Genomic DNA, 72,089 nt, shown 5'->3' on the forward strand with positions numbered 1-72,089 from the left:
TTTCTAGGCTGCTGTTGTTGCTGTAGGTGTGTGCTGTGATTCTTGAGAATTGCCATGTATGGTATCACTCTGATTGTTGACTCGATGTTCCGTTTTATTTCATGACTTTTATTGGCTGATAATTATTTCGTCAAAGATTTAACTTTTTCATATCACTCGCTATTCTTCTGGTAGAACGAGAAAGATAACTAACGTTGGAATCGACAACTAGACTTGACCTACGGTATAGAGAGACAAAAAGTAAATAAATAATCCTAAAAGAAATAACAACAAACAATGAAAAATCACGAATAATAACGAAGCGTGGTATGAAGAACTAGAACTGACCTATATAACTGTCCTCTTAATTGCTGCCTAATATCACCTTCGGCAATCGTGGCCCATTCGGAAAAAAACAGCCATATATTTGTGAGAAGCAAGATTATATGTACCGGTAATTGCAGACAGTCTCACACGCAGAAATTTCAGCTGACCTCTTAAGCATCTGACCAAACCTGCCTTCGGAAATGGTGCCATATTCGGAAAAAAGTAGTCCTATATATTTACGAGAAATAAAATTATAAATACAATTGCTACTTGATTCACGAGCAGCAACTTAACCGTTGAACTTAGGTTCCCGCCTAACAACAACCTGAGAAATCGCGATATATTTTTGTAATGAACAGCATCGTTTACGTCAGTTACGACACTACCACAGATAAAATTTAATAACAGCCACTTCCATCCTTCCCATCGTAAACTCATGGCGTCCTTCGATCGGGAATCGGACACTAGATTTGACTAAAAATAGAACTTAATGCCTGAAATTCATCTAAAATGCGTTAGAAAGTCTTATAAAACATATTATGTCATACGACAGTGCCAGGGAAAACGTGTGTTTCACGGCAGCACGACGATGTACTACACCTGTCGAATGTTATCTACACGAGTGAATACATTAATCAATTGGCATGTGCATCTTTGCAAGACCGTGTATAATTTGTAGTATTCCGATCTTACTCTAATTATAAAATTTGTGAAGTTAATGGTTCTCCAACACAAGATGCTTTAAACAAACCGTGATAAACAGACTGGATGACCGATTTGCAAAATTAAATTACCTCGAATATAACTGCTGTATTGAAGATCTTCATACCCATTCAACATACGTGATGTGAGGATTAATGTTATGCATCCGCAAAAAGGTGCAATAGGTTTAACGCCCGTGTTATGGCTGCCAGTGATAGGCGGAAATGACATGCTGGTAAATGACTTACCAGAGACCGTCACCGTTGCGAGTGCTCCTATTTCACGATTTCTTCAGGTTCTGCTGAATGTGGACAGGACCACTCCACGTTGCTCGTCATTCGACTCGAATCAAACCGTTGCTAAGAAACGACACGGGACGTCGAAGAGACCCATGTATTGTTGAAAACTGCGTCACGTCGCGATTGCTGTTGTTTACTGCAAGACGGTATGTGGACAATTATCGCCGTATAATTAAGGAACTGTACACCGATCATAATAGGAGCGTAAATAGGCTGTAGTGTCCGGGGCAATTCCGCCGAGAAAAACATCCTCACAGCCTTACTCATCTAATACACTGAAGAGCGAAAGAATCTGGTACACATGCCTAATATCGTGCAGGCCCCCGCGAGAATGCAGAAGTGCCGCAACACGACGTGGCATAGACTCTACTAATGTCTGAAGTAGTGCTAGAGGAAACTGACATCAGGAATCCGGCAGGGCTGTCCATAAATCCGTAAGCGTACGAGGGGGTGGAGATCTCTTCTGAACAGCACGTTGCAAGACATCACAGAAACGTTTAATAATGTTCATGTCTGGAGAGTTTGGTGGCCAGCGGAAGTGTTTGAAGTCTGAAGAGTGTTCCTGGAGACACTCTGTAGCAATTCTGGGCGTGTGGGGTGTCGCATTGTCCTGCTAGAATTGGCGAAGTCCGTCAGAATGGACAATGGACATGAATGGATGCAGGTGATCAGGCAGGATCCTTATGTGTGCGTCACCTGCAGAGTCGTATCTGGACCTATCAGAGGTCCCGTATCACTCCAACTGCACACACCGCTTATCATTATAGAGTCTTCACCCATTCTGGTGATCAAAGGAGTCATCGAAGAATGAGGCATAGGATGGGCGGCCACGCATGGCAGACAAATGTCGCAGGTATCTGTTGAGGAGAAAGTTACGGTGGTAGGACAGTGGTAGTTCAGCAGCTTCAGCACACAGACTCGTAACTGGGCTGGGCAGTGCCTACATACTCGTACAAACGAAAAAAATTGGCTGACATCGAAATAAGTGTCCAAGGAATAGAGAAGCAACTGGAATCACTAAACAGAGGAAAGTCTACTGGACCTGACGGGATACCAATTCGATTCTACTCAGAGTACGCGAAAGAACTTGCCCCCCTTCTAACAGCCGTGTACCGCAAGTCTCTAGAGGAACGGAAGGTTCCAAATGATTGGAAAAGAGCACAGGTAGTCCCAGTCTTCAAGAAGGGTCGTCGAGCAGATGCGCAAAACTATAGACGTATATCTGTGACGTCGATCTGTTGTAGATTTTTAGAACATGTTTTTCGCTCGCGTATCATGTCGTTTCTCGAAACCCAGAATCTACTCTGTAGGAATCAACATGGATTCCGGAAACAGCGATCGTGTGAGACCCAACTCGCTTTGTTTGTTCATGAGACCCAGAAAATATTAGATACAGGCTCCCAGGTAGATGCTATTTTCCTTGACTTCTGGAAGGCGTTCGATACAGCTGCGCACAGTCGCCCCGGCCGAAGTGGCCGAGCGGTTCTAGGCGCTACAGTCTGGAACCGCGCGACCGTTACGGTCGCAGGTTCGAAACCTGCCTGGGGCATGGATGTGTGTGATGTCCTTAGGTTAGTTAGGTTTAAGTAGTTCTAAGTTCTAGGGGACTGATGACCACAGCAGTTAAGTCCCATAGTGCTCAGTGCCATTTGAACCATTTGAACGCACTGTCGCCTGATAAACAAAGTAAGAGCCTACGGAATATCAGACCAGCTGTGTGGCTGGATTGAAGAGTTTTTAGCAAACAGAACACAGCATGTTGTTCTCAATGGAGAGAAGTCTACAGACGTTAAAGTAACCTCTGGCGTGCCACAGGGGAGTGTTATGGGACCATTGCTTTTCACAATGTATATAAATGACCTAGTTGATAGTGTCGGAAGTTCCATGCGGCTTTTCGCGGATGATGCTGTAGTACACAGAGAAGTTGCAGCATTAGAAAATTGCAGCGAAATGCAGGAAGATCTGCAGCGGATAGGCACTTGGTGCAGGGAGTAGCAACTGACCCTTAATATAGACAAATTTGTTGTATTGCGAATACATAGAAAGAAGGATTCTTTATTTTATGATTATATGATAGCGGTACAAACACTGGTAGCAGTTACTTCTGTAAAATATCTCGGAGTATGCGTGCGGAACGATTTGAAGTGGAATGAGCCGTTGTATTTTAAACATCTTGTTTGGAAAAAACACAAATTTTATAGTTAATTACCTCAATTTTTACCATAGTTTTTAATAGATTTGGAAAAGAGTTTCATACACCTTTAAGTATTGTTTGCATGCTGTGCAAAATTCATCGAAGAGTCTCTCTTACTTATGACGAAAAGTGTACCTATAGCAACAAATGCTGCCATTAGTAAGTGAAAAAAAATGATGACATTTCACATGTAAAAAAAATTATTTCGTTATGTTTTCGAACATCCACTGCTAAGAGTGTGAATCCTGAATCCTTCCTGGTCATGCTGACAAAGTTTTATAAATTTATTTGTAGAAGTATAGACAGTGGAAATTGAAATGTCCGTGCTGCTGCAAACGTCGTCGAACTGTTCGGGCAGATGGCTGTTTTCTTGCAAACGTCCCCATCTATTGACTCAGCATCGAGACGTTGCTGCACGATCCGTTGCAGCCGTGCGGATAAGATGCCTGTCATCTCGACTGCTTGTGATACGCGGCCGCTGGGATGCAGCACGGCGTTCCGTATTACCCTCCGCTAACAGTCATTGGATCTCTACCAACGCGAGCAGCAATGTCACGATACCATAAACCGCAGTCGCGATAGGCTACAATTCGACCTTTATCAAAGTCGGAAACGTGATGGTACGCATTTCTCCTCCTTACACGAGGCATCACAACAACGTTTCACCAGGCAACGCCGGTCAACTGCTGTTTGTGTATGAGAAATCGGTTGGAAACTTTCCTCATGTCAGCACGTTGCATGTGTCACCACCGGCGCCAACCTTGTGTGAATGCTCTGTAAAGCTAATCATTTTCATATCACTGCATCTTCTTCCTGTCGGTAAAATTTCGTGTCTGTAACACGTCATCTTCGTGGTGTAGCAATTTTAATGGCCAGTAGTGTATTAGTGGATTAAATTGATAAATACGTCTCACTTCCGTTCTGAAATGCTGCCGTTTAAGGTTAATTAGTCCCTGTCACAAATTTTCCCTTTCTCAGTTGGAAGATGATCGTGTTTAGTGATCCTGACGTTATTCATATTAAATGATCCTGACAGACTGCTCAAAATCTGCGTAGATTCTGGTACTGCCTTACGGGTTGTCTTAGTTGACAGGAAAAACGAGTACATGATGTTCACGTATGAAGACAGGAACTTTGTGATTTGGAATGCATAAACATATATGGTGTAGAGACGTTTCGCCCCATGGTGACTGTTGTAGCACAAAGACACAATAGTGTGGGTATTTCACATTGACCTACACGACACAAATGTTCGAGTTTCAAACGAAGTTCACTCACCGAAGGCGGCGAAGTTCACGCACCGAGGCATCGCACACCCGTCTCCTCAAAAGTGGTTGGGGCCCACTGAGCATCTGGGACAGTTGCCGCAACCCTGTTTCAAACAATTATTCCTTGAAAAGTAAACTAGATTTTACAATTGCAGGAAGTTACATAACGGCGAATGTTCTTCGACTATACTTCGAAGATTGCGTATTCGTACCTGAAAGACCGCTCCTTCTTAGGCCGTCTCATTCTTTTCTGCGATCTCGATTTTCTTGCCGGTTTTTCGCGTGCCCTGCCACGTTTGCTGTAAATACGGGAGCACCTAAGCTTTCTGATAACCTGCAGTTTAGAATTACTAAGATGAAGTTGTTCTAGGTTCACCAGGTCACACGAAAGATCACGATTGTGATCAACAAATATTGCAGAGGGACGGTTTGCATTGTGTTGTAACTGTGAGCTAGAGGCGCGATATGCACTTATTGCCGAGATATCAACTCTGCTGTATATGTATTGAAAGATTCCATTCGGCTTTCAGCAGAAATCGGGAGTATCTGAATGCCTGTTGGGGATGGTTGTATGGTTCTGTGAAAAACTGCTGAGAAAAAGCGGTCACTAAATCAAAATGACTAAACGGAGCAGGCAGAATTTGTAGGCCAATAATTTTCACGATATAATCTACAACCACACATTAACATATAGACTCTTAGAAAGGATCGCCAAACATAAGGCAACTACTATTTATTATATTATGGCGTGAAACTACGTAACTGATGGAAACCTGCGTTATATTTGTGAGTTCAAACTTGCAACAGAGGAATCCGAATTTGTTTTTTTTTTTTAAATTGAAGTCGAAACTAATCTTACATCCTGAAAAGGGGTCGGGGGTGAGGGAGCAAAATTAATATTGAGAAATACAAACACACACACACACACACACACACACACACACACACACACACACACACACACACATGCGAGCGTGTGTACGTGTTCGCACGTGCGAGCTTGCGCGCTCGTATACGCTGTCAAAAATAAACACATGAAACTCTTACGCAACCTGCTAACGAATAATTTGCATTTATTGCACATAGTGCCAGGACTGATTAAACACATTCTAGAGAAAACGCTTCATGGAACTATTGCACCAGATCAGCGGTACTAAACGTACATGGCAGTTAGCACCATTAACAGAACGTTTGCAAGTTACGACCATTAGCTTGTCAGACACTAAATTAGCTACGAAAAACTGACGAGAACATTAAAAACATCCGCAGCTAGTTTGTCATCCATTCCAAGCCACTGAAAACCGAAAGAAACAGCATTTCAGTACCGTAGGTGATGTGGTGATTGTGAAGGATATGAATGTCGCATAAGCTGCAGAAACTGCGAGCATCCTCAAAGAACGCAAACATCACACATTTTCCAAACTACCTATGAGCACATCGCTAGTGATCACGAAAGTTGAGTATCTCTTACCTTTTCGCCGAAAAACATTCTGCTGGTCGCTGGAAACCCAAAATAAAAGCTTCTCTTGTAGAACTCTTGTATAGAATACTTGAAGCTTCAGATTCGCCTCGTATGTAACTGTCGAAGATGGAGCAAACAACCCAAGTGTCGCGAAGGCACAGCTGCTCGTATACATACGCCGTTCAAAGAACATTTATTCGTCGCGGGAAAATGCTCCGAGAGTAAATAATACGTGGCGGGAAAAACAATCTCGTAGCGGACGCGACTGAAAGTTGCGCATCAGTCGTACAGAATTCTCACATAAACTAAAAACAAAATTTATTAACTGAAGTAATGGATTGTTTTGTAAATAGCAACGTCGATTGCCCTAGCTCTCTGTCACCTGTATCTTTACGGAAATAATCCCCGCAAATTTTTCCAGCCAGTGATATGACACTATTTATAAAGGTCAAAGATTCGACATTCGAACTTGCGGCACTCAGCGCTGTAGCCTGAAGTTTTTCGCAGACAGTTTGTCATACAGATAGCCAAACATGCTGGCAAAAGAATAGTGAATATTACCTTTTCTTTCTGCGTTACAGATCTGCGTATAAAAGAAATAAACTTCTGTTGGTTTATTCGCATAAAAATCAATATTTACACGTGATTCGTGTGGATCTGGAACATTCGTGATTTATTCCTATTGGGTATATGGTTTTTAAAAGTAGTCTCACGGCAAGGGTTTTTTATCAGTAATTAGGAAATGTGTCAAAGACAAAAGAGAACACTCAGCAGTCCACATCATTCACAATTGACATTTGTTTACCAAGTGGGATCTCAATAAGTTTAAATGATAACGCAGTGAACGTCTTACTAAGGGCTCACATTAATTTCTTGTTTACAATGTACAGAGTATGTGCTGTGTTGTAGTTAGCCAACATCAACGAGAACGAGAAATATCCCACCTCTACGGAAACTGTGTTTATACAAAGTCCGATCAAAAAGGTTACGTTTGGAGGCGTTACTGCAGAACATATGCAACGTAGCGCAACTCCGATGCAGGTATGTAAGATCCGACATGTAGGCAAGGGACTGGTGTGATCATGGGCGTACCCAGCGATGGGAAGGGGGGGGGGGGGGCAGCTGCTCCCCCCTAGAAGATATTCGAACTCGTTCGCGCAGATCCGCACGTTACTGTCGAGAGGGAAGTTTATGTAAATAATAAATTTAGCGATAAGCAATCCGCTCTGCTATTCGCAGGCATGTTACGTCGCCAAGGAACAGCGTATTCACTAATAGGCAGTAAGGGATTATGACTGTGTGAAGTTTCTAACGAACAACATCGTTTCTCCTACCATATTTAAATGTAAAATGCTTTTCTCCTTCTAAGCTATTAATTTTTTAGTTACAGCTGACGCTAAGTGTAGATTAATAGCACTTGACGTGCAGGTTATGACAAGCAATAGATGGCGAGACATTTAGTGCAAGTGATGGTGTACAAGCCATTTTAATAAGGAAATATTATCGAGCATCATACGTCCATTGCTCAAGCCACAAACTCAACCTTGTGGTGAACGATGCAGACGCAGTGCCGGAAATTAGGAATACTGTTGCCACTGTGAAAGACAATATAAACGTTTTTAGAGAATCGAGTACACGTCGGAAATACGCTCCCAATTTAACAACAATGTGTGAGACGAGATGGTCTGAAAAATATAAATTCATCAGACTATTTTCTCAAAATTTCCCAGAGGTTGTGAGAGCTCTAGAAAAATTGTCTACTGAGGGGAATTATGCAACGAGTAAATCTGCGTATCAGTTGCATTCAGCCGTTACCAAACCAGTGCTCATCTTATCTTTACAAACAATAGCCAGATACTCAGCAGTTTAGGAACTAGTAGCTAATGTCCTGCAGTCTAAGTCTGTAGATATGATCGCGGTGAGGGAACACATCAGAGGAATCCTTGACGTGCTCAGTAATGATCGAAAGGAAGCAGACAGGCTAACTAGCGAATTACTTGCAAAAACACAAGTTGTAGCAGAGGAGCTGGAAATAGAAATTACTGTTCCACATTTTGCTTGCAAGCAAAAATTCAGAAACAATCCACCATCCCAAACTGACAACGAATACTGGCGACGTTCGCTGGTAATACCATACATCGAATCATTCATGTCATCATTAAATATACGATTTTCACCAGAAAATACACCAGATTTTGCTCTAAATAAGCTACATCTATTGAATATGAGCAATTCTAGTGTAACAGACTTCCTTAAAAGTGCAGAATTGTTGCAAACATTTTATGGATTGGTTGATATTGCCGAACAACTGGAACTATGGTACAATTTGTGGAGGAAAAAGAATATAACTGAAGCAAAATTAAAGGATATGGAAGTCGTTGACCTGTTTAACGAGACCAATATTTTTTTCCCTATCATGCAAAAAGCACAAAAAACTTTGAGCACTACTTCATGCACAATAGCGACTGTGGAACGATCCTTCAGCACAATTCGAAGAGTGAAGACGTGGCTTAGAAGCACTGTGGGAGGAGAAAGAAAGGCTCACAGGATTGTGCCTGATCAGTGTACACCACAATTATGTAAAAGAAAACAGCGACATGTTAGAGAAGAAAGTAACTGAGAAATTTGCGGCAAATCCTAGAAGATTATTACTGAATTAAAAAATTGTGTTTTTAAACAAGTGCATTCTTATATTTAAAATGTTTATTAAAAGCAGTTTTTCAGTGGTTTACTGTGATGACTCTAAGAATAAACTACAGTTCTCTACGCTTCGCTGACAAAGGAGTCGGGAACATAAGATTAGAGTAATTACTGCAGACACAGACGCATTTAAACAATCATTCTTCCCGCACTCCATACGTAAACGGAACAGGAGTAAACCCTAATAACTGGTACAATGGGACATAGCCTCCGCCATGAACTTCACCGTGGTTTGCAGAGTATAAATGTAGATGAATGGGGTGACAATTATTGAACTATATCAAAAGAAAACGTAAATTAGTTGCAAACTACAGCTTGCACAAACTTTATTCAACATGTAAAATGATTTACGCTATGACATGTTCGATATGCCTGCCATGATTGGCGATGGTATGGCGCAGACGAATAGCGAAAATTCTACATGACCCGCTGAAGTGTCAGAACATCGATGCTGTCGATGACCTGCTGAGTGGCTGTGGTTTTGGAGTTATTGCTGTACACCTTGTCTTTAATATAACCCCACAAAAAGCAGTAGCATGTTTTGAGATTCGAAGAATATGGAGGTACTGGATACTGGCCAGGAAAAAGTTGAAGAGGAAACAGTTGAAATTTGGACAACATCGTAGTTGATACTTTGCGGTTTCCAACCTAAAACATTCCAAAACAGTTTTAACAGATTTCTGCGCTTTGTTTTCCAGAATTAATCGACATACTGAGTTTTGCTAAGCATGGCAGATAAATTTAGATAAGAGGACTTCCTGACAGAGTGGCGTTGGAAATACTCGTTGAAATTGCTAGGTAAAGCGTGTTGTGTGGCCGATTGCAGGCTGTATTGCTCACAACATTGCCGGTGATGTATCTCTCGTGTGTGGGACGCTTAATCGACTCATCGCTGAGGAAACATCTTGTTGTGTTAGATTAAGAGCGTGAGAGGTCACGTGTAAGTGATGCTCACTGTTATAAATTACGTATAACCGAAATGAAATACATCATTAAGCAATGCCGACTATGGAATGTGACCTATGGCGCACAGTCTGAATGCGAAATGAATCACGTGTCAGCAGCTCGTCTTCAAGCGATCGCTACCAGAAACCAAGGAAATGTGGCAGCACTGTACTGGCATTAAGGATACTAACTGGAGTGGCACAAACGCGGTATTTTTCGATACATAAGCAGAAAAAAACCATTTCGAAAGGCATTTCGTTCCATGAATTAGGAATCTATGTTTTAACAGACAAATTAGAGTTCTGTCGAAAACAAAGGATAAATCCACGTTTCCGTGTCCACCTGTCGGCTTCTACCAATGACGTCATACCTATGTCAAAGTAGGTACTTAACCGGGGAAACTCCCCATCACATCCCCCAGTGGACAGCTCATCAGAAACTGAACACAGATGAAGCATGAAAACAGGAAGAAAATGTACTGTACTGTGAAAAAACAAGAAGCAATAATGAAACAGTGGATGGTGTTCCAGTGTAACGACAAGTTACGGAGGAGCAGAGATGGCCGTGAGAGGACGTCAGCCAATAGCGTGCTGAGGAACACATCTCTGGGACGACACCGAGACAGCAGCGGCCTCTGTACGGAGAGAATGTAAGCGCCGCGCCGCCTAGCCACAGCGGAGTGGAAGACGAGCCGCGATAACAAACGCTACAGCAGTGACTTATGAACTGTATTGTTTTTGCTTGCATTGAAATTGTACAGGGTGTTACAAAAAGGTACGGCCAAACTTTCAGGAAACATTCCTCACACACAAATAAAGAAAAGATGTTACGTGGACATGTGTCCGGAAGCACTTAATTTCCATGTTACAGCTCATTTTAGTTTCGTCAGTATGTACTGTACTTCCTCGATTCACCGCCAGTTGGCCCAATTGAAGGAAGATAATGTTGACTTCGGTGCTTGTGTTGACATGCGACTCACTGCTCTACAGTACTAGCATCAAGCACATCAGTACGTAGCATCAACAGGTTAGTGTTCATCACGAACTTGGTTTTGCAGTCAGTGCAAAATTTACAAATGCGGAGTTGGCAGATGCCCATTTGGTGTATGGATTAGCACGGGGCAATAGCCGTGGCGCAGTACGTTTGTATCGAGACAGATTTCCAGAACGAAGGTGTCCCGACAGGAAGACGTTCGAAGCAATTGATCAGCGTCTTAGGGAGCACGAAACATTCCAGCCTATGACTCGCGACTGGGGAAGACCCAGAACGACGAGGACCCCTGCAATGGACGAGGCAATTCTTCGTGCAGTTGACGATAACCGTAATGTCAGCGTCAGAGAAGTTGCTGCTTACAAGGTAACGTTGACCACGTCACTGTATGGAGAGTGCTACGGGAGAACCAGTTGTTTCCGTACCATGTACACCGTGTGCAGGCACTATCAGCAGCTGATTGGCCTCCACGGGTACACTTCTGCGAATGGTTCATCCGACAATGTGTCAATCCTCATTTCAGGGCAAATGTTCTCTTTAAGATAAGGCTTCATTCCAACGTGATCAAACTGTAAATTTTCACAATCAACATGTGTGGGTTGACGAGAATCAGCACGCAATTGTGCAATCACGTCATCAACACAGATTTTCTGTGAACGTTTGGGCAGGCATTGTTGGTGATATCTTGATTTGGCTCCATATTCTTCCACCTACGCTCAATGGAGCACGTTATCATGATTTCATACGGGATACTCTACCTGTGCTGCTAGAACATGTGCCTTTACAAGTACGACACAACATGTGGTTCATGTACGATGGAGCTCCTGCACATTTCAGTCGAAGTGTTCGTACACTTCTCAAGAACAGATTCGGTGACCGATGGATTGGCAGAGGCGGACCAATTCCGCGTCCTCCACGCTCTCCTGACCTCAACCCTCTTGACTTTCATTTATGGGGGCATTTAAAAGCTCTTGTCTACGCAACCCCTGTACTAAATGTAGAGACTCTTCGTGCTGGTATTGTGGACGGCTGTGATACAATACGCCATTCTCCAGGGCTGCATCAGCGCATCAGGGATTCCATGCGACGGAGGGTGGATGCATGTATCGTCGCTAACGGAGGACATAGTGAACATTTCCTGTAAGAAAGAGTTTGAAGTGATGCTGGCACGTTCTGTTGCTGTGTGTTTCCATTCCATGATTAATGTGATTTGAAGAGAAGTAATAAAATGAGCTCTAACATGGAAAGTAAGCGTTTCCAGACACATGTCCACAAACATATTTTCTTTCTTTGTGTGTGAGGAATGTTTCCTGAAAGTTTGGCCGTACCTTTTTGTAACACCCTGTATATACCAAAGGACACTGATTATTTGCATGACGCCATTTGCTTGCGACACATCTTTGTGAATACGCAAAGTTAAGTACAGCGAGTCCACAATGAGATTCCAACATATTAATATCCTATATCTTTCTCATTTCAGATGGTGGACCTGTGAACCCTGAAGGGGCAGACAGAGCAACTCAGCAAGTTTATGGTGTGCAAATTTGATAGGCCTAGTGGAGCTGCAATCAATTTTTTTAGCAAAATGGAGGATATGAAGGAGCGTGCAGAAGTCGTCTGGTGGTATGCAGAGACAAAATCGGCGACCCAAATGCAAAGAAACTTTCGTCGAGTTTACAACAAAGCGCCCCCGTCGTTCAAGACTATAAAGCAGTGGTGTGATCAGATTTTGGCTACTGGGAGTGTTGCGAAAGGGCAAGGTGGTGGTAAGCACGGGATCAAAATGGTTCAAAAGGCTCTGAGCACTTTGCGACTTAACTTCTGAGGTCATCAGTCGCCTAGAATTTAGAACTAATTAAACCTCTCTAACCTAAGGACATCACACACATCCATGCCCGAGGCAGGATTCGAACCTGCGACCGTAGCGGTCACGTGGTTCCAAACTGAAGCGCCTAGAACCGCACGGCCACTCCGGCCGGCGAAATCGATTATAGACTTGATATTCTTCGCGCTACCCGTGGCGCCCATGTTCAAGTGCACTGAACCGTCCACCTGTGTATGATAACTTCATGAGCTGCTGTATGATTTCCCTGTATTTGTTCGTCAATAAATTGTGTTTCCTGTCAGATTTTGTGAGTTCAAATGTTGCAGTCTTATTGTGGACACCCTTTTCTTATTTGAGCTTACTGTATTAAACTCCATTAATACGATTTGCTTGAATTGTTGTCTAGCGATCCGAGAAAACAGCTACCTGGGCATCCTACATCAGACGAGTGGCCAGACACAACAAATGGTCCAAGCTTAACAAGTGCAACACAAAGGAGCGTGGACGAGCAATCGTGTTGTGGTTAAGTCGGCACGGTAGCTCAGCGTGTTTGGTTAGAGGGTTAGCTGCCCTGGGTAATAAAAATAACTGAGTGAATGGATCGACAATGGGTGTCATGGGACATATGCCCCGAACAATTGCCTCAAATAATAACGAACAAAATGAGATAATAAAGGTGGACATGATTGTGTACAGACCTCCAATTAGTCAGTCTGCATCAGTCTGTACCAGTCAGCATTAGTCTGTATCAGTCTGTACTAGTTCTACATTTGTCTGTACCAGTCTATAGTCAAGTTTTAGTCTGCCCCTAATAAGATTACCATATTCCTGTACATAGCCATGAAGATAAGTGTATAGACACTTTTGTCAAGTATCAGAGATATATCTGAGAATAAGATTAACGTACCAATACCAAAGGAACTTCAGACTGTCAATTGTAAATAGCATCCAGAACCAAGTTAAGTAATTTGTTTTGTGGCGGCGTTCGTAGCGACAAGCAATTCGCTGTAGAAACGGCTTACGAAGTCACCGCCACACTTTTAATAGCGGGCCGACCGGTCCGCTGGAACAGTGAACAGAAAGATGAAAACCCAAACACTCTGATTAAATAAAAGTCAGTACTTACCTTTATTAACGAAGATACAGAAACACAGTAGTGAACTCCGTGTCTACAGCAATCTGTCTAGTTCGAGTCGGAGCGGCTAGGTCAGCGTCGGCTGACGACAAACAACAACTCTGCTGCGATGAACACACAACCGACTAGCAAGTACACAATTCGGTGGCGAGTATACAACTGAGCGGCGAATACTGAACTGTCCTAGCGCTCGCGACTCCAGCGCTTAAGAAACGAGAAGCCGGCGGTGGCGCGCGCAGACTTGCGGCGATTTCCTGTCTCGCTGGCGCTGCTTATGCGGACGGCGTCCGGACTTTGATGCTGCCAACCTTTTGGCAGCGGGCTCGGGTGGCATTACTGGCTAGGATATAACACTCCTCCCCCCCCCCCCCCCCCCAAATCGCCGCACCGTCGTTGAGTAATGACGTGGCGAGCGTCGACGGCGGGGGAGGGGTCTGGCCGCAGGCGTAGCAGAAGAGACCGGGGCGGAGACTGTTGTCGGTGGCAGTCCCCGGTCCACACCCCAGCATTGGCTGCGCGGGGCCTCGGGAAACACCGACTGAAAACCGAGGTCAGGGTGCACGCCTGTGACCACGGGCGCAGCTTCTGGTACTGGACGCGACGGGGCATCGGGACCCACGAAGAGAGGCAGCGGCTCCTGACGCTGCGTCGACGGCTGCTGAGTGGGCGCCGGACAAGGCGCTGCGGTGTCAGACTCCTTGGGGGTGCCCAAGGAAAGCGGCTGCAGGACAGGCTGCACAGCCACCGCTTGGGAAGGCGGCCCGGCTGAGGGGTCGACGTCCATCAGCTCCGAAGGCGGTGGCGACTGAAGAGGGACCGCAGGCGCCGAAGCGACCACCTGGGGCGCTCCCGGATTAAGCTGCGCGGGAGGCATCAACGGGACGGGCTGTCGGCGTGGTAGCGGCGACGGCTGCTGCTGCTGCCCTGGGGGCGGCAGCGAAGTCGGAAGGCGCGGCTGGAACCCGCCGCGGACCAAATCTGTGGACAAAGAACGAGCGGCAGAATCCGGGCGGCCAGCGCGGCGCAACTGGTTCTGATGCCTCCTGTGCACCCCAGTAGCACCTTGAACAGTATAAAAACCGCGACCCTGGACACTTATCACGGTACCACGTTCCCAACGACGGCGACCGTGATAAACTCTGAAAAAAACGGCGTCGTTGCGCTGAAAACGCGTGCGATGCTCAGAAGCGGCGGGTCGATCCGGGGGGTGCAACAACCGTAGTAGGGTGCGATGACGACGGCCGTGGAGAAGCTCCGCAGGCGAAGGGCCGTCGCGTTGCGTGGTCCGGTACGACGACAGGAACGTGATGAGGGCCTGCTGACGAGAGTGCGTAGCACGAAGGCGGTCCATATGATCCTTGAATGTGCGTACAAAACGTTCCGCTGCACCATTCGATTGAGGGTGGAACGGCGGAGTAAGAACATGGCGAATGCCATTGGCAGAACAAAAACTTTCAAATTCAGCAGAGGTAAATTGTGGACCATTGTCAGACACTAAAACTTCTGGAAGACCCTCAATACAAAAAATTGAAGTCAACGCCTGTATAGTTTGTGCAGACGTTGTAGACTGCATGGGCACAACAAACGGAAAATTACTAAATGCATCTATCACGATGAGCCAACGAGAATTCCAATATGGACCAGCGAAATCAATATGTACTCGCTGCCAGGGACCGGCAGGGCGTGCCCACTCAAAATAGCGTTGAGGCGGAGCAGCTTGGTGTTCGGCACACGTCGAACAATCTGTAGACATCTGCGTAATCTGCTTATCAATGCCGATCCATGTACAATGACGGCGGGCAAGCTGCTTGGTGCGAACCACTCCCCAATGACCTTGATGCAACAAGTCGAGGACCTTGGATTGGAGCACTTGGGGAACCACTACACGAAGCTGGTCATTCTCGGTGCGTAACAGCAAAACTCCGTGCGAAACAGACAACAGATGACGTTGCGGATAATAGCGACGAACCACAGGATCCGATATGTCCTTTGCCTTGGACGGCCAACCACGTTGAACAAAACGTAATAGTAAACTCAGATGAGGATCCGTAGCTGTCTCACGTGCCACCTGACGATAATCAATCGGAAAATCCCGGAGGGATTGATACTCATCGGCGTCAATCTGATGGCAAGAGTCGTCAGAGGAATCGAAGACATCATCCGCAGCAATCGGCAATCTAGAAAGCGCGTCAGCGTTTGCATGCTGAGCTGTAGGGCGATATAGTATCTCATACTGGTATTGTGATAACAAAAGAGCCCAACGTTGTAGTCTCTGAGCTGTCCGCTGAGGAACTGGTTTAGACGGATGAAACAGTGACGTCAGGGGCTTGTGATCTGTTACTAAGTAGAATGGTCTACCATAGAGGTAGTGATGGAATTTTGTGACACCGAACACAATAGCCAACGCTTCCTTGTCCAATTGGCTATAATTACACTGAGCTTTGTTTAGCAATTTAGATGCGAACGCAATAGGACGTTCGGTGTTACCGACTCGGTGAGACAACACAGCACCGAGGCCAAAAGAAGAGGCATCACAAGCTAACACCAGAGGCTTGTTAGGGTCGTAATGGACCAGACAATGATCGTTCAATAAAGCCTCTTTAAGCTGCTGAAAGGCTGATTGGCAATCAGCTGACCACACAAACGGAACATTCTTACGGCGGAGACGATGCAACGGTGCAGCAATCTGTGATGCATTAGGTATAAACCTAATATAATATGTCAATTTGCCAAGAACTGCTTGCAATTCCTGCAGATTGCGAGGGGCGGGCAAATCACGAATAGCTGCTAAATGTGACTGGGAGGGATGAATGCCTTGAGCATTAATAACATGTCCCAGATACTCCAACTCCGTAAGGAAAAATGAACATTTATCGATGTTGCAACGTAGGCCTGCCTGAGACAACACTGTAAACAAACACTCCAAATTACGGAAATGTTCAGCAGGCGTCCGACCGGACACAACAATATCGTCTAAATAGTTGCAACACGATGGCACATTAGCCAGAAGTTGTGACAAAAAACGCTGAAAAACAGCTGAAGCTGACGCACAACCAAAAGGCAAACGCAGAAAACGGAACAACCCCAACGACGTGTTTATGACAAAATACTGTTGTGATTGCTCGTCGAGGGGCAATTGCAAATATGCTTCACGGAGATCAATTTTGGAAAAGAAACGAGCTTCTCCTAACTTATCCATCAGCTCGTCCGGTCTAGGCAAAGGAAAAGAATCAATGACAGTCTGAGGATTAACTGTCGACTTAAAATCAGCACACAAACGTAACTTGCCAGACGGTTTCTTTATAATAACTAAGGGAGAAGCCCACTGGCTCGCTGAAACGGGTTGAATAACACCGTTGTTTTGCCAACGACGAAGTTCATCTGCTACAGGTGCCCGGAGGGCGTGAGGCACTGGACGAGCACGACAAAATCGAGGCTGAGCATTATCTTTTAACGTAATATGAGCGGCAAAGTTCGCAGCACAACCTAGTTCGTCCTTAAATATGTCACTGTATCGTTTACACAAATCGGTTATGCTGTCTTGAGGAACAACAACAGAATTAATTTGCAACACATTGTCTTGGATAGACAGGCCAAAAAGTCAAATACGAAAATGTTTACACTGTCTGTAGCGCGGAGCACTGTGAATGAAACTGTTTTTGTATTGCCACGGAATGTGGCTGGCACGCTACATACACCTAACACAGGAATTTGTTCTCCACTATAAGTAGCCAAAGAATGTTTTGCCGCTGAAAGTTTAGGGCGGCCGATAGCCGCATACGTAGCACTATTTATGAGAGTCACAGACGCACCAGTGTCTAATTGAAAATTGAAGGTCTTATCCTGGATGCGTAGCTTCACAAATAGTTTATTACACTGTCTCTGGATCGGTGCAGTGGAGGCGGAAGACACAAAATCAGCGCGTTTACCGCGTGTTCGCCGCTTACGACAACTCGTGGGTTGGGCGGGTGGAACAACAACTCCCGCTTCACTTGCAGTCTGTACATTACGTTTTACAGCGTTTGAATTACGCTTGGGTCGCATAGCAGAGGGCTGGGTGGGTGGCTTATTGCGAACAAGATTATTACCCACACGAACCGTGGAAGAGTCTTTAAACGCGACCTTCTGGGCGGGCTGGCTTTGAAGAACATGAATATCCACGGGCTGGGCAGCACTAGAATTGTTCTTGCGTTTACGCAAACAAACAGTCTGGATGTGTCCTTTCCTTTGACAAAAGTGACAAACCGCGTTTCTTAACGGGCAACGTTCACGAGGATGAGCAAGAACACACTTAGGGCAAGACTTAACTCTATCATTTTGCACACGCGGCTGACGAATGTGTTTAACATGACGCGACCGGCTAGTGTTTACAGTCTGACTCTGCCGGTGGGGCCGCGGGCTTGACATAACTTGCTTAGCACAGGCAATTTGAGAAATACATGGCCGATCTAACTCACACTCAGCATAGTCCAAAGTATCTTGGGCTTCAATGACGTTCATCACAGTCTCTAATGACGGGTCAGGCAACTTTAAGATAGCAGCACGAATACGAGAATCTGCAATGTTTTGAGTAATAGCGTCTCGTAACATGACATCACTGTAGGAAGCTCCACACACACAATTAAATCGGCACTGACGGGTGAGGCCCCGTAAATCTGTTAACCACTGTTTATTAGATTGGTGTGGCAGTTTCTTTAATCTGAAGAACTTGAATCTGGCTGCTGCCACATGAACTCGCGACTCTAAATACTCAGCAAGCTTGTTAACAACAACGTCATAGTCTAAAGCTTCTGGCTTGGATTCCGGGAACAACTTACAAAGTAGTCGATAGACTTCCACGCCTGCAGTGGAAATTAAATAAAGCTGCCGCTCAGTACCTGTGATTTTGTAGACTGTCATGTGCGCCTGCAACTTCGCGAAATATTCTCGCCATTCTTCTCGTGATGCATCAAAAGCACGGAAAGGTGGTGCTGCCTGTGCTTGTTCCTTTTGTGTTGGAGGATTAGCCGCTTGTTTGGCGATTGCTTCCACCAGACTTTGTATTTGCTGACTCTGTAACAAGATCAACTGTTGTAAGTCGGCAGACATAGTGAACACAAATTAAACCAGCCCCCAAAATTTTATCGCTATAATTAGTATAACCAGAAACAAGTTGAACCAGCCCTGCACACGAGTTCGGAAGTCCTCGTCGCCAGTTTTGTGGCGGCGTTCGTAGCGACAAGCAATTCGCTGTAGAAACGGCTTACGAAGTCACCGCCACACTTTAATAGCGGGCCGACCGGTCCGCTGGAACAGTGAACAGAAAGATGAAAACCCAAACACTCTGATTAAATAAAAGTCGGTACTTATCTTTATTAAAGAAGATACAGAAACACAGTAGTGAACTCGGTGTCTACAGACATCTGTCTAGTTCGAGTCGGAGCGGCTAGGTCAGCGTCGGCTGACGACAAACAACAACTCTGCTGCGATGAACACACAACTGACTAGCAAGTACACAATTCGGTGGCGAGTATACAACTGAGCGGCGAATACAGAACTGTCCTAGCGCTCGCGACTCCAGCGCTTAAGAAGCCAGAAGCCAGCGGTGGCGCGCGCAGACTTGCGGCGATTTCCTGTCTCGCTGGCGCTGCTTATGCGGATGGCGTCCGGACTTTGATGCTGCCGACCTTTTGGCAGCGGGCTCGGGTGGCATTACTGGCTAGGATATAACACCTAATGTCAGCGTCAGAGAAGTTGCTGCTGTACAAGGTAACGTTGACCACGTCACTGTATGGAGAGTGCTACGGGAGAACCAGTTGTTTCCGTACCGTGTACAGCGTGTGCAGGCACTATCAGCAGCTGATTGGCCTCCACGGGTATACTTCTGCGAATGGTTCATCCAACAATGTGTCAATCCTCATTTCAGTGCAAATGTTCTCTTTACGGATGAGGCTTCATTCCAACGTGATCAAATTGTAAATTTTCACAATCAACATGTGTGGGCTGACGAGAATTCGCAAGCAATTGTACAATCACGTCATCAACACAGATTTTCAGTGAACGTTTGGGCAGGCATTGTTGGTGATGTCTTGATTGGGCCCCACGTTCTTCCACCTACGCTCAATTGAGCACGTTATCATGATTTCATGCGGGATACTCTACCTGTGCTGCTAGAACATGTGCCTTTACAAGTACGACACAACACGTGGTTCATGCACGATGGAGCTCCTGCACATTTCAGTCGAAGTGTTCGTACGCTTCTCAACAACAGATTCGGTGAACGATGGATTAGTAGAGGCGGACCAATTCCGTGGCCTCCACGCTCTCCTGACCTCAACACTCTTGACTTTCATTTATGGGGGCATTTGAAAGCTCTTGTCTACGCAACCCCGGTACCAAATGTAGAGACTCTTCGTGCTCGTATTGTGGACGGCTGTGATACAATACGCCATTCTTCAGGGCTGCATCAGCGCATCGGGGATTCCATGCGACGGAGGGTGGATTCATGTACCCTCGCTAACGGAGGACATTTTGAACATTTACTGTAACAAAGTGTTTGAGGTCAGGCTGGTACGTTCTGTAGCTGTGTGTTTCCATTCCATGATTAATCTGATTTGAAGAGAAGTAATAAAATGAGCTCTAACATGGAAATTAACCGTTTCCGGACATGTGTCTACATAACGTACTTTCTTTCTTAGTGTGTGAGGAATGTTTCCTTAAAGTTTGGGCGTACCTTTTTGTAACACCCTGTATACCCGCATCCGAGTTGCGGCTACGTTGCATATGCGCTGCAGTAACGCCTTCAAACCTAACCTTTCTGATCGGACCTTGTATAAACACAGTTTTCCGTAGAGGTGGGATATTTCTCGTTCTCGTTGATTTTGGCTGACTACAACACAGCACATACTCTGAACATTGTAGACAAGATACTAATGTGAGTCCTTAGTAAGACGTTCCCCGCGTTATTTAAACTTATTGAGGTCCCACTGGGTAAACAAATGTCGATTATGAATGATGTGGACTGCTGAGTGTTCTCTTTTGTCTTTGACACATTTTCTAATTCCTGATAAAAACCCTTGTGAGACTACTTTTAAAAACCACAAACCCAATAGGAATAAATCATGAATGTTCCAGATCCACACGAACCACGTGTAAATATTGATTTTTATGCGAATAAACAAACAGAAGTTTATTTCCTTAATACGCAGATCTGTAACGAAGACAGAAAAAGTAATATTCACGATTCTTTTGCCAGCATGTTTAGCTATCTGTATGACAAACTGTCTGCGAAAAACATCAGGCTGCAGCGCTGAGTCCCACAAGTTCGAATGTCGAACCTTTGACCTTTATAAATAGTGTCATATCATTGGCTGGAAAAATTTGGATGATTATTTCTGTAAAGATACAGTTTGACAGAGGGCTAAGGCAATCGACGTTGCTATTTACAAAACAATACATTACTTCAGTTAAGAAATCTTATTTTTAGTTTATGTCAAAATTCTGTACGCCTGATGCGCAACTTTCAGTCGCGTCCGCTACGAGATTGTTTTTCCCGCCACGTATTGTTTACTCTCTGAGCGTTTTCCGCGACGAATAATTGTTCTTTGAACGGCATATGTATACGAGCAGCTGTGCCTTCGCGACACTTGTGTTGTTTGCTCTGTCTTAGACAGTTACATACGAGGCGAATCTAAAGCTTCAAGTATTCTAAACAGGAGTTCTACAAGAGAAGCTGTTATTCTGGGTTTCCAGCGACCAGCAGAATGTTTTTCGGCGAAAAGGTAAGAGATACTCAACTTCTGTAACTGAATCGTGATCAGCAGCGATGTGCTCATAGGGAGTTGGGAAAATGTGTGATGTTTGCGTTCTTCGAGGATGTTATGGTTCTTCTGTTTTTATTAGACAAGTCAGCATATATGAACTGCCCGCAGTTTCTCGTGTTTTGCAGTTTCTGCGACAGTCATTTCCTTCACAATCACCGATAGTCAAAATCCCTACGGTAACTGAAATGGTTTTTCTTTGGTTGTCAGTGGCTTGGAATAGACAGCAAATTAGCAGCGTGCGTGCGTCTTTAATGTCGCCGCGCCATAGTATGTTTCTGGTTGGTTTTACGTTCATAATCTATTGCTTCACTAGATAATGATCGCAACTTCTAAACATTCTGTTGATGGCACTGACTGCCTTCTACGTTTCCTACCACACAACTGGTGCAATAGTTTTCTGGGATGCGTTTAGTCAATCCTGGTAGTATGTGCAATAAATGTAAACTATTTGTTAGCAGGTTGCGTAAAAGTTTCATGTGTTCATTTTTGACAGTGTATGCTGCGTGTGGGTGTGTTTTTCTCGGGATCGAAATCCCACAGTGCCCACTCTTCACGGACTAAGATTAGCTTCGACTCCAGCGGTCTTTAAATAAAAAATTCGGATTCCCCTGTTAAAACTTTCAACGCACAAGTATGACGCAGGTTTCTAACAGTTCATCTACATCAACATCTACATCATACTCCGCAACCCACCTAATGGTGTGTGGCGGAGGCTACTTTCGGCACCACTATCTGGTCCCTCCAATCCAGTTCCACTCGCGAATAGTGCGTGGGAAGAATGATTGTCGGTAAACCTCTGTCTTGACTCTAATTTCTCGAATTCCCTCGTGGTCAATACGCGAGATGTATGTGGGGGGAAGTAATAAGTTGTCAGACTCCTCCTGAATAGTGCTGTCCCTAAATTTCAATGTGAGTTTATTTAGTATCTCCGTAACGCTCTCTTGCCAGCTAAACGATGTCGTGTTGAAACGCGCTGCTCTTGGTTGGATATTCTCTATCTCCTCTGTCGGTCCTAGCTGACAGGGATCCCAGATAGATGAACAATACTCAAGAATCGGATGAACAAGCGCCTTATAAGCCACATCTTTCATGGATGAGTTACATTTCCTTAAGATTCTTCCGATGAATCTGAGGCTGTTGTCTACTTTCACCACTATCTGTTTTATATGATCATTCCACTTAAGGTCGCTCTGGATAGTTGCGCCTAGATATTTTACGGCAGACGCTGTCTCCAGCTGTTTGTCTCTATAGTGTAATTGTACAGTAGTGGATTTCTTTTCCTATGTATGCGCAATATGTTACATTTATTTACGTTCAGGGTCAACTGCCAGAGCCTGCACCATTCATCAATTCTTTGCAGGTCGTCCTGCAAATTCTAATTACCATCTGACTTTGCTACTTTGGAATAGACAACGGTATTATCCGCCAATAGGGTAATTTCCTAGATAGATTGCCTATCGAAGTAGCTGGGTTGAAACGATACATATCGAACGTGAGATTGTAAATCGATCATGCGATTCCTATGGGGCACGTTCTGATCAATTATTTGTGATCGTCATTTTTACGTTTCCCCTTGTTGTTGTTGTTGTTGTGGTCTTCAGTCCTGAGACTGGTTTGATGCAGCTCTCCATGCTACTCTATCCTGCGCAAGCTTACTCATCTCCCAGTACTTACTGCAACCTGCATCCACGGTGCCCTCCAAGCCTAAATTTGTGATCCCTTGATGCCTCAGAATGTGTCCTACCAACCGATGCCTTCTTCTAGGCAAGTTGTGCCACAAACTTCTCTTCTCCCCAATCCTATTCAATACCTCCTCATTAGTTATATGATACACCCATCTAATCTTCAGCATTCTTCTGTAGCACCACATTTCGAAAGCTTCTATTCTCTTCTTGTCCAAACTAGTTATCGTCCATGTTTCACTTCCATACATGGCTACACTCCATACAAATACTTTCAAAAAACACTTCCTGACACTTAAATCTATACTCGATGTTAACAAATTTCTCTTCTTCAGAAATGCTTTCCTTGCCATTGCCAGTCTACATTTGATATCCTCTTTACTTCGACCACCATCAGTTATTTTGATCCCCAAATAGCAAAACTCCTTTACTACTTTAAGTGACTCATTTTCTAATCTAATTCCCTCAGCATCATCTGACTTAATTCGACTACATTCCATTATCCTCGTTTTGCTTTTCTTAATGTTCATCTTATATCCTCCTATCAAGACACTATCCATTCCCTTCAACTGCTCTTCCAAGTCCTTTGCTGTCTCTGACAGAATTACAATGTCACTGGCGAACCTCAAAGTGTTTATTTCCCCTCCATGGAGTTTAATACCTACTCCGAATTTTTCTTTTGTTTCCTTCACTGCTTGCTCAATATACAGATTGAATAACATCGGGAAGAGGCTACAACCCTGTCTCACTCCCTTCCCAACCACTGCTTGCCTTTCATGTCCCTTGACTCTTGTAACTGCCATCTGGTTTCTGTACAAATTGTAAATAGCCTTTCGCTCCCTGTATTTTACCCCTGCCACCTTCAGAATTTGAAGAGAGTATTCCAGTCAACATTGTCAAAAGCTTTCTCTAAGTCTACGAATGCTAGAAACGTAGGTTTCCCTTTCCTTAATCTTTCTTCTAAGATAAGTTGTAAGGTCAGTATTGCCTCACGTGTTCCAGTATTTCTACGGAATCCAAACTGATCTTCCCCGAGGTCGGCTTCTACTAGTCTTTCCATTCGTCTGTAAAGAATTCGTGTTAGTATTTTGCAGCTGTGACTTATTAAACTGATTGTTCAGTAATTTTCACATCTGTCAACACCTGCTTTCTTTGGAATTAGAATTATTATTTTCTTCTTGAAGTCTAAGGGTATTTCGCCTGTCTCGTACATCTTGCTCACCAGATGGTAGAGTTTTGTCAGTACTGGCTCTCCAAAGGCCGTCAGTAGTTCTAATGGAATGTTGTCTACTCCCGGGGCCTTGTTTCGACTCAGGTCTTTCAGTGCTCAGTCAAATTCTTTACGCAGTGTCGTATCTCCCATTTCATCTTCATCTACATCCTCTTCCATTTCCATAATATTGTCCTCAAGATCATTGCCCTTGTATAGACCCTCTATATACTCCTTCCACCATTCTGCTTTCCCTTCTTTGCTTAGTACTGGGTTTCCATTGAAGCTCTTGATATTCATACAAGTGGTTCTCTTTTCTCCAAAGGTCTCTTTAATTTTCCTGTAGGCAGTATCTATGTTACCCCTAGTGAGGTAAGCCTCTACATCCTTACATTTGTCCTCTAGCCATCTCTGCTTAGCCATCTTGCACTTCCTGTCGATCTCATTTTTGAGACGTTTCATTACTCTACATTAATTATTTTTTTGTGTTTCAGCTTTAATTACGTCAGTGCATTTTCTATAGCTTGAGGTACCTATGCACTACATTGCAACACTGTTCGACACAAATCTCGAGTTACATATCATATTTATAGGATCAATAGTTCAGTGAAACACAAATATGATTAATCCGGGATAGAACAAATATAAATAAAATAATATATTGGGCACGTTAGTGTCACAAGATGAATGTCATCAAACATCGCTGCATAAATATTTGCACCTATTAAAAAATACTAATAAAATGTGACATATTATTTATGTAACCTAATGAACAATTCTCGCAAACATCGTATTTGATGAATAGTGTACATACACTAATGAAATGATAAGATAGGTATAACCACAAACACTGAAATCGTTTGCACGCTATTTACATTTTATTTTGATGTAATACGCTGATGTGCCAAAGAAACTGGTATAGGCATGCGCATTCAAATACAGACATATATAAACAGGCGGAATACGGCACTGCGGTCGGCAACACCTATATACGTACGACCATTTCACAAGTGCACCGTGAATATCAGAAATCCGGTAAAACATCAAATCTCCGACATTGGTCTTGCCGGAAAAAGATACAGGATCAACGACGATTGAAAAGAAACGTTCAACGTGACAAAAGTTCAACCCTTCCACAAATTGCTGTAGATTTCAATGCTGGGCCATCAACAAGTGTCAGTGTGCAAACTATTCAAAGAAACATCACCGATGTGGTCTTTCGGAGCCAAAGGACTACTTGTGTGCAATCGATGACTGAATGACACAAAGATTTACGCCTCACCTGTGCGCGTCAACACCAAGATTGCACTGTTGATGACTGGAAACATGTTGCCCAGTCAGAGGAGTCTAATTTGTAATTACATCGAGCGGATGGATGTACATGGGAATGGAGAGAACCTATTGAATCCATGGACCCCGGATGTCAGCAGAGGGCTATTCAAGCTGATGGAGGCTCTGTAACAGTGTGGGGACTGTGAAGTTGAAATGATATGGGACACCTGATACGTCTAGATACAACCCTGACAGATGACACATACGTAGGCATCCTGTCTGATCACCTACATCCATTCGTCTGTATTGTGCATTACGAAGAACTTGGGCAAATCCCCACACATTGGCTCCAGGAACACTATTCTGAGTTTAAACACTTCTGCTGCCCACCCAGACTTGAACAATGTTGCGAATATCTAGGAAGCCTTGCAACGTGCTGTTCAGAAGGGTTATCCACCCCCTAATACTCTTATTGATTTATGGACAGTCGTACAGAATACAAGATGCCACTTCTCTCTACTCTGTATTACAAATTCAGACATTAGACAAATCCACGCCACGTAATGTTGTAGCACATCTGCATGCTTGCGGGTGCTCTACACACTGTTAGGCAGGTGTCCAAGCTTCTGAGCATCTTCAGTGTATAATATAGAGTACACCTGCATCCATAACATTGTCTGAAGTATCTGGAAACAAAACTATAATGACACATTAACCAAAAGATGTTATGAGAAGTGGAGCAACCAATTTGAAAGACGCCTGAGAGTATTATGTTGTCAGTAAGAAAGCAGTAACTACACTGCGGCTCAAGAAAAATCCATGACTAACATTGTTGACTAATCATTAGGTCTCACGGGAATAACTAATGCATGTATGGTATGTACCCAACCATTATAATTTTTAAAAGATAGCTACATCAACTTCATATAAGTAAGAAGCATTTGATATCTAAAATGTAGTAAATTTTTATATCCTTACAGGAGAGTGTTCTCATTACAAGGCTGCAATGTTTCTTAGCCCATCGACTGGGCTTTTGGTGGAAATGACACACCACCAGCAACGTGATATCCACGAGATGGGCGGGGGGGAGGGGAAGATGACAAGTTGTTGTTCTATTGGTAAGTACACAGGAATTATAATGCCTTAAAGATTGTTCGTTCATGTTCATATAAGAATGTAGCATTTTATTTCCAAAGTGTAGTAAATCTTTGTTTTCTCACAGCAGGGTGTTCACATTAGAAGGCTGCAATTTTTATTTGCCCATCAACTGGGTTTTTGGTGGAAATGACACACCACCGGCAGCATGATGTCCAATTGAGAGGGGGGGGGTGGGAGGGGAGGAGGACAATTTGTGATTCTATTGCTAAGTACTCAGGCATTATTATGCTTTAAAGATTGTTTGTTCATGTTCATATAAGAACGTAGTATTTGATTTCCAAAGTGTAGTAAATCTTTGTTTACTCACAGCAGGGTTTTCGCATTACAAGGCAGCTATTTTTATTTGCCCATCATCTCTGCTTTTCTTGGAAATGACACATCACCAGCAGCATGATGTCCACGAGAGGGGGGGGGGGGGGGAAAGAGGACAAGTTGTTCTTCTATTGGTATCTACTCAGGCTTTATAGGGTTTTAAAAATTGTTCGTTCAAGTTCATATAAGAACGTAGTATTTTATTTCCAAAGTGTATTAAATCATTGTTTTCTCACAGCAGGGTGATCACATTTAAGGCTGCAATTTTTATTTGCCCAACATATGGTCTGTAGGTGGAAATCACACACCACCCGCATCATGATGTCCACGATACAGGAGGGGAGGAGGACAAATTGTTATTCAATTGGTATGTACTCAGGCATTATAATGCTTTGAAGATTGTTCGTTCATGTTCATGTAAGAACGTACCATTTTATTTCCAAAGTGTAGTAAATCTTTGTTTACTCACAGCAGGGTTTTCGCATTACAAGGCAGCTATTTTTATTTGCCCATCATCTCTGCTTTTCTTGGAAATGACACACCACCAGCAGCATGATGTCCACGAGAGGGGGGGGGGGGGGAGGAAGAGGACAAGTTGTTCTTCTATTGGTATCTACTCAGGCTTTATGGGGTTTTAATAATTGTTCGTTCAAGTTCATATAAGAACGTAGCATTTTATTTCCAAAGTGTAGTAAATCTTTGTTTTCTCACAGCAAGATATTCGCATTACAAGGCTGCAACTTTTATTTGCACATCAACTGGGCTTTTGGTGGAAATGACACACTGACCGCAGCATGATGTCCACGAGAGGAGGAAGGAGGGGAAGAGGACAAGTTGTTATACTATTGGTAGGTACTCAGGCATTATAATGCTTTAGAATTTCTTCGTTCATGTTCATATAAGAACATAGCATTTTGTTTACAATTTGTAATAAATGTTTGTTTTCTCACAGCGGGGTGTTCGCATTACAAGGCTGCAATTTTTATATGCCCATCATGTGGGCTTTTGGTGGAAATGACACACCACAAGCAGCATGATGTCCACGAGACGGGTGGGGGGGGAGGGGAAGAGGACAAGTTGTTATCCTATTGGTAGGTACTCAGGCATTATAATGTTATAAAGACTATTCGTTCATGTTCATATAAGAACGTAGCATTTTATTTCCAATGTGTAGTAAATTTTTGTTTTCTCACAGCGGGCTGTTCGCGTTAGAAAGCAGCAATTTTTATTTGCCTATGAACTGGGCTTTTGGTGGAAATGACACACCACCAGCAGCATGATGTCCACGAGACGGGTGGGGTGGAGGGGAAGGGGACAAGTTGTTATTCTATTGGTAGGTACTCAGGCATTATAATATTTTAAAGATTGTTCGTTCATGTTCATATAAGAATGTAGCATTTTATTTCCAATGTGTAGTAAAACTTTGTTTTCTCACAGCAGGGTGTTCGCATTACAAGGCTGCAATTTTTATTTGCCCATCATGTGGGCTTTTGGTGGAAATGACACACCACCAATCTGTTGTAAATCTTTGTTATCTCATAGCGGGGTGTTCGCATTACAAGGCTGCAATTTTTATTTGCCCATCATGTGGGCTTTTGGTGGAAATGACACACTACCAGCAGCATTATGTCTACGAGACATGGAGTGGGGGAGGGGTAGAGGTAGGTACTCAGGCATTATAATGTTTTAAAGATTGTTCATTCATGTTTATATAAGAATGTAGCATTTTATTTCCAAAGTGTAGTATATCTTAGTTTTCTCACAGCAGGGTGTTCGCATTAGAAGGCTGCAATATTTATTTGCCCATCATCTGGGATTTTGGTGGAAATGACACACCACCAGCAGCATGATGTCAACGAGACGGGTGGGGGGGAGGGGATGAGGACAAGTTGTTATACTATTGGTAAGTACTCAGGAATTATAATGTTTTAAAGATTGTTCGTTCATGTTCATATAAGAACGTAGCATTTTATTTCCAAAGTGTCGTAAATCTTTGTTTTCTAACAGCAGGGTGTTCACATTACAAGGTGGCGAATTTTATATGCCTATGAACTGTGCATTTGGTGGAAATGACATAGCACCAGCAGCATGATGTCCACCAGATGGGCAGGGGAGAGGGGAAGAGGGCAATTTGTTGTTCTATTGGTAAGTAATCAGGCATTATTATGCTTTAAAGATTGTTCATTCATGTTCATATAGGAACGTAACATTTTATTTCCAAAGTGCAGTAAATCTTAGTTTTCTGACAGCAGGGTGTTCGCATTACAAGGCCGCAATTTTTATTTGCCCAACAACTTGGTTTTTGGTGGAAATGACACACCACCAGCAGCATGATGTCCATCAGACGGGCCGGGGGGGGGGGGGGGGGAGGGGAAGAGGACAAGTTGTTATCCTATTGGTAAATACTCAGGCATTATAATGCTTTAAAGATTGTTCGTTCATGTTCATATAAGAACGTAGCATTTTATTTCCAAAGTGTAGTAAATCTTTGTTTTCTCACAGAAGTGTGTTCGCATTACAAGGTGCCGAATTTTATTTGCCTATGAACTGGGCTTTTGGTAGAAATGACACACCACCAGCAGCATGATGTCCTGGAGAGGGGGGTGGGAGGGGAAGAGGACAAGTTGTTATTCTATTCTATTGGTAAGTACTCTGGCATTATAATGTTTTAAAGATTGTTCGTTCGTGTTCATATAAGAACGTAGCATTTTATTTCCAAAGTGTAGTAAATCTTTTTCTTCTCACAGCACGGTGTTCGCATTGCAAGGAGGCAAATTTTATTTGCCTATGAACTGCGCTTTTAGGTGGAAATGTCACACCACCAGCAGCATGAAGTCCACGTGACGGCTGCGGGGGGTGGGGGGGTGGGGGGGGGGGAGGGGAAGAGAACAAGTTGTTATTCTATTGGTAAGTACTCAGGCATTATAGGTACGTACTCAGGCATTATAATGATTTAAATATTGTTCATACATGTTTATTCAATAACGTATCATTTTATTTCCAAAATGTAGTAAATCTTTGTTTTCTCACAGAAGTGTGTTCGCATTACAAGATGGCGAATTTTATTTGCCTATGAACTGGGCATTTAGTAGAAATGACACACCACCAGCAGCATGATGTCCACGAGACGGGCGAGTGGGAGGGGAAGAGGACAAGTTGTTATTCTATTGGTAAGTACTCAGGCATTATAATGTTTTAAAGATTGTTCGTTCATGTTCATATAAGAACGTAGCACTATATTTCCAAAGTGTAGTAAATCTTTGTTTTTTCACAGCAGGGTGTTCGCATTACAAGGCTGCAATTTTTATTTGCCCATCATCTGGGCTTTTGGTGGAAATGACACACAACCAGCAGCATGATGTACACGAGAGAGGGGGTGGGAGGGGAAGAGGACAAGTTGTAATTCTATTGGTAAGTACTCAGGCATTATAATACTTTAAAGATTGCTCATTAATGTTCATATAACAACGTATCTTTTATTGCCAAAGTGTAGTAAATCTTTGTGTTCTCACAGCAGTGTGTTTGCATTACGAGGTGGTGAATTTTTTTGCCTATGATCTGGCTTTTGGAGGAAATGACACACCACCAGCAGCATGATGTCCACGAGACAGGCGGGGGGGAGGGAAAGTGGACAAGTTGTTATGCTATTGGTAAGTACTCAGGCATTATAATGCTTTAAAGATTGTGCGTTCATGTTCATATAAGAATGGAGCATTTTATTTTAAAGTGTAGTAAATCTTTGTTTTGAGGTGGCGAATTTTATTTGCCTATGAACTGAGCTATTGGTGGGAATGACACACCACCAGCAGCATGATGTCCACGTGGTGGGAGGGGGGACGGGAGGGGAAGAGGACAAGTTGTTACTCTATTGGTAGGTACTCAGGCATTATAATGCTGTAAAGATTGTTCGTTCATGTTCATATAAGAACGTAGCCTTTTATTTCGAAAGTGTAGTAAATCTTTCTTTTCTTACAGCAGGGTGTTCGCATTACAAGGTGGCGAATTTTATTTGCCTATTAACTGGGCTTTTGGTGGAAATGATACACCACCAGCAGCATGATGTCCACGAGACGTGCGGGAGGGAAGGGAAGAAGACAAGTTGTTACCCTATTGGTAAGTAGTCAAGCATTATAATGCTTTAAAGTTTGTTCGTTCATGAACATATGAGAACGTAGCATTTTACTTCCAAAATGTAGTAATTCTTTGTTTTCTCACAGCAGGGTATTTGCATTACACGGTGGCGAAATTTATGTGCCAATGAACAGGTCTTTTGGTGGAAATGACACACCACCAAGTTGTTCTTCTATTGGTATGGACTGAGGCTTTATAGTGTTTTAATGATTGTTCCTTCAAGTTCATATAATTATGTAGTATTTTTCTTAGATAGAACCTCTTGTTTTCGCAGATCACACTTGCGCGAGGTATTGTAACGAGTGTACAGACCTCTGATTAGTCCATCTGCATTTGTCAGCACCAGTCTGTACCAGTCTGCATTAGTCTGTACCAGTCTGTATGAGTTGTATATTTGTCTGTACCAGTCTATATTCAGGTTTCAGTCAGCGCGTAATAAGATGACCATATTCCTGTACTTGACCATGAAGATAAATGTATAGACACTTTTGTCATGTGTCAGAGATATATGTGATAATGAGGTTATCATGCCAAGAGCAAAGGAACTTCAGATTGTCAATTGTAAATAGCATCCAGAACCAAGTTAAGTATTTTTATGCTTGTTATTATTTTAATAAATGTGTGTGAAAATTGATCAAGTCCTGTTTAAAGTTGGTCACCGTCAATCTGCTACTCTAAGCGTGCAAGTGGCATTACTATCGTCTGACCTAACGGCAGAAGATAAACATGCCACGATAAGACCAGAAGACATATTGCTGACACTTGCCTACTTCGTTATAGCGACAAGTCAAATAATCTGATGGTGTGTGTAGTGAAGGTCTTACAGTACGTACACCACAGTTAAAATGTGATAAACCATTCTGGATGACATTTGGCAAGCATGAGCAATTTTATGCACTTTGAATTAGCGATCATCCATGACGATTTTGTGCACTTTTGCAGTGATTTCTGGAGTAGTGACACATTTCGGCTGACCACTGTGAAGATCATCATCTAAGCTATCCCCACCAAATTTAAATTCATCTGTCGACTTGACAAAAGTTGAATATGAAGGAGCAGAGACCCCCAGTGTGGAAATCAGCATGAATGTCCTTTGCTTTCATACCTTTCTTTACGAAGTACATAATCAGTTCTCGAATCTTGATTTTTTTTTTTTTTTTTTTTTTTTTTTTTTTTTTTTTTTTTTTTTTTTTTTTTACACACATTTGAACATTTGATTGATAGAGTTGTTAGAAATCCTCCTGAGGGATATCGTACTGAAATCTGTCCAACTGATGCATTAGATCATCAAAATCCTTAGCTGGTTGAAGGTCCCTGCCCATAATGCTCCAAACGTTCTCATTTGGGAGGGAGAATCTGATGACCTTGCTGGCTAAGGTAGGATTTAACAAGCACAAAAACAAACAGTAGAAACTCTCGCTGTGTGCGGGTGGTCATTATCTTGCAGAAATGTGAGTCCGGGATGGCTCGTCACGAAGGGCAACAAAACTGGGCGTAGAATATTGTCGACGTACCGCTCTGCTGTAAAAGTTCCGTCGATGACAACAGGTTAATTGGTAGAGGTGTCCCAGTTCTGTGGCCTGTATATTCCACTGACCTCAATCCAGTGGATTATTATCTCTGGCAGCACCTTAAAGAATTGGTCTGTGCAGCAGACCATCTAGATGCAGAAACTCTTCATTGGCATCTTGTAGAAACCTGTGAAAGCATTTAAAACGGTCGGCGATTGTTTGATATGGTCTAACAGCCAATGCAATGAGTGCATGCATTTTTAAAAGCAAAAGGTGCACATTTCAAGCATTTATTATTAGCTTATATGTTGCCGAGCTCCAGTCACCTAAATTGTATACGTTGATTAATAACTCAAAAATGAAGGATTTTCAGATGTAAAGTGATGTGTTGGTAAATGTGCCAACACCTTGTAGATAGAGGAGGCCGAAATGGAAGCTATCTAACGCAGACGGGCGTGAATTCTGGAACAGGATAAGTATTGAATGCTAATAAGAAAAGTATGCAGCTCCTCGAATACTTAACTTTATTCGATCCTTGTGGTACATCGCACTTGATAATACAAATAAGACTATCTTCAGATACGGTTAATGGAGCCTTGCTAGGTCGTAGCCACGGACTTAGCTGAAGGCTATTCTAACTGTCTCTTGGCAAATGAGAGAAAGGCTTCGTCAGTGTAGTCGCTAGCAAAGTCGTCGTACAACTGGGCGAGTGCTATCCCGTATCTCGAGACCTGCCTTGTGGTGGCGCTCGGTCTTCGATCACACAGTGGTGACACGCGGGTCCGACATGTACTAAATGGACCGCGGCCGATTTAAGCTACCACCTAGCAAGTGTGGCGTCTGGCGGTGACACCACATTCCTCCCCCGCAAATCGGCGAACGGTCGTGTGATAAGGCTTCCGCCCACCGTGGGGAGGACCCCATGTTGACGTATGCGATGAGGTGGGGAGCCTAACAACAGGCGAGGCTGCGCCACCCGCACCCTGCCATTCGGTCCAAGGGGAGCTAGGAAACGCCTGAAAACCTAGTCCAGGGTGCACGTCAACATGCGGTGTATGCGCCCGTAAAAAAATAGGAGGGGCCGAAGGGTCGACCTCCATTGCGTCGGGGTACCCGACGCGTGAAGACGCCATGTGTTCCGGAGCGGGCAAGAGTTCCATGGCGGAGGACAGCTGGTCACGGGAAGCGATCGGCGGTGCAGCGAAGCGTTGAATGCGGGCAGCGCCGGCGGGAGAACAGGCGGCGGCGGCGGCGGCGGCTGCGGCGGCGCGTCGCCATGGGGCAAAATGGAAGGCATCGTCGGTAACACCTGAGGATGAGGCGAGCCAGTAGATGGATCCCCAGGGTGCTGACCGGACGGCACTGTCGCTGAAAGCAGACGGGGAGCGGCAGAACCCGTGCGACGACAGAGGCGCAGCTGATTGAGATGCCGACGCACCTCACCAGAGGCCCCCAAAACCAAATACATCGCGCGGCCGAGGCAGCGAAGAATGCGCCCTGCGAGCCAACGCCGTGAACCTCGATAGTTGCGATTAAATACAACGTCGCCTGGAGCAAAAGCAGAAGTCTGCTGCTGCACTGGAACCTGATGCGGCGGATGCAGCAATGACATCAAGGTTCGATGAGGACGACCGTGGAGCAACTCAGCCGGCGAGCGATCATCTCGGGGCTGAGAGCGATACGAAGACAAAAAGAGCAACAACGCATCCTCCCGCGAATGCGACTCTTTCAACTTCAACATCTGTGAGTTGAAAGTCCGGACCAATCGTTCAGCGGCACCGTGTGACTGAGGCGAAAACGGCGTGGATGTCAGATGTTGAATACCATTGGCCTGGCAGAATGACTGAAATTCTGCGGACATGAATTGTGGGCCATCGTCGGAAACAATAGTCTGCGGAAGACCTTCAATGCAAAAGATAGCAGACAACGCTTGGATGGTGGCGGAGGACGTCATGGAAGACATCCGGACAACAAAAGGGAAATTACTGAAGGCATCTACCAGAACCAACCATCGAGCATTCCAGAATGGACCAGCAAAATCGATGTGCAAGCGTTGCCAAGGGGAAGTGGCTTTTGGCCATGCAAAGACTTTCCGCGGCGGTGCAGATTGTTGTTCGGCACACGCCATGCAAGAAGAACACATATTCGTAATCGCAGCACCGATTCCGAACCAAGTACAGTGCTGACGAGCAAGTTGTTCCATTCGCACTATACCCCAATGTCCTTGGTGAAGAAGCCGTAAGACAGAGGACTGTAACGAACATGGGACCACGACTCTGGACTGATCATTATCAGAACGCAACAACAAAACACCACGTCATACAAAAAGTCTCTCCTTATGAGCAAAAAATCGGCGAACCAACGGATCCTCGATCCGTGACTTTGACAAGGGCCATTGCGTAGCAACAAAACGCAAAATGGTAGCAAGGGCAGGGTCAGCAGCTGTGGCTGTAGCTACACGACGAAAAGCAATCGGAAACGATTCGACCACTTCATCGGTTTCCGAATCAATGAACATGCAAGCAAGTTCGGAAGAATCGAATGCCCTATCCTCAGCAACAGGCAAACGGGACAACGCATCGGCGTTTCCGCGCTTAGCAGTGGACCGATACAAGATATCGTAGCGGTACTGCGAGAGGAAAATAGACCAGCGAATGAATTTCTGCCCTGTACGTGGAGGTACAGGCTTGTTCCGATGAAAAAGCGATGTCAAAGGCTTGTGGTCTGTGATGATGGTAAAGTGACGACCATACAAGAAATCATAGAACTTAGTAACACCAAACACGAGAGCTAAAGCTTCTTTCTCTATCTGCGAGTAATTTCGTTGCGCAGACGAGAGCAATTTTGACGCAAAGGCAATAGGGCGATCATGCGAGCGAACTTTGTGCGCAAGCACAGCACCGATCCTGAAATCCGATGCATCTACCATCAACAAAAGGGGTTTCTGGGGATCGAATGGCGTAAGGCAAGTATTAGAGAGCAACGCCGATTTCAACTGGCGAAAGGCGCGCTCGCATTCCGTCGTCCAGAGAAACGGAACACCTGTACGGCGTAAGCGATGAAGCAGAGCTGAAAGGGAAAAGGCATTGCACACATTCACTCACACCTTGTGATTCGAAATCGTTTAATGTTCTTGCGACCTCATCACGCAATGCGTGGGGAACATTGCGCGCTCGGAAAAATTGCGGTTGCGCGTTTACTTTCAATTCCAAATGTGCTTCATAGTTTTTAGCGCAACCTAAGCCCGGTGCAAAAATGTCTGCAAATTCTTCACAAAGCCGAGAAACACTGTCTGAACTCACAGTCTGATTCACTGATAGGACCTGATTTACAATAGACATGTTAAACAATTGAAATAAATCTAAACCAAACAAGTTCACTGCAGTAGAAGAACGAAGAACGTAAAATGACACAAGTTTTGTTTGTCCCTTATATGTTGCAAGAAGGGGGCACTGTCCTAACACAGGGATAAGCTGACCTGAATAACGTTTTAACTGAACATTTGCGGCACGCAACGGAGGTGTGCCCAGTTGTTTGTACGTGTCGTGATTGAGCAATGAAACAGCAGCTCCGGTATCGAGCTGGAATGGGATCACTTTGCCATTAAAGTCCAAATCTACAAAGAGTTTATTGGCCTGATGACTACAAGAGCGACTGTTTTGTGCAATTTGAACAGACACTGGTACAGCATCACTTGCTAATTGACGTGATTTCCGGCGACGTTGACGCACACTTTTTGTGGGACGAACACAGTCACTGTTAGAGAAAGTGGCACTGGACGGGGTGGAAGTAACTACAAGAATGTCCATGGGCGAAGGTCCACGAGCCTGAGTGTCCTTGGTTCGATTCCGGCGCGAAGCAAAAGGACGGGAATGATTGTGATTGTCTGATCTGAGCTTTTTCCGGCAAACACTTTGAACATGTCCTTTCTTATTACAGTAAAAGCAAATAGCTTGGCGTGACGGGTAATGTTCACGCGAATGTCTAGTAGCACACTGCGGGCACGATTTCACTGCATTTGTGTGCTGGCGCGGGACACGTGGTTGTGCGGACGTGTGCGAAGGCTGTTTACCGGGCCGCGCAGCGCGCCCGGCTGGCCGGTTAATGTTACACACGGCTGGCAAAGTCGCAAATGATTCCTGAGCAAAGTCAAGCGTGTCTTGTCTATCCAATATGTCTATCACTTGCTGAAGGGAGGGATTGACGAGTTTCAAAATCTGTTCCCGTATGCGAACATCAGAAACGTTCTGTGCAATTGCATCACGTACCATTGTATCTGAATAAGGAAGGCCACAGTCACATTCAAACGCACAATCCCTAGTAAGGCCTTGCAAAGTTGCAACCCACTCCCTATTAGTTTGACCGGCCGTACGTTTTGTACGAAAAAACTTATACCGTTTTGCAACCACATTAACTGTTTCTTTGAAATAGGCATCTAAAGCAGACAAAATTTCCTCGTAGGACAGAGTTGCTACGTCGCGTCGGGGAAACAATTTCACTATCACACGGTAGGTGGACACACCGACACAAGAAGGCAAAAACGGCTGCCGCTCATTACCTTGAATTCTGTAGGCGGCGAGATGGAAGGCGAACTGGCGGGACCATTCCTGCCAAGTCTCGTGGGTTTCATCAAAACTGCGAAACGGTGGTGCAACGGCAGGTTGTGGCTGCGGTACCGGTGAAGCGGCGGCGGCCGCATCGGTTTGAATGGCACGTTGACCCTGGACGAGCTGTCCAAGGGCATCCAAGAACGCCTGCGTCTGCTGATTCTGCAAGCGATAAAATTCGGACAGTACATCTGGAGATTGTGGCGAAGCCATAACACAAGTAAATGTAAGCAATTAGAAAGAACAAGACCCTTTCCGTTAAATCGTCGCCAATGATGTGTTGGTAAATGTGCCAACACCTTGTAGATAGAGGAGGCCGAAATGGAAGCTATCTAACGCAGATGGGCGTGAATTCTGGAACAGGATAAGTATTGAATGCTAATAAGAAAAGTATGCAGCTCCTCGAATACTTAACTTTATTCGATCCTTGTGGTACATCGCTCTTGATAATACAAATAAGACTATCTTCAGATACGGTTAATGGAGCCTTGCTAGGTCGTAGCCACGGACTTAGCTGAAGGCTATTCTAACTGTCTCTCGGCAAATGAGAGAAAGGCTTCGTCAGTGTAGTCGCTAGCAAAGTCGTCGTACAACTGGGCGAGTGCTATCCCATATCTCGAGACCTGCTTTGTGGTGGCGCTCGGTCTGCGATAACACAGTGGCGACACGCGGGTCCGACATGTACTAAATGGACCGCGGCCGATTTAAGCTACCACCTAGCAAGTGTGGTGTCTGGCGGTGACACGACATAAAGGATGTATCATAATTAATGGTGTAAACACATGCAGTTGAAGGTATGTGATACTAGTAGCAAAGAATCTTAAGTATATAGGTCTGCAAACAACCCATTTGCAAGATAATTGTGACTTTGTGGCCACTAGGTACCACTAACTTGATTCTGTGTAATCATCATCCAGGTTATGAAAAGATAAGAATACTATACAACATGAAGAAAAGTTATTAGAGACAGTTTAGTTGAAGTATAAGTGTGTTGAATGACCACGACTACTCGTAGTTAAAGGTGGGGTTCAGTGTTGTCTTTCTGCCCGGATGCAGGCCGGTACCCATCCCCACAAAGAATTTAAAGTCCTTTCAAACGCATCTGGGCCACTTTGAAATTCTTGACAAGCATTAACAGCTATCTATTCCAATTCTTCAACTGTGTTAACCAAGTGGCAGTCACTGTACCGTTAAGGTGGCTGCAAACACAGAAATATGTGGGGTTCATAGAAGGGGATCTTAGAGACCACAGTACAGGTTCTCCTCACCCAATCACATCTTTGGACATGTCAGTGCATTAGTCATCTCACCATAGCAGCAAAACGTGCTGGTGCTCCATTATACACGTACCACATCATCTGACGTCGCTCTAAGGAAACATCCTCAAATACTTTTGCAAGATGACACCACAGAAATTGAAAGTAATTCTATGCATTGAGATTGTTTGGTAACATTCATGGCCCAAATGTCATGCACGGGGTTGGAGACCAGATGACTCCAAACTTGAAGTTGTGATAATGGAACAAACTATCACAAGCACATCCTACGTCAGCTGTAAATAAAATGTTTTTGTCAAATGTAGGATTTCATACAGATTGTTGTTGCATCCATTGACAGGACAGTAAAGCCTTCTTGTCGGGACTCCTGTAGAATGTGCTGCTGTTTCCAGCTGTTTACAAGCACAGATGTAATGTGTGCAGACCTACCCACTCCCACTGCATGTGCGAAGCTAACAGTTTCTCGGAGATGTTGATGCACCCACGTAAACGTTTGACTCTTGGAGTGCCTTAGAGCATAATACGTGTCTCGGTCCAAGCGTGCAGCCTCCTGTGCATTGCTGTTAGCCCTACCATATGGGAAATGCATGTCTACATATTCCTCATTAGTATAGTTTTCCACGTTACCAGCAACACGTAGGATGCAACTGTCGCTCGGTAGACAGCTGTCGTGAGTGCCACTCTGACTGCGTACTGTACTGTCATATCCATTCTGTTTACAGTTCCACATCTCAAGTATATAAACAAAGACCACACCACAGAACAGCATGTGATGTTTACACAGAATCATGACAGTAGTGACTGGTAATAACAATAATATTGCAAATGGTTCATTTTTGCAGACCTATGTTTACTGAGACTTCAGTGCTTCTAGGATCGTGTACTTTCAACTTTATGCATTTATACTATTAATCGTGATACATCCTACATATTTGTATGAACTTACTTACTTACTTTTTTCTTTCTTTCTGTTTTTAAAAGTTAGTAAAAGTATTTGTGGAAACCCTATATTTGGCGTGCCTTAAAGCAACTTGCAAATGCTCTTACTTCCAACTGCAGACATTATGGGGTCTGTAGATGGTGTAGAAGTCTACTAATATCAAATACCGGCCTTAATTTGAGGAAGAAATTTCTGAGGATGTACGTCTGGAGTACAGAATTGTATGGTAGTGAAACATGGACTGTGGGAAAACCTGAACAGAAGAGAATCGAAGCATTTGAGATGTGGTGCTATAGATGAATGTTGAAAATTAGGTGGACTGATAAGGTAAGGAATGGGGAGGTTCTACGCAGAATTGGAGAGGAAAGGAATATGTGGAAAACACTGATAAGGAGAAGGGACAGGATGATAGGACATCTGCTAAGACATGAGGGACTGACTTCCATGGTACTAGAGGGAGCTGTAGAGGGCAAAAACTGTAGGGGAAGACAGAGATTGGAATAAGTCAAGCAAATAATTGAGGACATAGGTTGCAAGTGCTACTCTGAGATGAAGAGGTTAGCACAGGAAAGGAATTTGTGGCAGGCCGCATCAAACCAGTCAATAGACTGACGACAAAAAAAAAAGATAGTGTTACACAGTGTTAATGTGATACATGTGGGGGTGACTACTTTTGTTTGTTCAGTGTGTTTATCATACTGAATAACTAACTCCTGAATCCCATTATCATAAAAATCCAGCATCTGGTTTGGCAAGTATTGCTAAATGTCATTGTCATGGAAACTGGTCCTGTATTTATTTATTTATTTATTTATTGCAGGAACTTGTGGTAACCACTAGGCACCAGATGAGGTTGTATGTTTATCAAGTTGTTCCCAGCAGTATAAGCAATGAGGTCTTGTGTTTGTTCAGCTGTATGGCAGTGTCGTGAAGCAAAATAAATCTCCCTATTGAGGTTTCCACATCAAGTGTTTTGAATGCTCCATACAAATTACATAATGTCGTACAATATTGAATTAACTACGTTAGCCTGTGGCGAAAAATATCCATAAGCAACAATATCCCATCACAAAGCAGTGTGCGCATACATAATTTTTTTGCACCCCAGTTGTTAAATTGAAAGCCACTTTTATTGGTGATCTTGAAATCCTTCATTCCATGAGTCATTTTCTGGATTCTGGTTTAATATGAGCCATCCATATTTCATCTATAGCTAAAACTGGATTTAAACATTCAACACCTTTGTTACTATACTGCTCAAGGAAATTCAGAGTATTGGCTACTTGATCACTTTTGTGTTCCTCACCCAGCATTTTTGAAACAGTATGTATACAACTTCTGGTAGTTCAAGTGTTCTGTAAGAATTTTGTAAAGAAAAATTTTCAAGTTTGAGGAAATTCTTTAGATAAGGACAGAATCGTAAAGAGTCTGTTTTCTCAAACTTTTTCACGAACTTTCTGCACCGAACCATCGTTGATGACATAGTGTAGCCCACGTTGCACTTCATCGTGAACATTTGAACACCTTAAGCCATTTTCTTAGCATTCGATTACTTGTAGCATTTTCTCCACACATTTCACTATACTCGGAGAAATATCTGCCGAATGGTGTTGGAGGATACCTAACACTTGCAAGCACTCAGTTTGCATTGTTGTCTGCAGCTTTGCAGTGGCCATGTTTAGAAACAATACTTACGTAAAAAACACACATTTTAACCTGCATCCCGGTGTAAATATGCTTTTAACTTGCCCAATGTCAGCGTTCCTGGTTCTTGCCAGTGTACAGCAGTGGCTGACAAAGAAATTCCACAGTGTAGGGAACTAACATTTTGTCATCTTCAACATTTTATAATTCTTATTGGTACTTTTCTCTTCTTGCATATAGTTTGTAGCCATGTTTTTGTTTATTTGTTGTCTCTTAAACTGTTGCATCACTGTAATTGTATCAGTCAGTGTTTTAGATTTCTGTAGAAGATTGGTTTCTAAAATTTTCAGAGACTGAACAATTTTAATTCCTTAAGACTTTGTTTCATGTATTAATAAATACTGTAACTGTATTAGACTTACTGTATTGTAATTAGCCATTCAATATTTCTGTTTTTAGTGGCTGTTTAATAAAATGACGGAAATGATAAAGAAGTGAAAATAATCTCTGGTGGGCTGAAGGCTGCAACGTCTTCCTGTCACTGCTCACATTACGAGGGAATGCGAGCAAGAATTGCCGTGTCTCGGCCACTGTTCCTTTTGCTTTATATTAACAGTACAAATGCTAACTTAACAAAGCAATTATGCTTAAATTTTCTCTGAAAAGTATTCCAGCTTTTTAGGAAATGTCTGAAATGTGTAAATGAGGTCACTTATTTTGGCTCTGGTAGTGTTTAGCTGCCTTTTGGCAAATGTTTATGCAACAATGTGCAATGTGTTGATTTTATTTTTTGTAAAAGGGCTGGTGTGACATGTGGAGTGAGTGAGTGTTAGTTGCAGTTTTTATGCATGGTTGTTGCAGATTGAAATATGCTGACTAGGGGAATGAAATAATAATGGAAGTGATTGTTTGATATTGTTACTTAAGAGGAACTATTTACTGTTCATTGTTAGTTGTTGACTGATGTGAGAAATGTTAAATCATATTGTGCTGGACTATTTGGTTGCATTACAACATACCAGGGAACAATGGGGCACAAGAGTGTCAATTTGTTTCTTCTATCTACAAATTTATTTATTCATTGCTGCCTTTTGTGATCCAGATGCTTACAATGTTTAACCAAAGTGTCTGAATCAGGTAGTTTCTTCACACACCAAAGTTTAATATTTTGGTACTGTTTGTTTTGTTACTGAGAGTATGTATCTAGTCGTATTTTTGAGAGTGCTTAGCTTTTTAAAACAATGTTTGCACAAGTCGCCCGGAAAAAAAGACTAGAATATATCTTTATTTTTTAAGTGTTCTTTACACTTTTTGATACTGAGCCTTTTTACAGCATACTAGAAATCTGTAGTACTTAATTTATAGCATCCACTCTCATGTAGTCGTCCTAAGTTTAATTGGACAGTCTATCTGCAGGAATGTGTGTCAATGTTTGTTTGCTTTTTGGATGACAGGGCTTTCTGTGGAACATTGCATAAAGAACACAAATTATATGCTTTTGTTGTATTCAGTATGGTTGCAGTGAAGGACATTAAAGAACAGTTCAGAAACAAGTGGTACTGTGTGCATTTAAATATGCTCTCCCTTTCCATAACCCATTACATCTGTTACTTTGGACATTATACTTTCTAGAGTAATAGTAATTTTAACTCCTTCCTTTTGAAACCATATATAGACTGATTATGGTAGCGCCTTTTACAATTAAATTAATGTTTACATTTCTCCACAGTAATGATCATGGGAGACAGCAATACCAGCTGTCAGCAAAATTTGAGGGCAGCCTTTTAGATTTTTTTAAAAAATAATTTTTGTACAAATTATTTCATTGTTTCTCAAAATATTTGTCTTTAAAATGTTTACACTTTGGTCATCATTAGAACAGGTTCTGGAAACTTTTTTTTCTGTTCTAATGTTGGAACCTCAAAAACATGACTTTGGAAGGACCCAACATCTTGAGGTGATGTAAATACTTACCAAGCTGCTTTTGTTTGACTTACAGGAACAAAAAGAAGTCAAATCATGGTAACTCAAGTGACTACAGGTGATAAAACAGTATTTAGAGGAAAAACAATCAAATATATCTACTTTTGGGTGTGGTGACATCATGATTAAGAATTTTGTGATGGTCTTGGTTGCATTTTCTGATTTCATCATTGACTTGTGGCAATTAAATTGTTTTACACCATTTGGCAGTGACTGTCTTTATACCGTCAGAAACAAAGGTCACATCATCTCCAGTGTAACAAAAGTAACAAGCCACATTTTTCTTAGAAGTGTTTCAGGAACAAACAACTTAAATTTCCAGTTTCTTGGAACCCCTGAAGAATTGACTGCTGCACAGTTTCCATCACGGACAAATATATCTAAGTTTCGTCTTGTGTTTCAATGTTGCATAGAGATTCTTTGTCTCCTGAGTCAAATAATTTTAGCATTTGCTTACACCAATTGAAGAGAACGTGTTTTCGAGATCTTTTTTACAGCTAAATGTTCATGTAAAATTGTATAGACAGCAGCCTTCGGTGTGCAAAAATGGTTCATCATCCGCCTACGTGAAAATCATCACTGACAGAAGTGAGATTGTGATGTTCTGCAAAATGATTCCAAACAGGCATTTCCAAAGGTTATTGATTATTGCAAGTTGAACATGTCAATCAAAGGCATTTTCACAGAATGAGACCTTTATGAAAATTGTAAAAAGTCATACCATAAAACTGTTCATATGAAATTTCCAGTTTTATAACATTGCTTCTTCAAACGCACAATGTAGACAAACTGCTAGGGTTAATTCTGAGCTGTCATTGTTTTGACAATAGCGAATGTCAGATTTTTCTTGAAGCAACTGCAGTGTCACTTTCCAATAGCGCCTTCAAGAAAAAGATTGTAAATGTGTCATTTACAACACACTGTTATTAATCAGCTTCATCCTCAGCCAGTAGGATGTATCGTGAATGTGGCATCAGTGCAACGAGATGCACACTCTGCCATGTGCTTGTCACTACGACCTCCTCCTGGGAAGGATCTGTTGTTGTGTCGGTAGCTGGACCGACACCGTGAAGTGGATTGCTGAAAAGGAAGGCTAGACTAACGCTGTAGCCGATAGGGCACGCAAGGCTAAAGCAGACGGGCGTGAACTCTGGAAAATGAGAACTTATAAATGACTAAGAAGAAAAGTATGTAGATGCTTTTTACTTATCTTTTAATGGTTCTTTGGAATACATCTCTCTTGAATACTCGTAAGCTATAGGCACTGATACAAATGGCTCCTTGCTAGTTCGTAGCCATTAACTTAGCTGATGGCTATTCTGTCTCTCGGCTAATGAGAGAGAAAGGCTTCGTACAACTGGGCGGTAGCTAGGTTCTCGTACAACTGGGCGATAGCTAGGTTCGCGTACAACTGGGGCGATAGCTAGGTTCGCGTACAACTGCGGTCGAGTCCTCTCTCGTATCACGAGACCTGCCTTGGTGGTGGCGCTAGGTCTGCGATCACAGTGGCGACACGCGGGTCCGACATGTACTACATGGACCGCGGCCGATTTAAGCTACCACCTAGCAAGTGTGGTGTCTGGCGGTGACACCACATCTGTAATATACGACTTGGACAGAATTAATATGAACTGATACAAAATTATTAATTGAAAAGGCATTGTTCATAAATTTCTACTAATAGAACAAACGTTGCTGACCATTAAAACTAAATAAACAGCAGGATAACAAATACAAAAATTTTACTTATTGCCTTTACATAGTACCGTGGTGAGGATACAGAATCAGTCCATGCACAACTCACAGTATCAATATGTTAAAAAGAAAGTGCAATTTCTCAGGGTATTGTATCTCAGATTATACTGATCACAGAGATAAGGGGGCAAGTGTTTTTGATAGCCTTTGGTCCAGCGACCATTTTCTACCTATCAGAAGAAAGGGTGTGCTGTAGTGGACCTACAGTATTGGATCAAAATATGAACATTACACACTTCTTCCAGCAAATGAGCAAATCTGTTAGTTAGTTCTATATTAGGTGTAGACCTTAGGCAACTTATAAAAGCGCCATTTGTTTGTCAACATTTTCTGAGAAAATGCTGAGAAACGCATGATTTTATGGCATGAAAAGTGCCAATTGTGAGGATGGGCACGTCTACAATTTCTGTTCATGGCTCACTGCCAAAATCTTTACTGTACATTCTTAAAATGGTATTCTCAGGGAACTTGGAACCTTTTTTCATTGTCATTATCCATCACCAAGAACCAGAGGTTCAAATTTACCATACTGCAGCACATAAAATGTGCACATGACATCTGGTCCTAGCCATAAATGTAGTTCTAACTGGCATAGTAGGTGCAGGACGAGGGTTATAAGATCCTGAGACACCAAATTATATTTTTAGTCAGAATTTTTCCACCAATAAAACTTGCACTGTCTCTGTATAATTGGAAGTTCCGGGGAGGATGAACATTGCCAACTGCAAATTTGTTATTGCCTTATGGGCTAATACTGGATACGCAACAAAATTCTTTGTTTGCATTTCAGTTAATATGGACAGCACCTGTTACATTTCTGATGCACTAGAGCCCTGTGTCCTTTCTTTGTAGTCACCGTGATGTTATCTTTTGACAAGATAACACAAGACCACACACTACCCACATCATCCTGACATACGTTGATACAGAGGGTGTTGGACTATTGCCCTGGCCAGCACTTTCTCCACACTTCTTGCCCACTGAAAACATCTGATCACGGGTTACCAAGAGAGAGGTACAGACACAACAACTGATAATATCTGGCATGGGGTTGTAGTAGCAGGGAATTATGTACCCACATCTGTTGTCTAACTTCAGTTTAGCTATATGCCAATCTGGGTTAGAGCCATTGTTGCTGCCAAAGGTAGCACCTCTTTGTGCTAAATTCCCCACCCTGTGCATCCTCAAGTCACCTAGGAATTTAAACCACTAGAAAAACACTCCTGTCACAGCATAAAAAAGGATAATGTGAACTTCCACACACTAATACATCCATAGTTATCTATGCTGCTATAAGAGTGCAAAGACAAGTCATTGTTTAACATTGTTACCAAAAATCTTCAAAATTACTTGACAAATTTGTTTCAAATTCTTACGCGACACTATAATAAACATTGGGACAGGCATAAGAGTTTTTAATTATTTAATCTGTGTGTCATCCGTTTTATATATACAGGGAGAGTCGAATAAAACGTAACACCCCCCTTTATTCCGGGGGCGATTGCATGTATCGGCAAGCGGTTTTCAGTGAATCATAGCGGACTATGGGGCACATACGTTGGTACATGCAAAATAATTACAACGTTTATATTGACTGAGATAATGAAGCAAATTCATGTTTTTTAAATGGGATGCTATACTTTTTTGCCATCATTTGAACGCTCTGGAAAAGACGCATATAGTGATGTAACGCATGTTACTATTGTGATTCAAACTTTGCTTAAAAGATGCTGGGAAATATTGTACGATTGAAGGTCGAGGCGGTCGGAAGAGGCTGCAGACTAAACGCGCCTCACATGACACGCAGCCCGAGTTGCCGTGATCTATGCATCATGCACAGCCTATGCTACGTAGGTAAATCCTCATTTCCCAGTGCCTTTTAAGCAAAGTTGGAATCACAGTAGCAACATGTGTTACATCACTATACTCATCTTTTCAAGAGCATTCAAATGATGGTAAGAAAAATATAGCATGCCATTTAAAAAACATGAACTTACCTCATTATCTCGATCAATATAAACATGATTATTGTGCATGTACCAAAGTATGTGCCCCATAGTCGGCTTTGATTTGCCAAACACCGCTTGTCGATACGTGTAATCGCCCCCGGAATAAAGGGGGTGTTACGTCTTACGTGATTCACCCTGTATATATAAAGCACAGTGTATTATGTGTGTGTTGGGATCTGCTCCCAAACCACATGATCGATTTCAACCCAATTTGCTACACAAGTTTCAGCAATGTGATGTTTATCGGCCCATAGCTTCAATAGGAACAGAGACGTGGAAAGGAAAGTGTTTTCTCTGCCCCCAGTGTCTAAGCTGCCTGCACATCAGGCATGTTGTGTGGGAATAGCATCAGCCTGCCAAATCACCCTACTCTACAGGGTATCTTACATGTCAGAGGCAAGAAACGTAGCAGTAGTAGTAGTAGTAGTAGTAGTAGTAGTAGTAACGAACTGCTTTATTGATCTGCTTCGGACGGCAGCATGTACATCACATGCAAATAAATGATTTTCAAGCCCCTGAAAAATTTCATTGTGCTTGGCTGATTTACCTCAGAATTTTACAAGATACTCTAATAAACATTCAGGCTTGCATAGGCTATATATTTTAATAAACAGGAATGTACAGGTTGTCTGATAAAACTGACTGTGAGGAAAAAAATGCTGTGTTGTTCTGTGAGGAAAATTTTTGTGTCTGTTTCTTTCTTGCAGTCAGTTTTAACTACAATATAAGGGCATTTAAACCATTAGACAAATGTTTCGCCCATATATATTCTTTCTCAGGAGATATATTGTTAAACGAAAATTGTATGCACAACAATGTGCTGTTTTGTTTTCTTCTGCGCAGTCAGTTTTCACAGAAAACAGGGAAATTGCACTTACAGTCTTGGCTGATGATTAGAATAGTGTTACGGAATCTGAATTGGTAATAACAATAAACAAGGCTAAAGGTCAGAGAGAGGGGGGAAGAGGATATGGAAACATAGGTAGGATACAGAGATAGGGAAGGAGATAGACATAGATAGCAGGAGGAGAAAGAAGAAGAGGAAGAACATGATGATGATGGGTTGAATGGGGGGGGGCAGCTGTGGGGGGCATGGAGGGGGGGAGAGAGGGAGAATGGATACCGAGAGGGGTAGGAGAGGGGGATAGGACATATAACCATTTCCCAATATAAGGAGTGATCAAAAAATAATGGGAACTTTTTAATTTCATCGGCTTTATAGATAAAATTTTCATTTTTTTTTTTTTTTTTTTTTTTTTTTTTTTTTTTTTTTTTTGTACACATTTTCCTCATGTATGATAGCATTTTCAGCAATTTTGAATATCCAGTTTATTGTCGGCAGTCAAGAAGGTTATATGAGTTTTCAAGTGAAGGAGAAATATATATATATATATATAAAAACAAAGATGAGGTGACTTACCGAACAAAAGCGCTGGCAGGTCGATAGACACACAAACAAACACAAACATACACACAAAATTCAAGCTTTCGCAACAAACTGTTGCCTCATCAGGAAAGAGGGAAGGAGAGGGGAAGACGAAAGGAGGTGGGTTTTAAGGGAGAGGGTAAGGAGTCATTCCAATCCCGGGAGCGGAAAGACTTACCTTAGGGGGGAAAAAGGACAGGTATACACTCGCACACACGCACATATCCATCCACACATACAGACACATGGTGTCTATCGACCTGCCAGCGCTTTTGTTTGGTAAGTTTCATCATCTTTCTTATATATATATATATAGTTTGGTAAGTTTCATCATCTTTCTTATATATATATATATATATATATATATATATATATATATATATATATATATATATATATATATATATATATATATATATATATATATATATATATATATTAGTTCAAAGAATTTGTATTGAATCTTTGAAAAATGCAATAAAGTGGAGCACAATATTCAAATGGTTTACTATGGCTTTTGACAAAGCTTCAATGAGTGAGACAAGGGTTTACAAGTGACAAACATTTCAAAGAGAGTCGAGAATGTGTTGAAGATGACTACTGCCTTGTATGCTCTAGCACATCATTATTGACGACAATGTGGAAGAAGTAAAGAAAATGGTTCTGGAAAATTGCCAGATTACCATCAGGGAGATTGGCATATCCTTTGGTTCATGCAAACAATTTTTTCTGACGTTTTGGAGTGAAATGTGAAATTCGACCAAAAGTGACACCACATAGACATTGCTCAAGAATTGCTGAATGAAGTTGACAGTGATCCACAACTTCTAAAGAAGATTATAATAGGTGATGAAACATTGGTATACAGGTATGACACTGAAACAAAGATCCAATCACCCCAATGGAAACTGTGTGAACAGCCAAGACAAAAAAAAAATTCAAAAAGTTTGATCACATGTGAAGATTCTTCTTACTGTTCTCCTAGATTAGAATGAGATATGCATCTTAAGTTCCTGTCTTATTATTGTACAGTCAATAAGGAATACAATCGGGAAGTTGTGTGTCATTTATGTGAAGCAAGCCAAAGAAAATGACCAGAATTGTGGCAAAACCACTTGTGAAAATTGCATCACAATAGTGCTCCCACTCACACCTCAAAAGCTTGTTCATGATTGTTTGGCAAAAACCAGAACCATTATGTTCTCTTAGCCACCGTATTTTGCCAGATGTGGCTCCCTGCTACTTCTCTCTATTCCTGAGGCAGCAGAGAACTGTGAAGGATGTCTTTTTGCCTCCACTGATGAGATAAAAATATAATTGCTAAAGGAGCGGAACACCATAATGAAATATGAGTTCCAGAAGCGCTTCAAGGACTGGAAAAAGTGCTGGCACAAGTGTATTATATCTGAAGCTGGATTACTTTGAAGGGGACAAAGTTGATGTTAATGAATAAGTAAGGATTCTTTAAGAAAGTTTCTATTACTTTTTTGTCACATATGAAAGAGGGACTCATTTTAAAAAGATGGTGCCACTCCTGTGTCCAGTGTGGTCACTGAACAAACAACTTGTCAGTGTGGCCCTCTCTGCTGTCAATTAGGGAAAGCCACGACAACAGCTGCCATGCTGACAGTTGGTGGTGGTGTGGGCATTGTCACACTTCTGTGTAGACACTCGTCTTGCTACTGACAGGCCCATTTTTTGACTCAAGGTATGTGACACGCCATACAATGGCTGTCACATCAGGTGCTAGTCACGTTGTACTGACGATATCCTACATAGCGATGAGTACTGCCCTCCAGAATCTGTCGATTCTGTATCTGCTGACAGATGTGAATACGTGTGCTGGTAGACGTTACTCATTTATCCTTACACAAGGCGTGACATCACAAGCGAGCAACATCCAAATGTGATTTCTGAATAAGAAACTCGTGGTGCATTCTTTCTTCAAATATGAGGTGTTCCAGGAGAAATGGTGAATATTCGAGAATATAACATGAACAATATTTCAAAGCAAAGAATCCTGTAAACATGTAAAATGCATACCTTAAGAGCTACAAACACTTGTTCATCTTCACTACTGTGAAGCCCATCTCTTCTATGGAACAAGCACTTGTAATTCTTTAAGGTATGCATTTTAGAGCTCATGTTGATTAGACAACTTTTTCTTGTTCTGGTCCATACTACCTCCTCCCAAAATATGAAAAGCAAACACGTTGCAGCAGAAGAGATGTCTCAGTGTCGAAGGTGGACACTGATCACAGCTCTTAACATATGCATTTTAGAGCTTATGTCTACTAGACTTTCTTTCTTCCACTGATCATTCCTGTCATATACCTGAATATTGACCAGTTATGTGGCTGCCCTGGAATGCTAATCACTAGTACCCCCATCAAAAAACGTTTTGCATCACCACAGTTCCCAGAACTCCTGAAGACAGACATTGACTGTGGATATTGTACCACAGACACAGTCCCTTTGACTGTTCTGAGATGTCACTAAACCCGGCCAAAGATGTAAAGAACCATGTATGAGCAGTGCCTATTAGATGGAAGGGGTCCGACAGCCGATCAGTCCCATTCATTCCACCTGGAACGAGGTACATGGCTTGTGTTGTCTGTAGTTCATCCGTGCCTAGACGGTCAATATCATGGCTCAATTGCATCCACATTGTTACTTTGTGCCAGGAAGTGATCTCAATAAAGGAAGCGTCCAGGCACCTCGGAGTGAACCAAAGCGATGTTGTTCAGACATGGAGGAGGTACAGAGACAGGAACTGTCGATGACATGCCTCGCTTGGGCCACCCAAGGGCTACTACTGCAGTGGATGACCGCTACCTATGGATGATGGCTTGGAGGAACCCTGACAGCAACACCACCTTGTTGAATAATGCTTTTCGTGCAACCGCAGGATGTCATCTTATGACTCGAACTGTACGCAATAGGCTGCACAATGTGCAACTTCCCTCCTGACATCCATCTTTGCAACCGCGACACTGTGCAGTGTGGTACAGATGGGCGTAACAACATGCTGAATGGACTGCTCAGGATTGGCATCATGTTCTCTTCACCGACAAGTGTCACGTATGCCTTCAACTGGACGATCATCAGAGACGTGTTTGGAGGCAACCCGGTCAGGCTGAACACTTTAGACACACTGTCCGGCGAGTGCAACAAGGTGGAGGTTTCCTGCCATTTTGGGTTGGCATTATGTGGGGCCAAGATACGCCACTGGTGGTCGTGGAAGGTGCCGTAGTGGCTGTATGATACATGAATGCCATCCTCTGAGTGACAGTGCAAACATATCAGCAGCATAATGGCAAGGCATTAGTCTTCATGGACGACAATTTGCACCCCCATTGTGCACGTCTTGTGAATGACTTCCTTCAGGATAACAACATTGTCCAACTAGAGTGGCCAGCATGTTCTCCAGACACGAACCCTATTCAACATGCCTGGGATAGATTGAAAAGGGCTGTTTATGGACGACGTGACCCACCAACCACTCTGAGGGATCTACGCCGAACTGCCGTTGAGGAGTGGGAGAATCTGGACCAACAGCACCTTGATCAACTTGTGGATAGTATGCCATGTAAATAAAGGCATGCATCAATGCAAGAGGATGTGCTACTGATTATTAGAGGTACCGGTGTGTACAGAAATCTGGACCACCACCTCTGAATGTCTCGCTGTATGGTGGTACAACTCACAATGTGTGGTTTTCATGCGCTATAAAAAGGGCAGGAATGATGTTCATGTTGATATCTATTCCAATTTTCTCTACAGGTTCCGGAACACGTGGAAACAAGGTGATGCAAAACTTTTTTTGATGTGTGTATATCTGAGCATGCACAGTAACTTCACTCCAGTATGACTGGACAACACACTGCTTTGTTTCCCGTTTATTGTCATAGGTTTGGGATCTGATTAGAGAAAAATTTTCAATTAGAGCTTTTCCAATAATGTGCTGCTCACTTTTTTGAAAAAAAAAAAAAAAAAAAAAAAAAATGCGCACACTCATTTAACTTTCAACATAATCAAAAATAACTGTACAGTTTATGTAACAGTATATTATTTCATCTTGAGATAAGCGGGACAAACAGCAGTGTGTATCAAATCCACTTGAAATTTACAACCAGTACACTCAAGCTTTCATTGTTTTACTAATAAAAGTTCTTTACACTTACTGTTTTCTCTGTTGCCATTCTTTGTGGCTCCAGAGCAGGGAAAGTGATCAGATAACATTTAAAAGACCTGAAGGTGCTAGAGGCATCATAAGTAGACATTAAAAATCCAACAGCAGTTTGTACTTATTACGAAAAGCACAATTTTTTTTTTCAGTTAGCCTACAAACCACAATACAAGGGTTTGTACCTTCACATCTCCCACCCCCACCTCCCAAAAAAATTATAAAACATTAAATATAACTCCACTTTTATAATCATAAAACAGTGCCCCCAATTTGTTATTTGGTTTTCAGCACAGGAGATTTTCCCATACTATGATGCACTGTATAGTTTTCAGTGATTATTCTCAAAGTTTAGATCTGTATCAGCAGCGAATGTTAAATACTATTCTGGTTGCATCTGGTTGCCCATGGAGGTTTCAATTGCAAGTTTCTTCACTGAATTATACAGCGTGTGCAGGAAGACAATGATTTAGCACAATATCTATTTTCTCAAAATAAATATGATGATGTTTCTAAGACACACATGTCACACATTCTTTATATTTGATAAAATAATCTTGTTGTAATACACATTTGTTTTTTCGAGAACATTACACATAGCTTTGTAATTCAAGATGTGAATGTGAATCACAACTTGACAAGTCTGACTGACAGCTCAGAATATTACTGCAATACCTACATTACGGTAATCCTCTCCCTTCTAACATCTATACAGTCATTGTTCAGTTTTGGCATTTACTATTAGGAAAACCTGTTTCTCTGTGTAGACCAACCAATACAGTGAATGTCAAAATTGCACCTGCACAGGTACTTCCTCTCGCAAAGTTACTGTGACTGCCTTCCCACCTTTAAGGTATGCATCACTCCTCCAAATGGCTCACCTCACTAAAATAAATAAAATGTTCACACATCAGTTGCGATCCCTTATATAATAATTCATTACACCATTACATCAATCATGAGTATCATTCACCAGAAAGGCAAAAGTAGGATTACACATCATTCCTCCAGAGTGAGCAGTCTTCTCATTAACATGTTCCTATGAATGTTCTCACAGATAAGAAAATCATTATCCAAACCATCCAAAATAAATGACTTCACGCTACAGAAATGCTGCAGTTTATGCTGTTTGATTCCTGGAGCTTCAGCCAGGTAAGTAAGTTAACTATTCTATGGATTCTTATTTTCCTCTGTGCTGTATTCATTCAGTACAAAGTAAGTAACTCTGTCTACCAGTATTTGCACTAATCCTTTAATGACCTTTATTAAACTAATTTCCATCCACCTAATAAACTTGATCACATTCTTAGCTAGAATCAAAATGCATTTCATCTTTTAAATATCTTTTAGAATTACATTATTGTAATATGCTAACAACAATCATGTATTATGATGTTCCTGGTGAAGCATTCAGCTCCTGCACCCACTACTATTTATGTACAGCTCCAATTGTAGTGGTCTCAAACATGCAATACCAATCCAGTCCTTAGTGTATTGTAGCTTGATGTGTCAGTGAAATAGCTGAATCATATAAATGACATATGGTGGTGTTGCCTGATGAGCAAAGTGCCAAAGCGAGGTTGGTACTTCACAGCACAACCCCAATAAAAGACAGCCGCTGTAAGCCCCATTGATAAATGAGTGACATTGGCATAGCCACACCCAGAAAGGTTTCACTACACAACTGCATTGGCTCTTTTACTTACAGCAGAGTAAAATACTACTCAGCCCCAGTCTACAATCATCAAGAAAGATGACAGCATCATCTTCTAGTAGACCAGCTTTGTGCACAAGGTATTAGGTAAAGAACTATGTGGAGGTTGTTTTTAGTTGTACAGAGAGTGAGATAGCTGTATTTTGTCTGTATCGAGTGATTTTTAACGTTCAGAGACAGTTTTTAACATTTGAGACATTCCTGTGGAAATGGATTGTACAATGTAAAGTAATTCTTCTTATCTATGTAGTAATAAAGTGAACTAATAATGTATGTGTTATAGTATTCACTCGGTCTCCTTACAAGTACCAACGAGTGTATCTTCATACTGTACAACATGTACTCTACATAATTGTGACAGTTAAGTGGTTCTTTCCACATTTATTAACTCTGTAAACAATGCAATGACCTAGCCCAGTTTCACATTCATGTGCTTTATACAGGGAGAGACCTCCATGCTTTTATCTCCAGACATGACCTTAATAACACCATCTCAGTGAATGATGTCATACAATAATCGATGAACACAATAATGACTTGACGCAGTGGTAGCAAAATGAAAAGAGCAGTGCACACAATTATGTTTTCCATAATGTCACATCAATGAAAGATTCAACTGTTAAATCAATCACTGCACAGATTCAAATGTTTAACAGTAGCTAACTGGACACATACTTCTGTGAATAAGTGGTGTTGTCAAATGGATGTTATACATACTTGTTACACAGACGTTGCTAATGCGTTCATGACTCGATGCATGCAGACTGACATAGTTGTCATTCGTGATGTCGAGGTGCAGACTGTCAATTTTGGGTGGCGTCAGCTTATTTAAAGATTGGTGTGTGAGCAAATTATTTTGGAAGCTGTCATGCACTGTGTGGTGGCTTCCAGAGTATGTACATAGATGGAGATGAAAGTCGAATTTAACAAGCGCAGAGGTAAAATCCAACTTAACAGATTTGCGCAGACATTCTGACAACTGACGTATGTGCTCACTATGGGATGTGACCACCTCTAGTAGTAATACAGGCCTGATGACGACAGAGCATGCTGTAAATAGCATCATCAATGTCATGTTGAGGTGATAATGCCCATTCTTCCTGCGAAGTTTCTCGAAAGGCTTGGAGAATGATTGATGGATATCGAAGTGATGCAAACTGTAACCCTAGTGCATCACAGACGTGTTGTATGGGATTAACACATGGAGACCAAGCAGGCCACACCATGCATGGAGTATCTTCTAAGAAAATGTCAACCACTCATGCTCCGTGAGGTCGAGCATTTTCGTCCATCAGTATGAAGTCTGAGCCTACAGCATCCCAAAACAACTGCACTTGAGATCCCAAGATCTTGTCACAATACCTGACAGCAATTAAACCTTTCTGATTCATCCAAACAATTTCATGAAGAGGTGTTCGAGTGATCAACATAATCCCTGTCCACACCATTAGCAATCCACCTCAATATTGGTCTCTTTCCACAATATTAGAGTCTCGAAATCATGTTCTGCATTCCCTTCAGATGCGAACCCATCAATAATCACTTTCTAGACCAAATCAGGACTCATCTCTTCCACTGTCATGATGGCATGTTGATGACTCCACTCTACACAGTCCCTTCCATCAAGACGCATCAGAGGCACACATACAGAGGGTGTCTGACAATAAAGGCCACTCTGCTGAAACCTTCTCTATACCGTTGCTCTCAATACAACATATCCGGCGGATGCTGCTGTGTCAGGTACCAGTTGTTGCATAGTACTAAGGTGGTACCATTGTGTCCTTACAGCCAAATAACAGTCCTCTCTTTCTGATGTTACATGTGATAAGCCGTGCCCTGCTCTTCAGGATATGGTTTTGGTCTCTCTAAACTGTTGCCACATCCGAGATACAACAGAACGATTCATGTTAAGTCTTCAGGCTACACGAGTAAGTGGCTGTCCTGTTTCCATTCTTCCTATGGTCCTTCACTGCAGAGAATCTGGTAGGTATCTTCTCTGGGCCATACTGCACCATCTATAACTGTGTAAACAGCAATTGTGGAGTGGGGCGACCCAGCAAACACAAGTCCATTCAATAGGTGCTCTGACACCATTGTTGGCGTGGTTTTCCGTTGACTGCAGTGCCATCTTCCATGCAGAACACGGCTGTATGGACATCTATTGACAGTTTGCCTGATTGTATCATGAATTAGACACAGGTTGGGAAATAGCATTTTGTTTCTTTAATTTTCAACACCAGTGTATTTGGATACCTACCACATGTACACTACTTTATGAATGCTGAGAAATGAGCAGAGAAGGAAAAAAAATTTATTATCAGGAGTTGAAATCATAAGAGATGGATTAGTTTCAACTTGATGTGTCTCACTGTCATAACTCCTTTTATCATAATTTTCAAACAAGTCTCATTATGTCTTTTCTACTGCAATTAATTCTCCGCCAAAAAAGATTATGACTAAGAATCAGCCTTAGTTCAATTGACACACGTGTGTCACTCTGTACTTATACATCTTGTTATCACTGTGTGCTTTTTTGTTTCCTATTTTTATGTTATCGAACTACCCTTGACATGAAGAAGCAACTGATTCAGTGGTTCATTGTGCTCAATAGTGCACCCCTGAAAGTGTGTATTATTTCTGGTCAGATTCTTTGCTCATGGTCAATATTGTCAATGTTTTTTTCTAAATTTATCAACACATTATGGTATACAGCCAGAAAAACAACATAGGTAATAGGATAGTACATGTTAACAAAAGTGCACATTTATACAGTGCATGTCATATGCAGGTGGGCCTGATATTAAAATGAAAACTGAATATGGAACTATAAGACATGTAACAGAACTTTGTTTTACCACTAACGACAGAGAAGAATAAGCAAAAAATAATATTGAAACATAGAAACCGAGTGAACATTTCCAAATGGTTCAAATGGCTATAGGCACTATGGGACTTAACATCTGAGGTCATCAGTCCCCTAGACATAGAACTACTGAAACCTAACTAACCTAAAGACATCACACACATCTTGCCTAGGGCAGGATTCAACCCTGCAACCGTAGCAGCAGTGCGGTTCCAGACTGAAGTGGCTAGAACCTCTCGACCACAGCAGCTGGCTCCACATTTCCAAAAATGCTATCCAAATGTAGCTGGTTGTTTTAGTTTGTGATTTTGCAGAATGTATTAAACCTTGTACTGCCTTCAGTTGCCCAAGCTATTAGAGGAGAAGCAATTTTACATCATAGTTTGGGCAGATCTGACAAAAACAGAAACTTACTCGATGTTCGGTTTCTTTCATTTTTCCTGTAATATGAATACTGAGAATTTTTCTTGTATGGCTTACAATATGGTCCTTCAAAGCAGAACTGGACAAGGAGTATTCTAGCAAAGAATGAAAGATAGAAAATGAACTGTCAACTGGAGGTAGCAGATGTACTGAATTACAGACTCTGTTAACAACAATTCAATTTATAGTTGTTGCCAGTAAGTGCAAGCTGGAAAAATTTTGCATATAATGAAATTTTGTATGACCTGTGAAATGTTCTCTGTGTATGCAGATAGTCATCCACTAGATAGAACAAGTAGTAAATATTATCTCTTATTTTTACTATATAAACTATGTTTTTTTTTTCTTTTTCTCTGTATTATTCAACATGATGTGATGAAAGTCTGTGTCTCGTCATTTAATATTAGTGTTTAGCTTATGTTTAACATGAGTAGGATCCAATTTTTGGGGATGTGTGTAATAAATATTTGGGAAGCAGAGCCAAAATTCAGGTGTAATTAAAATTATGAAAGGACATTATATTGTTTTTATCCCCTTAAATAAAGTTGTGTGTTGAAGAGAATGTTGTAATATATAACAATTTTAAGATGATGATAATGGTGGTGGTGATGTGCTAGCCAGGAGTCCATACTCTGCAAGAAGTGCTGTGAAGTGCATGGCAGAGAGTACTTCCCATTGTAAGAGTTATTAGGCCTTTATCCCATTCCATTGTGCACAGTGCGCAGGTAGAATGTCTGCTTAAGTGACCCTGTGCATACTGTAATTAGTTTGACGATGTCTTTGTGATCCATACAGTAGCTGCATGTATGGGGCTATAGTACATTCTTAGATTCTTCATTTAAAGTTGGCTCTAGAAATGAGGTACGTCCAGTGAGTGATCCATAAACAGTCGCCATTATAGGGTGATTGCATTATTTCCCTAATATTCCACAAATGGACTGAAGCCTGCCATCTGATTTACTTACAATGGATCCCATATTCTCTTTCATATCTCTGCAAACTGTTACACATAGGTAGGTGCATGAGTTGACTGATTAAAATTGTGACTCACAGATATTTTTCTCACAGGATACATTTTGTCCAGTACACTGTTTTATATTTCTGAACATTTAAAGCAAATCTTTGTACCACTTTGACATCTTATTCACACCTGACTGCAGCTTTTTTCAGAGAGTACTTCACTATAATATAACTGCATCAGCCAAAACAAAGTCTGAGGTTACAATTAATGTGGTGTGGTAGGTCCTTTATATGCAGAGTGTTTCAAAGTTTTTGTATCAGATGCCTAGGGGTGATAGATTTCATCACGGGGATCGACTTTTGTTAGAGGCAAAACTTTGAATGACACTTCCTGGCAACACTAGTTGTCCTTCAGTAATTAGCAGCCCGGAGCAATGAGATTTCATGGAATTATGAGGCTCTGCTAACAGTGCCTGTTGTAGGGGAATTTCTCCCTGGGCAAATGTCTCTCACACCACAATTTAAGGGTGCATTTAAGCTGTGAGTGTGTTAAATGATTCATGGTAGAAAAATATTACTACATCCAAACACAAAGTGTAAGCAACTCACTATAAAAACATCATATTACAAATGAAAATATACATTTTATTTTTTAATCTCTGCCCACCTACTACCATCTTAGCCTAGGCTGATAGTATTAATAGGTCCATGATTATAAAAAATATATTAAAACTATTTAAAAATAAAATAGAAATAAATAATGTCACTGCTAGAACTTTTGGTTGCCTGGACAAATCTGTTCACTGTCACCGACCTTAATATAATTGGCTGATACAGATGGAAACTTATCAACTTCATCTACATCCTTCAGTGGCAAAGATGAGCAGTGGTCATTCTTTCAATTATAGACTTGGTCGGCTGGAATGTAATGCAGCAGTCGCTGGACCATTTGATGCTGTGTGATGCCAGGAGACTTCCATTCATTGTTGACCTAGGTAACTCATTTATTGTCTTGGTTTTCATCCTGAATATCTTACTGAAACCAAAAATTCAAAAAGAAATTAATTTAAAAAAATAATATTGCAATTTTTGAAACTGGGATATCTCATCTCTCACTTTTTTTTGTACATTAAATAATCTCACTAGTTGCCAATAAGGATCCAAACAGTAAAAACCAAATAGCTTACAGTTTTTTGGCAATAACGGAAAACTAAACATACCTTGTGTCTCAATGTATCAAGTTCAGATTCTGAAGAGAAATCTAACAGGCGCACATCCATGAGTAAAGAGTGCCATTCATCATCCAATTTTTGCATTTCAAATGATTTAACTCATGATACAAGATTTGCCAGTAATAATAATAATAATAATAATAATAATAATAATAATAATTTTATTGTCATTCGGCCGTTACAGCAATAGACAACGTCATATACATACTAAAATACAATTAATAGTTTGAAAGAAACAACAGGTTTGTTGTTAACATTATAGTATTATATTACAGTTGATAAATTCTCTTATGTCATAGAATGGGTGGAGGACTAGCCAATCATGAATTGTTTGTTTGAATAATTGTTCAGGTAATTCTTGGACAGATTGAGGAAGATTATTAATAATTTGTACCCCATGATTTCGTAGCTGTTGAGTGACTTTGACAATCTGTGGCAAGGAATATAGAGGCACCTATTCCTTCTTGTATTGTGGCTATGTACATTTTCTCTGGTTTTTGTTTCTGGTAATTTCTTCTTCGTATAATTTAGAACATAGTATATGTACAAGTTTATAACAGTCATGATTTTCTGTTCACAGAACAATGGTTTACAGTGTGCCTTATATGCAGAACCAGTAATTATCCTAATAGCAAAGTCGGTGTAACTCCTGTCTCTGTACTAGAGAAAGATCGTATTTGAGATAATATAGATAAATGTTCTAGCAGAGGGTCATTAAATTTTAACTGCCCCTGAATTCTTTTACATCCACAGATTAAGAGGCTAGGGCATCTCTCCCTACATTCCCTTATAACATCGGGCATGACTAACACATTCTTTGATGTCATTGCTTCCAGAAGATCTACACCTAAGTACTTGCTGTTAATGTCCAAAAAATTAGTCTCATCTGCAGCCACAGTCTAACATACATGTTAGACTGTGTCTGCAACCTCTACAGGATCCACAATAACTGTATCCAGAAATTCTTGAACATAATGTTGTTCCCTGTAGGTTATCAAAAGTCTTTAAATTTTTTTCCCATTTGCTTTTTTAAATTTAGCACTACACTTCTGAAGATTAGAAATAACCATTCATTCTATTAAATTTGGGCAAAATCCACTTTACAAATTGAAAATACAGTTTAAGAAATCGATCACAGAGCAAGTTGAAGGTCTCTAAGAACTTAACTTTTTCTGTTACCCCTGATCTATAATGAATAAAATTAATGCATACCACTGTTCCAAAGTTCGTTTGATAACAGAAAGAAGTGAAAGAAAGTGTGTCTGCACTGGATGTAGTATTTTATGTACTTCAAGCTGCATATTTTCTTTAAATTGATCTAGCTGACATTGTTCCTCACAGCTTTGTTACAAGCAATTATGTACATCTCTTGCAAGTTCCTCACAATGACTGGGAAGTGCCTTCCATTCATCAATAGCACACAAGCAAATTGAATGATAATCGCATTTTGTTAATATGATACCAGGAAGAAACTTTTTAATTGACTGGACAGTGAATTGTGCTTCCCCACTGTAGCATTTGCACAGTCTAATGAAATATGCTGTACTAAGGCTTGCGGTACTGCTAGCTGCATAAATATTCAGTCTGATCTTGATAAGATTTCAAAGTGGTGCAAAGATTGTAGACTTGCTTTAAATGTACAGAAATGTAAAATTGTGCACTTAACACAACAAAAAAATGTAGTATACTACCACTATACTATCAATGACTCACTGCTGGAATTGGCCAACTCATACAAATGCCTGGGCATAACACTTTGTAGGGATATGAAATGGAATGATCACATAGGCTCGGTTGTGGGTAAAGCAGATAGTAGACTTTGGTTTATTGGTAGAATACTGGGTAAATGCAATCAGTCTACACAGGAGATTGCTTATAAATTACTTACATGACCGGTTCTGCAATATTGCTCAAATGTTTAGGACTCATACCAGATAAGACTAACAGAGGATATTGAATGTATACAGACAAGGACAGCACGAATGGTCACAGGTTTGTTAAATCCTTGGCAGAATGTTACAGAGATACTGAAGAAACTGAACTGATAGACTTCTGTAGACAGACATAAACTATTCCAAGAAAGTCTATTAACAAAGTTTCAAGACAGGCTTTAAATGATGACTCTATGAGTGTGCTACAATACCCTACATATCACTCACACAGAGATTGTGAGGATAAGATTAGAATAATTACTGCAGGCACAGAGGCTTTAAAACATCATCCTTCCTGTGCCCCATGTGTGAATGGAACGGCAAGAAACCATAATAGCTGATATGATGTCACCTTCCCTCTGGCATGAACCTCACAGTGGTTTGCAGACTACAGATGTAGCTGTAGGTGTAGATGCAGAGTGAGTTTCTCATACTGGTTAGCCCCAGTTGCTGACACTTATTATTTCAGTCAAATTGAAGAGTTTGCTCATGTCTGGCTTTCCATTCTGACATAACTGCACACTACGGTACAAGTATAACTGACTGAAGCAATAATATCGGCACTTTCATCTGTCATCATGGAATTTCATTTCGTACAACAGCCATGTTTTTGTTCCTTTACGTAGCATTTTGTGCTGTCGTAGATTCAGGAAACGCGCTATTTTACACAGATGTCAAATGGTTGCTTGTATTAAAAGGAACGTCATTAGCTGCTATGAGGAACGTCGCAATTTTAAGCTCGGCTTTTGCAATCTGTCGAGCGTTGTCATGCCTTTTGACAAAAACATGGCAACTTTTTTGATTGCATGTGTTTCTTTAACACAAATAGTTCAAATGGCTCTGAGCACTATGGGACTTAACATCTAAGGCCATCAGTCCCCTAGATCTACTTAAAGCTAACTAACCTAAGGACATCGCACATATCCATGCCCGAGGAGGGATTCAAACCTGCAACCGTAGCGGTCGCGCGATTCCAGACTGAAGTGCCTAGAACCGATCGGCCACAACGGCCGGCCTCTCTAACGCTGAGTAGATACTACATAATCATTACAGTATTTGCATTTTGCCCTATAGCAATTATTTGGGTCTTTTGCTATCCTTGAACGAAATGCTGAATCCCCCTCCCATGCAGCGTGATATTGTTGACGCCTGTGCCAAGTTTTCGCAGGTTTTGCAACTCACCTCTTTGAATCTTCTTCTTCTTTGGTGTAGAAACATAACAAACCTCTTTATCACTACTTGACATTACGTCTGCTCAACAAATTATACACAAAATGTTAAGGTTGTATGTTGTTTGTCTTTGCATTTTTTAACCGAACTAGAGCACGAACAGCTGAGAATGACTGCTAAACATCTCACAGCACAGATATCGGTATAACCAGCAGTGACGAGAAATCATATACTGCAGGAAACATGTAGGCTAGCCGAAATTCATTGTTAGTCTAGGATTTAAAAAATGGTTCAAATGGCTCTGAACACTATGGGACTCAACTGCTGTGGTCATCAGTCCCCTAGAACTTAGAACTAATTAAACCTAACTAACCTAAGGACATCACACACATCCATGCCCGAGGCAGGATTCGAACCTGCGACCGTAGCAGCAGCGCGGCTCTGGTCTGGGGCGCCGAGAACCGCACGACCAATTAAAGATTTAAATTAAGCCAAACTGTAATGGGCAAAGACCGCTGAAATGAACCTTACTACATCACAAAGTTCCAGCGAGGGGTGTGGAACGGAAAACGTTTCCACCCTTAGCTAAATATCTTATTGTGAGCCTGTGTCATCGTTGTGCAGAAACTTCGTGATCACTTGATATTACCCTAATAATGTATGCAGAGTAGAGTTGTTTTGCAACGATTTCTTGCTCACAAAGTAAAAAAAAAGTAGCAAAATTATCGTATTGATGCGTATAAACCTTGACTTAGGATGACATACCCTACAGGACTTGAAATTATAAGAGTACGATCACAGGCGCCTGCTGTTATATTTATTACACGCCTAGCAATCTTGACTTGTTGTAGAAGACTGCCGGTAATGACGTGCTGTGTGAACTGAATTTGAAAAACTGTTCTTGTTTACTTCAGTAGGGTGTCGCCACCCGATTTTGAAATTCTAATGAATATTACAGGGCAGCTTGTATTGTTGTGTGCTACTATGACAGAATGGAAGGTCAAACATGGAGCAAAGTCTTCAGTCGACTGAAATAATGGGACTGTCTGTAACTGGGGGCAACAAGTGTTAACTCTCTCTACATTTACATCTACACTCTGAAAACCACAATGAGGTGCATGGCAGAGGGAACGTCCCTTTGGAACAGTTGTTAGGGTTTCTTCCGGTTACATTCACGTATGGAACGCGAAATGCCCGTGTAGCAACCCGCAGCCGCCTATATATATATATATATTTGTTCTGTCTATTATCCTTGTTTCTCAAGTGTGCTCCTTTCAAATGTGTTTAGTAACGCTAGCAATGTGGAGCTCACTGACGTCGACTAAACTATTGCTCAGTACTAGATTCGTGAGCTCTGTATTTTAGCGCCGTACACAAAAATAAAGTTCTGTCGTTTAGTTTAACGAACAAAAAAGAAGAAAAAATCACTTTGGGGCGAAGTGCAACTGTTTTACTAATGGCATGGCAGAGTCGCAGGACCTAATTCGTTGACACTGCACTAAACGTCTGTGCATGCAGTAACTATTCTAATCTTATCCTCACGATCACTATGTGAGCGTAATGTATTGGATTGTAGTATATTCCTAGAGTCATACTTTAAAACCCGTTCTTGAAACTTTGTTAATAGACAGTCTCGAGACAGTTTACGTCTATCTTCTCGAGTCTCCCTGTTCAGTTGCTGTTGTATGTCTGTGACACTCTTCCACGGATCAAACAAACCTGTGACCATTCTTGCCGTCGATCTCTGTATACGTTCAATTTCCCCTGTTAGTCCTATCTGCACACTTGGGCAATAATCTGGAACTGGTCGCGCGAGTGATTTGTAAGCAATCAAAGAGAGGCACATATTTCTGGAAAGCAATCCCTGTGAAGCAGTGACATGCAGTTACTGTTACATTTATTGGCAGCAGTGAATTCCAATCAAAGCTGTACATCTTTGTTCCTCATTTCAAAGCCAGTTATATATGAAATAGTTCCTGCAGTTTCTAACGTTTTGTTTGAAGGAGTATGTAGACGTAATTCAGTCACAGGCTTGTTTAATCCGTGGGAGGGTGTCACAGAGATACTGAAGGAACAGAACTGGCAGTCTCTTGTAGACAGATGTAAACTATCCCGAGAAAGTCTATCAAGAGTGTTTCAGGAACCGGCTTTAAATGATTACTCCGGGGGTTTAGGTACTACAGCCCCTTACGTATCACACATATAGCAATCACGTGGATGACATTAGAATTATTACTTCGGGCGCGCGCGCGCACACACACACTCTACACAATGGGATGTACCGTCTGCCATGGAACTGACGGTAGTTTCTAGAGTACGGATGTAGAGTAAACCGAGCCTCAATTAAATTATTAATCTTGGTTGTCACAAATATTTGACTGTTTTTTCTCTCCTCACGCAGCAATTTCAGCTGTGCTTTTAAACATAATGCAAAATTACGTATTTCGTTGTGGTACAAGTGACCAGTAAGACTCCATAAAAGCGGTACCTAATTCTCGTTAGTACGCGAGTGCCCAGCTACGAGTTAACAGGTGCAGAACCGCACTTTGCCTGCTGTCGTGTGCGCCGCAGCCTGTCGTAGGTTTCGGCAGAGGACTGCAGGTCGGTTGGGTGACATCGTGGTGTTTACAAAACCTAATGTCGAAGTTTCGCTAAGTCCCAACCAACCACAAACTTTGTCGCATGTCCTGTGTTGACGAGATCACGTGCCCTGATAACAGGTTCTGTAGCAGGCAGTGTCGCCAGGGCGTTCCTGCGCGCGTTGTTATGAACTGTAAACTTAGTCCAACCCATATATAGCTAATTAGTTTCGGAAGCGCTGTGTGGTTGATATGTGAGAATGGTTTCAGAAAACATCGTAGCAGATCTTTTGAATCGTTTTCTCGGAGACTGTGTCGAAAATTTGGGCAAATCTCAATTGCAAATTGGAATATTTGGAGGTGAGCATGGCGATATCGGGTGCGTCGTAGTTCTATTGCGTAGCGCTATTGTAAAAAATTTCCGTAAGGCACGGTATGTATTTTCTTTTTATGTGTTGTAATCCCCTACATGTTATTCAATATTTTATCAGGTGACGTCGTCCTGCAAGATTTAATTTTAAAACAAAGTGCACTCAATGAGTTAAATTTGCCGGTGAAAACTGTGTATGGGCATTTAGGTAAGTTGCCTCTTTCGAGTTTTTAAGTAACATCAGTTCGGCTGTGGTTCATATTTTATAGAAGCAGCCTTCAGTGGTTCCCACTACCAGCATTTGTAGAATTAACTTAAGGCCTTCCACATTTCTTCAGGTGAAATTTCTGGAAACAAGATACTTGTGAATGCTTGAATGAATGACCAGTAAAGTTAGTAGTTGCGGAGGATCCCCTCTCAATTTTACTTCGCGGTTTCGTAGTTTTCCTACTATATATTGCATGCCACCAAGTCCAGTAACTCAACTCAAAAAATCCAATATTTGATAAAGTCGACTTACACAATATAAAACTTATATTGAAATTACATAACCTTTCTTTAAGTTTAAAGTAAGCGTTGTTGGCAGTAAATTCCATTATATTTTTCGTGTATGTTGGGCACTCCCCACGTATTTTTCAGTGACAAACTAAAAAATGGCGTTTTTCGACCTGGGTCACTTTCTTGTGGGTGTGCTATCTATACAGTACAGAGGGGAAAGTGCTGAAAACTAGACCCGCAATTTCTTTATTTAAAAAATAAAAATAAAGTAGTAAAAATCAACTTAAAGGCACAGGATACTTATTTTATATTACCATTTATATTTTACTCTTAAAAAAAATAATTAAAATTATTTTAAGAAACGTGTGAGTTCTGAAAATAACTGCCCAAATTGGAGCCTCCAAAAAATAATCGTAGTAGTACCAAATAAAATGTGAAATTGCTACCAAATAAGTGTACACAATCTAGTTTCAGATGAAGTGTAGTATAGCGCCAATCAGAAGATTGGGTCATCAGAAGCGTCCGATCCCGCGCGTCGGCTTTACCCCATGACGTAAGGGTGTTGTGTGTGACGTCATGACGGCGCGGAGTTTGGTTTGTGAGTGAGGCGTGTTTGTAGATGTCGTCGTGTTGTGCTCTCTGGTGGTATGTTCAGGGTTTTCGTTTGTGTGGTGTAATGGGCTCAGTTTGCTTTTGCTCATTATCCAGAATTGTTAGTGTCGGCTGTGTTTTAGTGGAATTCATTTCAGTGAGTTAATGATTTTGTGTGAAGGTTAATTTAGTGTTGTTCGCTGTACATCGTGTGGTAATTTTACTAAAATTAATCTTCTGTTGTTTATGTTCTTCAATGGATGTGACGGATAAAATTAACAGTGCGCAGGTCATGGGAAGTGTTCGATCCCAATGTGTGGCTGTGTATTGGTATCAAGAGATGTTTTTGAGCTATATAGGCCAAGGGAAGTGTTTGATCCTAATTTATGGGATCGGGAGCTGCTGTTGAGCTATATAGGTCAAGGGAAGTGTCCGATTCCAGATGATACTGTGCTTAGTGGTATTTGGGGAGTTTTGTGACGTCGGTTTCTTTCGTCGTTTTGTGTGGTTTTGTATGGGGGTGGGTGTCTAAATTTGTTTATATTTAGTTTACCCCCACCCAAAAACCCCTTATTTCCCGCGCTTGTCCCATTAGTGTCATTAGGCTTTTTGTGGAAACTGTGTGTGTTTGTTTTTCGATGTATTTTCGCCCTCATAGTGTGTACGTACCATACTGGAATCGTGGTTTATGGTCGTTTCCGCCATATTTGTGACGTCATGGGTCCAAGCAGACGTGCGGGATCGGACGCTTCCGTATTTCCCTATATTCCACCATTTATATTTTACTCTTAAAAAAATTATTAAAATGTTATGAAAAAATATTTTGAAATATATGTTAGAGTTTGGAAAATAATTACCAAAATTGGAGCCTCCAAAAAGTAATGATAGTTGTACCAAATGTGAAATTGCTATCAAATAAGAGAACATGATCTAGTTTCAGATTGTGTAGTATAGCACCAATCAGAAGATCATAGAATTTCTATCTCCTTTGCTGAAAGCAAGAGCCGTGTAGTAGACATACCTACAGGCTTTCTTTCTGAGTGTTTGGTTTTTCTGCCGTTCAAGGCAAAGACTAACCCAATTTTTCCCAGCAGTTTAATCTCTAAAAGGGTGTTCGGTATTAATTCTCTAGCAACTATACAGCAATGCTTAGCATGTCATTATGAGTAAGCCCAATGAAAGGCACTTCCATAGCAAGGCAATACTAAATCAGCTCATCAAATTTTTACCCAAAATTGTAAGTCTAACTGTTTTTGCTGCTTCCTCAGGTGTATTGTTTATCATATTGGACAAGTTCATAAGTGTTATTTTTGGAACAGTAAACTGTTTACTGAACTTTTCCAATGCATCTTTTTGTGCACTGCATCAGTAGCTTGTCATTTAAAGAGGACCACTTTCTTTGATCGGGTCTAGTGTAGCAGGGGATACAACCCGTCGGCTTTGGACAATGTCACAAGTCGCCAGAGAGCAGTTTACCATTTTCGCTTTTGCTGTTATGTTTCAGTTTCGTTTTTTTACTGATTGCTTAATAAAGTGGATCTGTTTATTCTATCTCGTGAGATTTTTTTTGTTTTTAAGCCAAAAAACACTTATCAGCTACTGAAGGGAGCTACAACACTAAGAAGAATTGCTTCTCGATTGGTGACTTGTGATGTCATTGTCCAAAGCCGACAGGTTGTATCCCCTGCTACACTAGTCCCCTTTGATCTTCCTTCCCCACTACCATCTTTGAAGCTACAATATAATTCTGAGTGAATAACCGTGTGTGCACTAATATAGGGAGACTTTAAACATGAAAAGGTAACAGATCTGCTTCAGGTACTGAAAGGAGTCCAGTTTACACAACTACAACCTACATTATGTTAACCAAATAAATTAACCAAACATCTAAAGGGACTGATCATAAACATTAAACTTGAATCTTACTATATAGGAACACAAAAATAAGTTGAAGGGTTTATCTGCCAATATCTTGGGAAAATAATGAAAAATGTAATGCAGTGCAAAATATTTTCGCAGAGTAATTGCATACATTAATTGTCAGTAGGAATTAATTTATATAAATGAGGCAAGAAGAAAATTTGATCTGGACTGGAATTCGAGCTCCGGGTATTCAGCGTACTAGGCAGATGCACTGACCACTATGTCGGCCTCTACAACTAATGAGCTAGGACACTGCATCAGTGTGTGGTATAAGTTGAGAATTTGTGTCCAACAAGTAGTGATCTAGGTTAGTCCATGTGGGTATGATGGCCACTGTGTCTGGGTGGCATAGTGGTCAGCACATCTGCCTAGTAGGCTGGAGACCTGGGTTCGAATCCTAGTCTGGCACAAGTTTTCAACTTGCTCCATTGATATAAATCAATGCCCATTGACAGCTAATGTCTTTAATCCTTTGTGTCTTGATTCATAGTGGCTGCAGGATCAAAATGTCTTTTGGACATCTGCAAAATCTTTGTTGCCAAAACATGTAATGGTGAAAGTGGGCAACTTGTGCACTCCATTAAATGGTGGTAGAAGCAGAAGTTACTATCCACACTTGATTCCTGCAGAGTGCGTGACAATACATATCTAGGAGACCAAGGGTTCCACTTAAGCAGATGAGTGGGGGAGGCGGCATTTTTGATGACTTTACACTCTTTAGGATCAAAATACCCATCAGAGATGGGTCCATTACCTGTTACAAATTTTCTGAATTTACCTTGCAGTTCTGGATTTTAAAATGAAAAGTGATTTAACCATGGCAAAGAGCATTAATATACCGTGTGAACATAAACATTAGCCTACACGCCAGGTTGGCTTTTACCAGAATCTTAGAAATTCATGTTCATTGACCTCATCAACTAGCAACAAAATTATCACCATTCAACCTAACCTAGACTTTGCGTTACATTGTGTATCAGTCTGTCACCCCAAGCAAGATTTCAGGGGCAGTCCAGTATCACGCTCTGACCAAATGTCTTCGACAAAATGTTAAATCAGTTGTCTGTCTCTTCCTAAATTCCTCTATATGATTGTAGTGTTCCTAATATGTCACTTTTTCATGCATCTACATTTATTTATTAATTTATTTGAATAGCCATTCATTCCAGTCATGTAATGGCATAAAACAGACTGTAAGATGTTGTTTGTTTGTGGTGGTTGTTGTCCAGACTGGTACTATTCAGCTTATCCTTTGCAAGTCGTCTTCTCTGCATTACTACTGCTGCTGTATCCATTTGAGTCTGCTTAGCGTTGCTAAGAATTGGTCTCCTTGTACAACTGTTTAACCTCTACACTTCATTTCAGTACCAAACTTAATATTCCTTGACACCTCAGGGCATGTCCTTGGCAATCTGACATGTCTTCTAATCAAGTTGTACCAGAAAGCTTTTGTCCCCAATTCAACACAGTACTCCTTCGTTAGTTACTCAGCCTACTTATCAAGCCTTCATAATTCTTTTTTAAACCACATTTAAATAGCCTATTCTCCTATTGTCTGCCCTGCCAATCATTTGTGTTTCACTTCCGTATGAGGCTATACTCCAAACAAGTATTGAATGTTGACAATGAGTGTATATCTCTTAATGTTATTGTTGTATATATGGATTCAGAATTAATGTGGAACAGTCATACAGAACACACATATGACAAGTTGTCATGTATTAATTATCTGTTGAGTAAAGTGTGTATCTTTTTGAAAAGCTTGCCGAGTTCCTGTTACGCTTTTTTCCCACTGTCAACAGGGTGGGATATGTCTGGAGTATCCATACATACATATCCAGCAGTCACAGGCCCTGCAGACCATGTGTTGCTCCCACAAACTGCCTCCATTCCTTTGTTCTGTGCCCAGTTCCTCCAGGTGTCTTCAGTCCCTAGGCCTACAAGGTTATTCACCAGGTCACCCATCCAGCACAGCCTTGAATGTCTCATGGAGTGTCTGGTGTTTGTTTGCCCACAAATGCCCTCTTCAACTGTCTTCTGGTATCCAGGCTACGCTGCCTGCCCACTGGATTCTTCTGCTCTTCACCTTCTGTAGGATTGTTGGTTGTTGACCGAAGAGAGCAATCTGTCTTTCATCATTCTTCTCCATTCTCCTTTGTCTAACATCAGTCTCCATGTCTTCCTCATTACTCTTATTTCAAATATTACTAATTTTTCCTTTATCTGTTTAGTCATGTTCCAGGTTTCTGAATGGTACACAACTGCTGGGCATATCGCTTTTACACATTCTCATCTTAGTATTTATTGATACTGATTTTGAGCTGAGTGCCTCCCTGAGGGAAAACTGGCATTACATTCCCACTGCAAATCTTTCCTTGATGTTCATTTCTGTGCTGTTGTTGCTGGCAGACAGAGATCCCAAACCAGGACTCATCTGACCAGACCACAGTTCTCCTGTTGCCTGGGTTTTAACTGATAGGCTCGCAAACCCAGCAGAGACATTGCAGGCACAGTGGTGCTGTTAGCAAAGGCACTCACATCAGTTGTGTGCTACCATAGCTAATAAATACCAAAATCTGCTGCACTACCCTACTGGATATATTCATCGTGCATCCAAAATTGATGGTTATTTTATGCAGTAATGCTTGTCCGTTAGCACTGACAACTCTATACAAATGCCGCTGGTCTGACATTAAATGAAGGCCATCAGCCACTGCATTTTCTTTGGTGAGATGTAATGCCTGAAATTTTATATTTTCAGCAAACTCTTGACACTGTGGGTCTCAGAATATTCAATTCCCATACTATTTCCTAAATGGAGTGTCCATGCATCAAGCTCCAACTACGATTCCACATTCAAAGTCTGTTAATTCCCATTGTATAAACCTTTTCACATGAGGTCAAATGATGGCTCTGCTAATGTACTACCTTGTGGACATGATACTACCACCATCTGTATATTTGTGTATAGCTACCCCATGGCTTATATCGCCTCAGCATATGCAGCTGCATTTTTTATGTAAAGAAAAATTTTAACAGTTACAGCCTTGAGGAGTCCACTCATAATCATAATACTCATTAAGCATTGATAGACATGCCTGAAA

The sequence above is a fragment of the Schistocerca piceifrons genome, chromosome 10 (genome assembly GCF_021461385.2).
Source record: "Schistocerca piceifrons isolate TAMUIC-IGC-003096 chromosome 10, iqSchPice1.1, whole genome shotgun sequence".
In the NCBI taxonomy this organism is placed as follows: Eukaryota; Metazoa; Arthropoda; class Insecta; order Orthoptera; family Acrididae; genus Schistocerca; species Schistocerca piceifrons.